The sequence below is a fragment of the Balaenoptera acutorostrata genome, chromosome 11 (genome assembly GCF_949987535.1).
Source record: "Balaenoptera acutorostrata chromosome 11, mBalAcu1.1, whole genome shotgun sequence".
In the NCBI taxonomy this organism is placed as follows: Eukaryota; Metazoa; Chordata; class Mammalia; order Artiodactyla; family Balaenopteridae; genus Balaenoptera; species Balaenoptera acutorostrata.
The window spans coordinates 49434450-49506538 of NC_080074.1; the positions used below are offsets into that span (position 1 = coordinate 49434450).

Here is a 72089-nt window from a genome sequence, read left to right on the forward strand (position 1 = left end):
AAAGATGCAAAATGTGATGTCAAAAACAGTTAACATGGCGGGGATGATTAGTAAAAATGCAGGATTGTTGAAATGCGTTTGAACTTAAGAGATCAGCAACTTAAAATAATCATAGATAGGTAGGTAGATAGATACATAGATAGATAGATAGACAGATAGATAGATAGATACCTCATGGTAACTGGAAACCAAAAACCTATAATATAAACACACAGAAAAAAGAAAAGAATTCAAACATAACATTAAAGACAGTCTTCAAATCACAAGGGAAGAGATCAAAAGAAGGACCAAAAACAACTATAAAAACAACCCCAAAGCAATTAACAAAATGGCAATAAGTACATACCTATCAAAAATCACATTAGGGCTTCCCTGGTGGCGCAGTGGTTGAGAATCTGCCTGCTAATGCAGGAGACACGGGTTCGAGCCCTGGTCTGGGAAGATCCCACATGCCACGGAGCAGCTGGGCCCGTGAGCCACAGCTGCTGAGCCTGCGCGTCTGGAGCCTGTGCCCCGCAACAGGAGGGGCCGCGATAGTGAAAGGCCCGCGCACCGCGATGAAGAGCGGTCCCCGCACCGCGATGAAGAGTGGCCCCCACTTGCCGCAACTAGAGAAAGCCCTCGCACGAACCGAAGACCCAACACAACCAAAAATAAATAAATAAATAAATAAATAAATAAAATTTAAAAAAAAAAATCACATTAAATGTAAATGAACTAAATGCTCCAATCAAAACACACAGATTGGCTGAACAGCTACAAAAACAATACCAATATATATGCTGCCTACAAAAGACTTGCTTCAGATCTGAAGAAACATACAAACTGAAAGTAAGGGGATGGAAAAAAGTATTCCATGCAAATGGAAATTTAAAAAAACAACAACAACGAGGTAGCAATACTTACATCAGACAGAATAGATTTGAAAACAAAGACAGTCACAAGAGACTAAGGACAATACATAATGATAAAGGGATAAACCTAAGAAAAAGATACATAACAGTTATAAATGCACCTAACATAGGCGCACCTAAACACATAAAGCAGGGACTTCTCTGGTGGCACAGTGGTTAAGAATCTGCCTGCCAATGCAAGTGACACGGGTTTGCACTCTGGTCCAGGAAGATCCCACATGCCGCGGAGCAACTAAGCCCATGCACCACAACTACTGAGACTCCACTCTAGAGCCCACGAGCCACAACTACTGAGCCTGCATGTCACAAGTACTGAAGCCCGCTCACCTAAAGCCTGTGCTCTGCAACAGAGAAGCCACTGCAGTGAGAAGCCTGCGCACCACAACGAAGAGTAGCCTCCACTAGCCGCAATTAGAGAAAGCCCGTCTGCAGCAACAAAAGACCCAATGCAGCCAAAAATAAATAAATAAGTAAATAAATTTATTTTTAAAAAAACACATAAAGCAATATTAACAGACATAAAGGGAGAAACTGACAGTAATACAATAATACTAGGTAGGCCTTAAATGACATATTAGACCACATGAACTTAATAGATATATACAGAACATTTCATCCAAAAGCCACAGAATACATTCTTTTCAAATGCACAAGGAATATGCTCCAGGACAGATCACATACTAGGCCACAAAACAAGTCTCCATAAATGTAACAAAACTGAAATCATATCAATCATCTTTTCTGACCACAATCAACTATAATAAAAAAAAACCTGCAAAAAACACAACCCCAAAACAATGAACAAAATGGCAATAAGTACATACCTATCAATAATCACATTAAATGTGAATGTGAGGCTAAACAATATGCTACTAAACAACCAATGGATCACTGAAGATATCAAAAAAGAAATTGAAAAATACGTGGAAACAAATGAAAACAAAAACACAACAATCCAAAGTCTTTGGGGTGCAGCAAAAGCAGTTCTAAAAGAAAAGTTTACAGTGACACAAGCCTACCTCAGGAAAGAAGAAAAACCTGAAATAAACAACCTAATCTTACACCTAAAGGAACTAGAAAAGGAAGAACAAATAAAACCCAAAGTTAGTAGAGGGAAAGAAATCATAAAGATTAGAGCAGAAATAAAAGAAATAGACTAAAAAAACTACAGAAAAGATTAATGAAACTAAGAGCTGGTTCTCTGAAAACATAAACAAAATTGATAAACCAGACTGAACAAGAAAAAAAAGAGAGCCCAAATCAATAAAATCAGAAATGAAAAAGAAGTTACAACTGACACCACAGAATTACAAAGGATCATAAAAGATTACTACAAATAATTATACACCAATAAAATGGACAACCTCAAAGAAATGACAAATTCCTAGAAATGTACAATGTCCTCAGAATGAACCAGGAAGAAATAGAAAATACGAATAGACCAATTACCAGTAATAAAATTGAATCAGTAATAAAACAACTCCCAAAAAACAGAAGTCCAGGACCAGATGGCTTCACAGGTGAATTCCACCATTTAGAGAAGAGTTAACACCTATTCTTCTCAAACTATTCGAAAAACTGCAGAGGAAGGAACACTTCCAAACTCATTCTATGAGACCAGTATCATCCCGCTACCAAACCCAGACAAAGATATCACAAAAAAAGAAAGTTGCAGGCCAATATCACTGACGAACACAGATGCAAAAATCCTCAACAAAATATTAGCAAACTGAATTCAACAATTCATTAAAAGGATCATACACCAGGATCAAGTGAGATTTATACCAGGGATGCAAGGATGGATCGATATCCACAAATTAATCAATGTGATACACCACATTAACAAAATGCTGAATAAAAATCATATGATCATCTCAATAGATGTAGAAAAATTTGACAAAATTCAACATCCATTTATGATAAAAACTCTCAACAAAGTGGGTATAGAGGGAACATATCTCAAAATAATAAAGGCCATATATGACAAGGCCACAGCTAATGTCATACTCAATGGAGAAAAGGCAAAAGCATCTCCTCTAAGATCAGGAACAAGACAATGATGCCCACTCTTGTCACTTTTACTCGTCATAGTATTGGAAGTCCTAGTCACAGCAATCAGGTAAGAAAAAGAAATAAAGGGAATCCAAACTGCAAAGAAAGAAGTAAAACTGTCACTGTTTACAGATAACATGATACTACACATAGAAAATCCTGGGAATTCCCTGCCAGTCCAGTGGTTAGGACTTGGCATTCTGTCAGGGCCCTGGGTTCAATCCTGCTTGGGGAACTAAGATCCTACAAGCCGCATGGCACACCAAAGAAAAGAAAATCCTCAAGACGCCATCAGAAACTACTAGAGCTCATCAATGAATTTGGTAAAGTTGCTGGAGACAAAATTAATATACAGAAATCTGTTGCATTTCTATATGGTAACAATGAACAATCAGAAAGAGAAATTAAGAAAACAATCCCATTTATAATTGCATCAAAAGGAATAAAATACTTAGGATAAATCTAACTAATGAGGTTACAGATGCTCAACATCACTAAAAATTAGAGAAATGCAACTCAAAACTATGAAGTATCACCTCACACCAGTCAAAATGGCCATCAACAAAAAAAATCTACAAACAATAAATGCTGGAGAGGGAGCAGAGAAAAGGGAACCCTCTTGCACTATTGGTGGGAATGTAAATTGATACAGCCATTGTGGAGAACAGTATTGAGGTTCCTTAAAAAACTAAAAATAGAACTACCATATGACCCAGCAATCCCACTACTGGGCATATACCCAGAGAAAACCATAATTCAAAAATACACATGTACCCCAATGTTCACTGCAGCACTATTTACAATAGCCAGGACATGGAAGCAACCTAAGTGTCCATCAACAGATGAATGGATAAAGAAGATGTGGCATATATATATATATATATATATATATATATATATATATATAATGGAATATTACTCAGCCATAAAAAGAAATGAAATTGGGTCATTTGTAGAGATGTGGATGGACATAGAGTCTGTCATACAGTGAAGTCAGAAAGAGAAAAACAAAATATCACATGTTAACGCATATAGGTGGAATCTAGAAAAATGGTACAGATGAACCGGTTTGCAGGGCAGAAATAGTGACACAGGTATAGAGAACAAACGTACAGACAACAAGGGAGGAAAGCAGGGGGGAGGGGGTGGGATGAATTCGGAGATTGGGATTGACATATATACACTAATATGTATAAAACAGATCATAAAAACCTGCTGTATTAAAAAAAATCACACATTAATGCATATATGTGGAATCTAGAAAAATGATACAGATGAACCTATTTGCAGGGCAGGAACAGAAAGGCAGACATGGAGAACAGATGTGTGGACACAGGGGGGCAGGGGAGGGTGGGATGAATTGGGAGATTAGGTTTGACATAAATACACTACTATGTGTAAAACAGATAGCTAGTGGGAACCTGCTGTACAGCACAGGGAGCTCATCTTGGTGCTCTGTGATGATGTAGATGGGTGGGATTGGGGTACAGAGGGAGGCCTAAGAGGGAGGGGATATATGTATACATACAGCAGATTCACTTCACTGTACAGCAGAAACTAACACAACATTGTAAAGCAATTATGCTCCAATAAAAAAGAGAAATTAAGAAAACAATCCCATTTATAATTGCATCAAAAGAAATAAAATACTTAGACTAAATCTAACTGAGGTTGAAGACCTGTACTTAGAAACTATAGGACATTGAGGAGACTGGTTCAAGATGGCAGAGAAGAAGGACGTGCTCTCATTCCCTCTTGCAAGAGCATCGGAATCACAACCAACTGCTAAACAATCATTGACAGGAAGACACGGGAACTCACCAAAAAAGATACCCCACATCCAAAGACAAAGGAGAAGCCACAATGAGACGGTAGGAGGGGCACAATCACAATAAAATCAAATCCCATAACTGCTGGGTGGGTGTCTCACAAACTGGAGAACACATATACCACAGAAGTCCACCCACTGGAGTGAAGGTTCTGAGCCCCACGTCAGGCTTCCGAACCTGGGGGTCTGGCAATGGGAAGAGGAATTCCTAGAGAATCAGACTTTGAAGGCTAGCAGGATTTGACTGCAGGACTCTGACAGGACTGGAGGAAACAGACTCCACTCTTGGAGGGCACACACAAAGTAGTGTCTGCATCGGGACCCAGGGGAAGGAGCAGTGACCCCAGGGGAGACTGAACCAGACCTACCTGCTAGTGTTGGAGGGTCTCCTGCAGAGGTGGGGGGTGGCTGTGTCTCACCATGAGGACAAGGACACTGACAGCAGAAGTTCTGGGAAGTGCTCCTGGGCGTGAGCCATCCCAGAGTCCACCATTAGCCCCACCAAAGAGCCCAGGTAGGCTCCAGTGTTGGGTCACCTCAGGCCAAACAACAAACAGGGAGGGAACCCAGCCCCATCCATTAGCAGTCAAGTAGATTAAAGTTTTACTGAGCTCTGCCCACCAGAGCAACACCCAACTCTACCCACCACCAGTCCCTCCCATCAGGAAACCTGCACAAGCCTCTGAGATAGCCTCATCCACAAGAGGACAGACAGCAGAAGAAAGAACTACAATCCTGCAGCCTATGGAATAAAAACCACATTCACAGAAAAATAGACAAGATGAAAAGGCAGAGGGCTATGTACCAGATGAAGAAAAAAGATAAAACCCCAGAAAAACAACTAAATGAATGGAGATAGGCAACCTTCCAGAAAAAGAATTCAGAATGATAGTGAAGATGATCCAGGACCTCGGAAAAAGAATGGAGGCAAAGATCGAGAAGATGCAAGAAATGTTTAACAAAGACCTAGAAGAATTAAAGAACAAACAGAGATGAACAATACAATAACTGAAATGAAAACTACACTAGAAGGAATCAATAGCAGAACAACTGAGGCAGAAGAACAGAACGGATAAGTGACCTGGAAGACAGAATGGTGGAATTCACTGCTGCGGAACACAATAAAGAAAAAAGGATGAAAAGAAATGAAGACAGCCTAAGAGACCTCTGGGACATTAAACACAACATTCACATTATAGGGGACCCAGAAGGAGAAGAGAGAGAGAAAGGACCCGAGAAAATATTTGAAGAGATTATAGTCGAAAACTTCCATAACATGGGAAAGGAAAAAGCCACCCAATTCCAGGAAGTGCAGAGAGTCCCATACAGGATAAACCCAAGGAGAAACACACCAAGACACACAGTAATCAAATTAGCAAAAATTAAAGACAAAGAAAAATGATTGAAAGCAGCAAGGGAGAAACAACAAATAACACACAAGGGAACTCGCATAACGTTAACAGCTGATGTCTCAGCAGAAACTCTACAAGCCAGAAGGGAGTGGCATGATATACTTCAAGTGATGAAAGGGAAGAACCTACAACCAAGATTACTCTACCCGGCAAGGATCTCATTCAGATTCAATGGAGAAATCAAAAGCTTTACAGACAAGCAAAAGCTAAGAGAATTCAGCACCACCAAACCACCTCTACAACAAATGCTAAAGGAACTTCTCTAAGTGGGAAACACAAGAGAAGAAAAGGACCTACAAAAACAAACCCAAAACAATTAAGAAAATGGTCATAGGAACATACGTATCTATAATTACCTTAAACGTGAATGGATTAAATGCTCCAACCAAAAGACACAGGCTTGCTGAATGGATACAAAAACAAGACCCCTCTATATGCTGTCTACAAGAGACCCACTTCAGACCTAAGGACACATACAGACTGAAAGTGAGGGGATGGAAAAAGATATTCCATGAAAATGGAAATCAAAGGAAAGCTGCAGTAGCAATACTCATATCAGATAAAATAGATTTTAAAATAAAGAATGTTACAAGAGACAAGGAAGGACACTACATAATGATCAAGGGATCAACAATTTAACATATAAATATATATGCAATTTAAATTGCATAAATATAACAACTTAAATATATATGCACCCAACACAGGAGCTCCTAAATACATAAGGCAACTGCTAACAGGTATAAAAGAGAAAATCGACAGTAACACAATAATAGTGGGGGGCTTTAACACCTCACTTACACCAATGGACAGATCGTCCAAACAGAAAATTAATAAGGAAAAACAAGCTTCAAATGACACAACAGACCAGATAGATTTAACTGATATTTATAGGACATTCCATCCAAAAACAGTAGATTTCACTTTCTTCTCAAGTGTGCACGGAACATTCTCCAGGATAGATCACATCTTGGGTCACAAATCAAGCCTCAGTAAATTTAAGAAAATTGAAATCATATCAAGCATCTTTTCTAACCACAACGCTATGAGATTAGAAATCAATTACAGGGGAAAAAACGTAAAAAACACAAACACATGGAGGCTAAACAATACGTTACTAAATAACCAAGAGATCACTGAAGAAGTCAAAGAGGAAATCAAAAATACCTAGAGACAAATGACAATGAAAACACAATGATCCAAAAACCTATGGGATGCAGCAAAAGCAGTTCTAAGAGGGAACTTTATAGCCACACAAGCCAACCTCAAGAAACATGAAAAATCTCAAATAAACAATCTAAAGTTACACCTAAAGGAACTAGAGAAAGAAGAACAAACAAAACCCAAGGTTAGCAGAAGGAAAGAAATCATAAAAATCAGAGCAGAAATAAATGAAATAGAAACAAAGAAAACAAGAGCAAAGATCAATAAAACTAAAAGCTGGTTCTTTGAGAAGATAAAATTGATAAACCATTAACCAGACTCATTAAGAAAAAGAGGGAGAGGACTCAAATCAATAAAATCAGAAATGAAAAAGGAGAAGTTACGACACCGCAGAAAATACAAACCATCCTAACAGACTACTACAAGCAACTCTATGCCAATTAAATGGACAACCTGGAAGAAATGGACAAATTCTTAGAAAGGTATAACCTTCCAAGACTGAACCAGGAAGAAATAGAAAATATGAACAGACCAATCACAAGTAATGAAAATGAAACTGTGACTAAAAATCTTCCAACAAACAAGAGTCCAGGACCAGATGGCTTCACAGGTGAATTCTATCAAACATTTAGAGAAGAGCTAACACCCATCCTTCTCAACCTCTTCCAAAAAATTGCAGAGGAAGGAACACTCCCAAACTCATTCTATGAGGTCACCATCACCCTGATACCAAAACCAGACAAAGATACTACAAAAAAAGAAAATTACAGACCAATATCACTCATGAATATAGATGCAAAAATCCTCAACAAAATACTAGCAAACAGAATCCAACAACACATTAAAAGGATCATACACCATGATCAAGTGGGATTTGTGCCAGGGATGCAAGGATTCTTCAATATACCCAAATCAATCAATGTGATAAACCATATTAACAAATTGAAGAAGAAAAACTGTATGATCATCTCAATAGATGCAGAAAAAGCTTTTCACAAAATTCAACACCCATTTATGATAAAAACTCTCCAGAAAGTGGGCATAGAGGGAACCTACCCCAACATAATAAAGACCATATATGACAAACCCACAGCAAACATCATTCCCAATGGTGGAAAACTGAAAGAATTTCCTCTAACATCAGGAAAAAGACAAGGATGTCCACTCTCACCACTATTATTCAACATAGTATTGGAAGTCCTAGCCACGGCAATCAGAGAAGAAAAAGAAATAAATGGAATACAAATTGGAAAAGAAGTAAAACTGTCACTGTTTGCAGATGACATGATACTGTACATAGAGAATCCTAAAGATGCCACCAGAAAACCACTCGAGCTAATCAATGAATTTGGTAAAGTTGCAGGATACAAAATTAATGCACAGAAATCTCTTGCATTCCTATACACTAATGATGAAAAGTCTGAAAGAGAAATTAAGGAAACACTCCCATTTACCATTGCAACAAAAAGAATAAAATACCTAGGAATAAACCTACCTAGGGAGATAAAAGACCTGTATGCAGGAAACTGTAAGACACTGATGAAAGAAATTAAAGATGATACAAACAGATGGAGAGATATACCATGTTCTTGGATTGGAAGAATCAATATTGTGAAAATGACTATACTACCCAAAGCAATCTACAGATTCAATGCGATCCCTATCAAATTACCAATGGCATTTTTTACAGAACTAGAACAAATCATCTTAAATTTGTCTGGAGACACAAAAGACCCCGAATAGCCAAAGCAGCCTTGAGGGGAAAAAATGGGAGCTGGAGGAATCAGACTCCCTGAGTTCAGACTATACTACAAAGCTACAGTAACCAAGACAACATGGTACTGACACAAAATCAGAAATATAGATCAATGGAACAGGATAGAACGCCCAGAGATAAACCCACACACCTATGGTCAACTAATCTATGACACCTATGGTCAACTAATCTATGACAAAGGAGACAAGGATATACAATGGAGAAGACAGTCTCTTCAATAAGTGGTGCTGGGAAAACTGGACAGCTACATGTAAAAGAATAAAATTAGAACACTCCCTAACACCATACACAAAAATAAACTCAAAATGGATTAGAGACCTAAATGTAAGACCAGACACTACAAAACTCTTAGAGGAAAACACAGGAAGAAAACTCTTTGACATAAATCACAGCAAGATCTTTTTTGATCCACCTCCTAGAATAATGGAAATAAAAACAAAAATAAACAAATGGGACCTAATGAAACTTCAAAGCTTTTGCAAAGCAAAGGAAACTACAAACAAGACGAAAAGACAACCCTCAGAATGGGAGAAAATATTTGCAAACGAATCATCGGACAAAGGATTAATCTCCAAAATATATAAACGGCACATGCAGCTCAATATTTAAAAAACAAACAACCCAATCCAAAAATGGGCAGAAGACCTAAATAGACATTTCTCCAAAGACATACAGATGGCCAAGAAGCACATGAAAAGCTGCTCAACATCACTAATTATTAGAGAATTGCAAATCAAAACTACCATGAGGTATCACCTCACACCAGTTAGAATGGGCATCATCAGAAAATCTACAAACAACAAATGCTGGAGAGGGTGTGGAGAAAAGGGAAGCCTCTTGCACTGTTGGTGGGAATGTAAAGTGACACAGCCACTATGGAGAAAAGTATGGAGGTTCCTTAAAAAAAAACAGAATTACCATATGACCCAGCAATCCCACTACTGGGCATATACCCAGAGAAAACCATAATTCAAAAAGACACATGCACCCCAATGTTCATTGCAGCACTATTTACAATAGCCAGGTCACGGAAGCAACATAAATGCCCATCTACAGATGAGCAGATGAAGGAGATGTGGTACATATATACGAAGGAATATTACTCAGCCATAAAAAGGAATGAAATTGGGTCATTCATAGAGACGCGGATGAATCTAGAGGCTGTCATACAGAGTGAAGTAAGTCAGAAAAACAAATATCATATATTAACGCATGTATGTGGAACCTAGAGAAATGGTACAGATGAATCGGTTTGCAGGGCAGAAATTGAGACACAGATGTAGAGAACAAACGTATGGACACCAAGGGGGGAAAGCTGCGGGGGGGAGGGGGGTGGGGGTGTGATGAAATGCAAGATTGGGATTGACATATATACACTAATATGTATAAAATAGATAACTAGTAAGAACCTGCTGTATAAAAAAATAAAATTCAAAAATTCAAAAAAAAAACTATAGGACATCGATGAAAGAAATTGAATATGACACAGACAGAAAGGTATGCTGTGTTCGTGGATTCGAAGAATTAACATTATTAAAATGACCATACTACCCAAGGAAATCTACATATCAATCTAATCCTTATCAAAATATCAATGGTATTTTTCACAGAACTAGAACTAATTCTAAAATTTGTATGGAAACACACACACACATACACACACAGACAAAAAAAAACCCCTGAATAGCCAAAACAATCTTTAGAAAAAAGAACAAAGCTGGAGGTCTCACGCTCCCTGGTTCAAACTATACTACAAAGCTAGTCATCAAAATAGTATGGTACTGCCACAAAAACAGACACATGGATCAATGGAACAGAATACAGTCCAGAAACAAACCCACACACTTATGGTCAATTAATCTGTGACAAAGGAGGCAAGAATATACAATGGGAAAAAGACAGCCTCTTCAATAAGTGGTGTTGAGAAATCGAGACAACTATATGCAAAAGAAACTGGACTAGGCTCTCACACTATTCACAAAAATAAATTCAAAATAGATTAAGGACTTAAATATAAGACCTGAAACCATAAAACTAGAAGAAAACAGGTAGTTTGCTGTTTAACATTGGTCTTAGTGATTGTTTTTTTTTTTTTTTGGGGATATGTGTCCTCAGGCAAGGGAAACAAAAGCAAAAAATAAACAAATGGGACTACATCAAACTAAAAAGCTTTTGCACAGCTAAAGAAACTATCAACAAAATGAAAAGACAACCTATTGAATGGGAGAAGATACTTGCAAATGATATATTTGACACAGGGTTAAAACCTAAAATATATTGATATAAAGATGTCATACAACTAAGCATCAAAAAAACAATCCTACTAAAAAATGGACAGAAGACCTTAACAGACATTTCTCCAGAGAAGACATACAGATGGCCAACAGGTACATGAAAAGACGCTCAACATCCTTAATCATCAGGGAAATACAAATCAAAATCACAATGAGATATGCCTCACACCTGTCAGAATGGCTATTATCAAGACAACAAATAAGTGATGGTGAGGAATCCTTGTACACTGTTGGTGGACATGTAAATTGCTGCAGCCATTACAGAAAACAGTATGGAGTTTCCTCAAAAAACTAAAAACAGAGCTACCATATGCTCCAGCAATCCCACTCCAGGGCATATATCTAGAAAAAACCAAAGGCACTAATTCAAAAATTTACATGCAGCAGGACTTCGCTGGTGGTCCAGTGGTTAAGACTCCGCACTTCCAACGCAGGGGTCACAGGTTCAATCCCTGGTCAGAGAACTAAAATCCCACAGGCCTTGTGGTGCAGCCAAAAAAAAAAAAAATGTACATGCACCCGAACGTTCACGGCGGCACTGTTTACAACGGGAAATATATGGAAGCAACCCAAGTGTCCATTAGCAAACAATGGGTAAAGAAGGTGTAGTATACACACACACACACGGAATATTAGCCATAAAAAAGAATAAAATCTTGCCATTTGCAACAACATGTATGGACCTAGAGAGTATTATGCTAAGTGAGAAGTCAGACAGAGAAAGAAAAACACTGTATGCTTTTACTTATAAGTGGAATCCATAAAACAAACACAACAAAACAAAAAGAGTTATAGATACAGAGAACAAACACGTGGTTGCCAGAGAGAAGGGAGGTGAAAGGAGGAAAGAAATAAGTGAGGGATATTAAGAGGTACAAACCTTCAGTTGCAAAGTATTTAAATGAGTCATGGTGTAAAATTTACACCGTGTGGATTATAGGCAATAACTATGTAATACCTTTGCATAGCAACATATCATAATGAGACTTACTGTGGTAATCATTTGAAAATGTATAGAAATACCAAACCACTCCTGTATAACATGAACTAACATATTGATAGTACTGCAGGTCTTTATACTTACAAAAAAACCAAATAAATAGAAAAAGAGATCAGATTTTTGGTTACCAGAGGTGGGGAGTGGGGGGAGAGGGAAATGGATAAAGGCAATAAAACGGTACAAACTTCCAGTTATAAGTACTAAAGATATAATGTACAACATGATATATATAATTAACAGTGTGGTATGTTATATATGAAAGTTAAGAGAATAAACCCTGAGTTGTCATCACAAGAACAAAAATTTTCTGTCTTTAGTGTTGTATCTATGAGATAATGGATGTTCACTAAACTAATTGTAATAATCATTTCATGAATGTAAACAAGTCAAATTATGCTGTACACCTTAAAACTTATACAGTACTGTATGTCAATTACCTCAATAATACTGGAAGAAAAAATTCATTATGGGAAAATTGCCTATAAGATCCAATAATCACATTTTTAAAACAATTCTTAAACATTTAATCTTTTATTTGTAAATCAGTAAAACGTATGCTACACCTAAAAATTTAGACAATCAAGATTGCATTAGTAATTCATATATATGGTGAATGAAACTCTATTTGCACCGATTTGAATGTTTTGTAAACAGCAGAATCATTGAATAATATACAGTTGTCCCTCAGTATCCATGGTGAATTGGTTCCAAGATGCCCCCCACCCCACCCCGGGACACCAAAATCTTCGATGCTCAAGGCCCTTATATAAAATGGTATGGTATTTGCATATAACCTATGCACATCCTCCCATATACTTTAAATCTCTAGATTTAAATACCTGACACAATGCAAATGCTATGTAGTTGCCAGTGCACAGCAAATTTAAGTGTTCTTTCTGAAACTTTCTGGAATCTTTTTCCTGAATATTTCCAAACCAATGGTTGGTTAAATCCATGGATGCTGAATCCACAGGTATGGAGGGCTGACTGTACAGTGTTTATAATCTCATTTTTATTTATCTGTCCTCAGAGAGGATCAATTCTACTTAGTTCTAGTTGAAGTATTATAAATCCCAAATTAATAAAGCTTTACTGTATTTGAGGACCACTCTTTGGCTAAGGTGCTGATCCTTCAGCCATTACTTACATATCCATACATGGGTAAGTCATATGTGTGTGTGGTTTTTATTTTTGAAGTTTAATACAATGTTCTGTAACTGGCACACAAACTTGCTGTGCAAAATTATCCTTCAGTTCTAAACTCACAGCTCAGTTAATTTTATTGTCCTCACCTGAGTATGTACAACTGACATATATGGGAGAAATACACTGGGACCTTAAATCAAAGTTATTTTCCACTATTTCGTTGAAGATTTAATATAAATCAAGATGTTAATCTATACAGTTTGAGAGTTATTCCAGAATTTTATGTTCTGATCCTGTCATTCTTATAGGATGTCATTCTTATAATTTTTGGACAATTTAGAGAAAAGTTAGGACAATTTCAGCTAGTATAAAAACAAACAGTCCTTCTGTTTATTATATCCCTTACCATATCAGAGACTGGAGAATGAGAAATATATAAGTGCTATTTACATAGCACCAAAACGATCTACCTATTTCTTTTATCTAGAAAGAATACGGTAAGTCCCCTGCAACAAACGAGTTCAGTTCCGAGAGCCCGTTCCTAAGTCCAATCTGTTCGTAAGTTCAACAAAATTAGCCTAGGTACCTAACACAACTAACACAATCGGCTATATAGTACTGTACTGTAATAGGTTTATAATCTTTTCACACAAATAACACATAAAAAACAAACACAAAAAATAAAGAAAACATTTTTAATCTTACAGTACAGTACCTTGTAAAGTACAGTAGTACAGTACAACAGCTGGCATACAGGGGCTAGCATCAAGTGAACAGGCAAGAAGAGTTACTGACTGGAGGAGGGAGAGGAGGTGGGAGATGACAGAGCTGAAGGATTGTCAGCAACAGGGGATGAGGGCAAGCTGCAATTTCACTCACACCAGACGCTGATGGCACAGGTTCTGGTTCCTTGCTGGATTCAATTCTACCTACCCTCTTGAAAAAACGATCCCATGATGTCTGGGTAGTAGCTCTTTTTTTCTCCTCATAGATAACACGGTAGCACTGGATTGCATTCTGAACGGCTGCTGCAACCTTCGTGTACCATTCTACGTTCGGGTCCTGTGCCTCAAAAACTAACAGTGCCTCCTCAAATAAAGAAAAAACCCTTGCCATTTTCTGCGTCGTGAATCTCTTTGGTTCTTCTGTTACTTCTTCCTCTTGTCACTCCACTCTCTCAATTATTTTCACTTTTGTTTCCATCAGCAGTACCAGCTACATCACTGCTGCTTTTATGCTTGCTTCCGGACATCCTGGGCTTGAAATAAAGATACTATACTACTGTACTCTATAAAGTACACAAAAGCACAACCATTTGTAGAGGATGCACGCACGTGACAATGTACTCCACTCACGTGAACTTTCGTGACTGGACATGCCAGCTCACGTTCACATCTTTGAAAGTTGGCAATTTGAAGGTTCGTATGTAGAGGACTTATATTTTAAGAGGCTCTGAAAGACTAGAGAAACTAAGGATTGGAAAGTTTAAGAGTATGTAAAATTTAAATATTAAATCTTTCACACGAACTTTCCCTCCTTACATGAAAGGTACTGAATAAGTTACATTTAAATGTCCTACTTATATATTTTTTAAAAGGTAAGATACTTCTCATTTAAGAGAAAGTGGAAATTATTTAAAATAATGAGCGGTAGGAATTTCCCTGATGGTACAGTGGTTAAGACTCTGCACTACCACTGCAGGGGGGCGCGGGTTTGATCCCTGGTTGGGGAACTAAGATCCACATGCAGAGCAGTGCAGCCCCCCCAAAAAAAAGGGGTAGAGGGGCAAAGGATGAACTCTATATCCAATCCAAATTACATTAAAACCCAAATATAAAATATCAACAGAAGGGGCATTTTCCTAAAAGGAAGTAACTATTCACTATTGGGAGAAATCTACATGTAGTAAGATACTTTCTTGCTTTGATACAGCTAAAAAAATAAAAATAAATTTCATGTCTAAGTTTTGGGGTTTATATAGTTAGAAATACATAATTCTACTTTTATAGGTAGTTCAACTAGGGGAAATAAGTTAGCACAATCATTTGAATTGGTTGTCTGCATACGGGGCAGGGCTTATTCCTTTTTTTTAGCTTCTTTGCACATGTAAAGCATGCCATAAGATGTCCTGTTTTGCCATGGACGATGCAACCATTTTTAGGTCGACCTTGGCAAATCACACAAGGTTCAATGGCATTAAGAGGAAAACTAGATTCCACACTTTCTTCTTTGTCTTGTGTTTCTTCCCTCTCAAACTCTTTGACATCTTCTTGGCTACTATAAATGATACTATTAGAAGTTGATGGCTGAGAATAGTCCTCACTTTCTTGGGATAGGGAGGCTTGTGTGATCTTATCATCATTTTCCTCAACACATGATTCTTTGGAATCATTCACTGTAGATTTCTTACAGTCAGGGACATCAAAGCCCTCTTCTACTTGTGCTGAGTTTTCTAGTTTGGCTTTCTCAGACATTTTCCCTTTATCTTTCCCTTTATCTTCAGGAAGCCAATTTTCACGAAGGGCCCAACATCTGTTGCAATGAGGTGGAAGGGGAGGATTCATTTCACTGCATGAAGTACACTTCCAATAGTCCTTCAAGGAAACAAGACAGTTAGCTTCTGTAACCCTTCAATAACCAGTCACAGCAACGCTAGCAACTTGTTCAATATGTCTAAGGTAAAATGCATCATACAGCTCAATTTTCAGCATTCCATGTCTTATATAAAGCACTCAACAGTCTTTCCTCAAGCATGAGCTTGTAAATACATTTTTTTCCCAGCCAAACTATGCTAAGAATTCTAAAATGAAAAACGTATTCACCATGACCTTAACCATGTACCTGTGAAGTTATCTGTTCAAGGACAGCGTTGGTTCATTTAGCTGAAGCAAGTGCTATGGGATCTTCTCTGTAATGAGGCCTGTACCTACTCCACTGCCTTAAAGGCTCAAACCTGATACTGTGCCCAGTCCACCAAATCAATCTAGACAAAACTATCAACCAGTCTGCCATTGACTAAGACTCTCTTAGAAGTGCTCTAAAACCAGGGCTCAACTGGGTGTTCCCTAACTTCACCCACAAAGGAAATGCTAAAACATTCTTTTCAGCAATCACGGCCAGCTAAACTCTGCCATCCTTGTCACTATCCAAAACGTATGCCCCTTACTTGTCTATCCTTTTCTGTGTTCTCGTCTCTGTAACTGCTCATTGCTTCATCCTTATTCCAACTTATTTCCCAAACCTTTCCACCCACTATGCAATCTGGATAACAAACTCCCCCACATTCCAAGCCTCTTTACTGAACATATCCTTATCTCCCTGCCTTACGAGAAGCATGGTTCTTGCCTGAGGACACTGTACATGTAAAACTTGCCATAAGAGGTCCTTCCAAACTTGCCATGAATAATGTAACCATTTTTAAGTTGCCTGACAAATGACATAAGCTATTAGCAATAAGGGTGGAAACTATTCATTCTCCCACAATGGTTCTCTCAAGTTGTAAAAGCAGGTTATCTACTAAATGATAAAACCAAAGACAAAGGTCTTGTAATACGGGAAGAAAGTGCTTCAAGAGTCCGATAAATTACAAGATCTATGTCTAAAACATTTCACTCAGCCTGACATCAAATGACTCAACTAGTTACTTGAATTATTTTCTAATATAGCAAAATATTTTCCTAAGATTTTACAATTTCTCCTCCTTTTTAGTATTTGGATAATTAATAATTGTTTCTATCTCAGAAAGAGAAAAATGAGATTTCCTATCCAAATATAACAAAAGGCAGTATTAAGAACAAAAATTAAAGCAATGATATTTAGTTAAAAAAACACACATCCAATACCTGAGGAACCCTGTGAAGCATGCAATGTAAATGTTTAAGTCCAGATTTCTTTAATAGAAAATCCCACCACATTTTCTAATACAAATCAATATGATATTCATATTTGATAAGATTGACAAAATGTTGGTAACTGTTAGACCTGAGTGATAAGTACAATGGAGATACATTATACTATTCTCTATGCTGTACATACCCAAAATTTTCCATAATGAAGTTCTTCAAAAGTTCAAATTCCAACACAAAAAAACTAAAAAGTATAGCAACAGATCCCAACCCAATAAAAGAACAAAAATATTTTAAATCATTAAAACTTAAGAAAAAAATGTTAACTTTATAAAAACTACCTCATGTCAAGTAGTAGACTAGACATATTTTTCTAATCTTGACTTCAATGTTATTTTTTGATTCCTTGAAAAAGTAAATGTATACTTACAGCTAAGGAAATTTCAGGATCTTCTTCAAATGAATCTGTATCACTCTCCCCTGCCTGATACACAGTAACTCGATATACCTAAGAAAAAGAAAAACAAACAAAAAATAAACATTAGCATCAATTCATCACCTTTTTTCTTCAACCAGTAAGGCTTCTTAGTGATAAGTCCTAAACAAACAACATGTACTCAGTCATCCCTCCGTATCTGTGGGCAGACTGGTTCCAGGACCCCCAAGGATACCTAAATCTGCAGATGCCCAAGTCCCTTATGTAAGATGGCATAGTATTTGCATACAATCTATGCACATCCTCCCCTACACTTCAAATCATCTCTAGATTACTTATAATACCTAATATAAGTGCCATGTGAAAAGCTGTAAATACAACGTAAATGCTATGTAAATAGTTGATGGCCCACAGCAAATTCAAGTTTTGCATTTTGGAACTTTCTGGAATTTTTTTTTTTTACTTGAATATTTCCAATCTGCACTTGGTTGAATCCGCCAATGTGGAACTCGCAAATACCGAGGTCCAATTATGTTATATATGAGAAATGAGACAAAGGTCCCATGGAATGAGTGAATATAAAGGGGGAGAAATGGAGGACGGTAAAATCCTCACCCACTATGGTAAAAAGTCAACATACAGGGATGTTTAAAATGAATAAAGTAAAATATTCAGTACAAGCATTTTTGTTTTATAAATATGGAAGTATTAAATTACAGTGAAATAGCTAGAAATGCTGAAGCTGGTCACTTCCAGGAAACAGATCTGGTGGTAGTATGTGACTTTTAACTGCATGCGTGCTTTACTTTTTTATAAATTAAAAATGAAAAAGGAGAATTGAATTAAATATTTTTAAAAACGAGTAGACTATTGTAAGAATGCTCATTAAGGCCTACTAACTTCTTGACATTACATTTTTAAAAATATAAATAAGACAACAATGAATTACAAAGCCTCAAGTCCACAAACCAATATTCTAGTTTGAATAAATCAAGAGTCAAAGATTGTGATGCAAAATCTGAATACATTATTATTTCAATCTCATCAGTCAACGAATATGGAAAGTATTTAAGAACTTTAGAATATAATCAGAAAAAAAAACTACCTCATCATCTTCATCTGAGAGTTCTTGTCCTTCTTCACTAAGGCTATAATCTTCTGAATCAAGAGACTCAACTTCAAATTCTACACTGAATTGATCTGAAACTGAATCCTGATCCAACCAATCACCTGAATGTTCACTTACACCAGCATCAAGATCCTAAAATCGAGGGGGAAAAAAAGTGACTTAATATACATTACCTGTTGGCCTGTAACAGCTTAACTCTTCCCTGTTCACCTAATTCCCCCTCAGTTCCATCCTGCACACTGACACTAGGTTAAGCTTCTGGGTTATGATTAGATAAATATTTTCTCTGTTCAAAACCCCATTATATAAAAGAAAAGGCCAAATTCCCTTGGCATTCAAGGCACATACAGGAAGTCTATATTAACATTTTCATATTATCTCCAACTAGACAGCCCCCTACCCCCACTAAACAAGAACATTAACCAGATCTAAATTGTTTCCTAAACCAAACTTCAACTTCCACACCTTCCCCCTCTAGCTGGAATAACTTGACAGTTTTCAAATTCTGCTCATCCTTTTTTGCCAAAGCCTTTGTCAATACTATAACTAAAAGAGCACTCCCCACCTTTATTATCTGTACTACTTATATTATTGAGTATTATATACTTCCACACACAAATTTCATAAAACATAATTTTGCACACATTTCTTATCTGAATTATACATACTGTAAGAGTTAAGACCATGTCTCAATCATCTTTATATCTTCCAACTGGTAGAATGCTAGTAGCTACAACACATACAATAATTATGATTTAAGTTTAATGAACTTTGAGAATAATTTCTTTGGAAGAGCTTTCAGATATAATTTTTTAAATCTATTTTTAAAATTCTGTATTTGCTCATGTGATTCATTTTAAAACTGATTAATAGTATAAGAACCTAAGAGAACCTTCAGTCCCATAATATTTGCCATCAGTGGCTAAGGGTAGGAACATACACAAAGAAGAAGGCTAGAACCAGAAAAAGTACTTTGGTCTAGTAGTCAGGATACATACATTCTTATTCTAGATTTGCCACAAAGTAACTTTCAACCTAGACATATTTAACTTGTAAAGGCCACAGCTATTTCATCTATGACACATGAGTTTGGATTAAATGATCTCTAATATTCCCATCATTTATAAAAACAAAAACAAGGTATTTATTTTACAACCACTGAGGTCAAAAGACTGTTTTAAACCGTGATGATAGGAAAGTAGTAAAAGCAACATTCATTGAACTGCAGTTCTAATTCCTAAAAAAGGCTCTATTAACAATCACATTAAATTCACAAGTCAAGCTAGAATACAATAACAGCTCTAATAACCTAAGAAACTGGACACTTCAATTAACTAGGCTTTAGTGTACTATGTTTAGAATAAGGGGGTAAAAATCACAATAAACATTAAGTCTCAGAAAGCATCTTCTATGGCAGGAGTCAGCAAACTGTGCCTCACCACCCATCTATTTTTATAAATAAAGTTTTACTGAACACACCCGTGCCCGTTGTCTATTAGACTTGTTGTCTATGGCCGTTTTTGCCTCACAGCCGTAGAGCTGAATAGCTGAAACAGATACCATATGGCCTGCAAAGCCCCTAATAGTTACTATCCATCCCTTTACAGAAAAAGTTTGCCCACTCCTATTCTAGGGGTCTATGAAGAAAGCAAAATTAAAAGTAGTTTTCAGGACTTCCCTGGTGGTGCAGTGGTTAAGAATCCGCCTGCTAATGCAGGGGACACAGGTTCGAGCCCTGGTCCATGAAGATCCCACATGCTGCAGAGTAACTACGCCCGTGCGCCACAACTACTGAGCCTGCGCTCCAGAGCCCGTGAGCCACAACTACTGAAGCCCGCGCACCTAGAGCCTGTGCTCCACAACAAGAGAAGCCATGGCAATGAGAAGCCCGCGCATAGCCCCAGCTCGCAACACCTAGAGAAAGGCCTCGCATAGCAGTGAAGACCCAACGCAGACAAAAATAAACAAATAAACAAATTTTTAAAAAAAGGTTTTCAAAAGTTTTAGCTAATGTTCAAAAAAGAAAAACCTAAAACCTTTTAAATACTGTATATTTAAAAAGTATCAGACAGGCTTGATCTGGAAAGATCTTAAAATCCCTGTTTTTCTGAATTCCAACTGTGACAATTACTAGTTATGTGATCTTAAACAAGTTATTTGAAACACCCAAGTCTTAGTTTTCCCATCTATAAATGGAGTTTGAGGCTGCTGAGGTGATAAAATATGTTAATTGCCTGGTATAGAGCCTAGAATATAGCCTTAGTTCTCCCAATGTATTAAACCCAAAAGAAAAGATGGGAGGCAAATGCACTTTCCTGTAACTCCCTTCACAAATTGGTGAATGACAAGACCAAATAATGTAACGTAAGCTAAAATGAAGGAAAAAAATTAGCCTTACCAAAAGCTTTCACAACTAGGGACTTTGCCTGAAAAACAATACATCTTTAATAGAGAGGATTTTTAGAAGAGAGCGTAGAATAGGACTAACAAAAAGAAATACCCTCTATACTGCTTTAATAACAAGGCAGTGTCCCAGGTAGAAAGAACAAGGACTTTTAATACCATTTAGCTAGAATTCTGAAACAACTTTAACAAAGACTATAAGTATAAATGGTGCATAGTTGTTGTATTAAAACCATTTGTAAGGAATAAAATTATCCAAACATGAAGTTGGTGACACTTCAAGTTTTATTTAATTGGATTCAATTTTTAGATCACACATATTTGCTCTCAAGAACCTGTATATTTTTCATAGCATTTATTCACTGTTTTAATTATTTGTTTGAATGCTGATGACCTATCTCCCAATGAGGGCAGGGATCATAACTACCTTGACCACCACTGTATCTCCAGTGCCAAACGGAACCTGGCATAGAAAAGACACAAATATCTACTGAATGAAGAACTTGCTCTTGGAGGAGCTCACCATGCCATCTAGTGGCCTAAATGAGTAACAGCTCTATTAAATAACTAACTCTAGAAGGCGCCTCTGCATCCATAAAATCACTGCTTTGGAAGAAAAAAAATGTAAAGATAATAAAGAATAATACATAAAAAGAATATGGTTACTATCACAATTGGTTCAATCCATTACATCTTCTAGAGAACTATAAAATAATCACTAATATCCAGAATAATCACCATGAGATGTTGCCATATCACAATAAAGATCCCAATTTTAATAACATTTTAAAGACAAATGTGTAATGACAGGAAAGAAAACATTCCATTTGTCAAGCATTCTTGTTAGCAAAAACTTCTTTATAAAACTTCCTTCAGTGATATCTCTTAAGAATGTTAATGCTGGCTAATACTTTGGAATTTTGTATCAATGATCAAAAAGTACTGATACTTTCCCATCATGCATGCAATAATATACCAATATTTCACAGCCTTATTAAAAAGACCTTCCCTGATGTCTAGACCTACGTATGGCAAATGTGGAGATCAGGCTATGTTCACTTATTTGCTGAGAGCTGTAATAAGATATTTTTACTCTAAATATGCGAGACAAAATTGCTTAGAATCTTAAGGTATCTTTGGTGCAGTGGCCCACAAAGGTTCTCCAATACGTAGGGTGACATTAATAACTAACATTGGTACGAATTTTACCAGCACACTCCAGTGCAACTCCATTATCTTCCACCCTTCTCCCCAAACCCGGGGTTGGGAGTGGGGAAGATCTATACAGTTTCATTTGAAAGAAAATTTTACCAAGTGTATAGCAGCAATCACATATCATACATGTGCATTCTATCTGGATGCTTATTAGGACTGCCAGAACTAGACTTTAAAAATAAGAGAGTCCTGTTTTATTTAAAATGAGAGGATTACCGGATTTGACGGAGTCCCTGTCGATTCACTGCTACTGCTTCTTTCACAACATATCTCCCTTATTACACACAGAGCAAGGCTTTCATCAAAGGAAAGGGAAATATTATCAGATTTGTGGCGCTTTCTTTGTCGTTCACCAGGTAATTCATCTGAATTTTCTTCTGAATATGTAAAGAAAAACAAGTTAATTAAATTGCTATACTGTAATGTATTTAGAAATTGAGCTGTCTTAAGTTACCTATCTGTACTAAAATTGTTTCAATGAAATTAAACAGAGAAAAATAGTGAATTACTGTTTCAAAAGTCAACACTCTTATTGGATCTGTCCAACTTAGAGTTATAGCAGAACACTACATTTTTAAAAGCTTTTTAAGCTTGTTTCAGAACTTTATCAACTCACAATTAATTTAATCCATCTAGACCTTTTATTAACCAGTCTACGATTTTTCTGTCAAAATCAAAATTTAGGATATAAGATTTCACTTTTTTTCCTGGAAAGAACCAAAACTGTTTAACTTATTTAGAAGGTATTCCTAATGTTTCAATTTCCTTAGTATCCAGTACTTTCAACAGGAATCAAAACCAGTTAAAACTGGTCCATTTTATTTTATTTATTTAGTTTTTGGCAGCGCGGCATGAGGGATCTTAGTTCTCCAACCAGGGATCGAACCTGCACCCCCTGCGGAAGCACGGAGTCTTAACCAGTGGACGGCCAGGAAGTCCCTGGTCCATTTTATTTTATTTATTTATTTATTTATTTATTTATTTATTTATTTATTTTTGGCTGTGTTGGGTCTTTGGTTCGTGCGAGGGCTTTCTCCAGTTGCGGCAAGCGGGGGCCACTCTTCATCGCGGTGCGGGGACCGCTCTTCATCGCGGTGCGCGGGCCTTTCTCTATCGCGGCCCCTTCCCGTCGCGGGGCACAGGCTCCAGACGCGCAGGCTCAGCAATTGTGGCTCACGGGCCCAGCTGCTCCGTGGCATGTGGGATCTTCCCAGACCAGGGCTCGAACCCGTGTCCCCTGCATTAGCAGGCAGATTCTCAACCACTGCGCCACCAGGGAAGCCCCCATTTTATTTTAAATAAGAAATTATCTCTGACTTAAAGTGAGAATGTTACCAAATCTGTCAGGAACATAAATGAGAGTCCTACCTTACACCAGACATAAAAATAAATTCCAAGTGGATTAAAAAACCAAACACAAGGAACAAAACCATCCAACTACTTATATAAGAGAATATACCAGGGTGGGAAAGTATGATGTGACACTACAAAGCCCTCAAGAAAAAGACTATCAAGATTAAGTTAGTTACTTAAGGCTTACATGGCAAAATAAAATACTATAAAAAAAAAGTTAAAAGGCAAATGTCAGACTAAAAAAAATCTGCAACACATAATAGAAAATGGTTAATATCCACTTTATACAAAGTCCTCCTACCAAGTAAAAGACAAACTTAATTTTACAAAAATTCAAAGATATGAAAGGGCAATGCATAAAACACAAATGACTAATAAACACATGAAAAAATGGCTTACCTCCTAGTGATCAAGGAAATGCAAATTGAAATGAGATACCATGTTTCACCCATGAGAATGACAAAAATTAAAATGAGAGACAGTCTCTATACACTACTGGTAAAAATGCAAAACAGTGTAACATTTTATGGGCAGTTTCTCTATCCTAGACAAATATCCGCATAATCATTTAAGGATTTATGAGCAAGGGTGCTCACTGCAGCCTTACATGTTAAGTATCTAATAGGGTTATGAGATTAAATATAATCCATATGCCTGAAACAGGTACAGCTCACACCTTTGCTCACTCCATTTCCCTCTCTTGACCTTCCTAGTCAGAAGTTATCTCTTCTTCCTCTGAATTCCCAAAACACGCTTATATCCTCTACTTTAATTTTGTATTTATCTCTACAAGATCACAAGTTCTTGATATAAGTTATTAATGTTTGTATTCCCTATAAGAAAAGGTGATCTTGGTTGAAAGATGTGGGCTAGAAGGCCAAAACCATGCTGTTGATCTATATTTTTTAACTCTATTAATAACATTTGGGGCTTTTTTCTGATTATTAAAGTATTATATTACTCATAGTAGAAATCTCTAAAAAATAGAAAAAAATTTAAATGTAAATCATCTATAATATTACCATTGAGATAACTACTATTAACATTTTAGCATAATAATTTTCCAGCTGTCATTTAAAAAATTTATTTCCATCTAAAAAACATATTTATATCACACTATATGTACAATTTGGGGTTGTTCTCTTTTTTTTTTTCTTTGGCCATGCCACATGGCTTGCAAGATCTTAGTTCCCCACCCGGGGATCAAAACCAGGCCCCTACAGTGAAAACACTGAGTCCTAACCACTGGACTGCCAGGGAGTTCCCAGGGGTTGTTTTCTCTTAAACATTCTTTTACATTATTTTTAATGGCTGCAGAATATGGTATCCATAATATAGGTTCATCATAATTGTACCATTCAGTCCACAAATCTGAGCACCTTCTTTCTGTCTGGCACAGTGCTAGGCAGTGGTTATACAAAAATGAAGTCAGCCATCATCCCTACCACCAGAGGAAGTTTACGTTCAAACATCAAGGCAACCAAAATACGATCATTTACAAGCTATAATGAGTGCTATGAAAGAAACAAGCAGGGTGCTAAGGGAAAGAATAACAAGAGGGGATCCACTTTTCCGGGTGGTTAGGGACAGCCTCTCTGAGAAAGTAATAATTAAGCAAAAATAGAAAAATGAGGAGCTGGTCTTACAAGACTGAGGTAGAAGAACTTCTGGCAGAAAAAAACTGCAAACAGCCTTAAAGCAGGAAAGAATGCTGACTTGTTTGAGGAACCAATCAGTGCAGTTAAAACACAGTGAAGGTGGGGAAAAAGGCCAAAAACCAGATTAAAGGTAGATCAGGGCCTTGTAAGCCAACATAAAAGTGTGGGTTTTATTTGAAGGTCAATGGTAAATAAACAAAGTGGGGGAAGTGACACAATCCAATTTACCTTTTATGATCCCTTTTGGTACTGTGATGAAGGACAGAAAGAGCAAGTAACTAGAAACAGAAAATCAGAAGCTGCAGCAGTGGTCTCAGTAAAAGATGACAATGGCCTGGACTAGAGTGATGACATTCTCTAGCATCATATATGTTTTCAACTATGAATAATGCTAAAATTAATATCTCTACATATAATCTTTGCATTTCTGATTATATCCTTAGGATAGATTCCTAGAAGTGGATTGCTGTGATAATGGTAAGAACGCCAAGCCTTTTTATAATTCATGAAGGTTAACCAATTTACACCAATTGATACACCAACAGTGCATCAGTGCCAACACATAGTTAGCAACGGTAAGTTAAAAAAAAAAAAATCATCTTTCCTAATGTGAAAGACCAGAAAAGACACCTTTTTTGCATTTTTTGTTACCTATAAAGCTAAATCACTAAAATCCACTCCTCCTCATATTTATCAGTCATTTCTATTTACTATGAAAAAACTTTTTTTTGCAAGTTGGATTTTTAATATTTTTCTTATTGACTTTTGGAAACTTATAATAAGGATATTAACACTGTCAAATTTAAAGTGAATCTATTTCAATATGTTGTAATTTTTTTCATTTATCTTTTAAACTCATCTATCTTTTAAACTCATTTAGTATTCATTTTTGGCATAAGGCACAGATATAGCTTGATTTTTTTCCCCCCAAATAACCATTTGTTCTACTCCCATGTATTTACTCTGCACTTGCTGCCCTTTGCCCTCATGTACAAAACTCTACTCTGGGTTTATCTATTCTACTTCACTGATTTGCCAAACTCTTTTTTTTCACCTGAATCATACAGTTTTAGTTATCATGACTTTCATCAGGCAACCACCTCCTCCTCTACTCTTTTCTCTGTTAAAAATGCTCTCAGCTATTTTCTTTACCTCGTCCTCATTTCTAAGATGCTATTTCTCTGTTTTTAAACTCATTGGTGTGTTTTATTTATTAGAAACAACAAATACTTTAACTGCTAAGGTGACTAAGAATTATGACTAAAATAGAGTTTATATCCTTGTCCTCTGTTATCGTGCATAGCAAAGAGCTGGCTAACTATAAAATCCAGCAGGACACAGTAAACTGTGCCTGCTGTAGTCAACCAGAAAAATGTTGCTAAGGAAGCAATTTGTAAACCAAATAAATCATATAAAAATAAGAAACTCAAATTCATTCATCTAAACCAAAAAAGCACAATTTCATTAAGCCTAAATGCACTAATTTCAGTAAAGAATGAATACTGAAAAGCTGTTTGAAAGTGCCAATTAAATATTCATATATACCTGTCTCACTAACTGCTCTCCTTCTAGATGAGGTAGATGGTCTAGAAACCAAATCTGAAGATGAAGGTTTCTCTTCCTGTAGCTCTTGCACAAGGTCCTAAGCATTCAAGGGAGAAAAAACAAAAATAAACCCACAAACTTATAACACCAAGAAGCTAAAAATTCATTGTTTTAAACACTCCCAATTTTCAAGAAACATCAAAGTAGAATGAGTTCAAGATTACCTTTTGAACACTCCCACCTTCAAGGTGACACCTGTTTTCACTCACAGATGTGCCTGAATCTGATGGTTCTGACAGAAAATAAAAACAAAGAATCACAAACTAGGAAAGCAAGGGTTATTCAATAGATGTTATCCAGAACAAACTCCTCATACAATTTAACCTTTTAACCAACACTGAACGTGTAGTCTCCCAAGTGCCATCCTTTGCTGAATACTAGAGATGTAAATAGATAATTCAATTTTAATATAGAAGATACATAAGGATAATTATAAAGTACAATAAAATAAGCACACTAAAAGAAGTATTATAAGATAAACTAATGGAGAAGACGAAGCAATGGTTATTTGGTATGCGGCAAGGTCTGAGTAACAAGCAATCAGGAGAGGTTTCATAGTAGAATATGTGGAAGTACGACTGGGAAAGGCTATTCCAGACTGAGGAAACACTGTGAAAAAAGCATTCAAAAGTGAACTACCAGTGTTTGTTGCAGGAACTACAGGTACTTCATTACTATGGGAATGTAAGCAGATCATAAAGGATCCTGCCTGTCTTGCTAAACAGCACAAAGATATCAACAAGCAATACTCCTGCCACCAATCCCAAATCACTGCAACCTTCCCAGCTAATACTTCACATTCCTCCCTAAGGCACTGCTCCAGCCACGCACCATTAAAAAGGTTTAATCTAAGAGATAAAATTGATTTGCTAGTTCACAGCAAGTACTTTACACCCAGTGAGCAATAAGGAACCCCTAAATGGTCACTATAAGCAGAAGAGTGACAATTCCCTCTGCCAAAATAGGAGAAAAAAGAGAACAGAGGCAGGGAAACCAGTATTAGCAACTGCAATAACACAAATGAAAAGCATTAAAGTCTAAACCAAGACAAGGAAAAAAGATCAATTCCAGAGAAATTAAAAAGGTAAAAACCGACAAAAACCTGGTGTCTGACATACAAGGCAAGGGAGAAAGGAGTCAAGAATTCCAAGATTCTACCTTGGGTGGATAAATGGGTGGTATCATTCAAACTTCAGATGATGAACAGATTTGGATGGGAAGATAACAAACTGAAAAGTGGATAGAACTTTCAGGTAGGTAGGTTTAGTCTGTATGTGGATGTACAGACTTGGAGCTCAAGTCAAAATTTCAGATGTGGGATATATACCATCACCTAAGATCATAATCAAATACCCTTTACTACTCCCTTGGAAACATTTTCGTCTTAACACTGAAGCCTGCTCTGAGTATTAACATTTTGAAATTATATGCATTATCATAAGAGTTTATTTATTTTTTATATTATGGGCAAGGTATTATACTGATTTAAGTTGTCCATATAAGTAGGTTATATTTTGTTTTAAGTTTTCTGAAGTATTATTATCCCTGATGTATTCATTCATTCATTTAAATCTTGGTTGATTGCTAGGAAAATTATATTAATGAGATGGTAACCTGTAGATTACTTATGTTATTTCCATTCTGAGTTTGTTTCAGGTTTTAGTTTAATATAATTAACTTCAGAATGCCTATATCATTGTTCTCAAACTTGTCACACCTAGTGCTTCCTTTTTATTACATCTGTTTTGTAACATCTCTTATACTAAAATACTACAACAGATACTGCAGTTGTTTATTTGCCTTCATTTGATTTCCTTTGATTTGATTGCCTTTTTTTGATTTTTTTTTTGTAAAGGGCTTTGTAAAACAAAATGTCAAGTCACCAGCCTAATAATTACTTCTATTCTGGGATAAGACGGTGATGCCCTTTTCTGGGTCTTAAATCCTAACTTTGGAAGAGTAAGTATTCAATGCAACAATTTACTAAACATCGTATTAATAAACACTGTACTGTGTAATGCAGACTGCAAACCTGAATAGGACACACTTGTATAAGTAAGTGTAACAAAGTAATATAACAATAAAATCTAGATACGAAATAATGGGAGCACTAAGGAGTGGTCAGTTCGTTCTGTAAAGTAAACAAGCTTCTGAGAACAGTTCTTAATTATAGATCAAGAAGGGACTTCGGGCTTCCCTGATGGCGCAGTGGTTGAGAACCCACCTGCCAATGCAGGGGACATGGGTTCAAGGCCTGGTCCAGGAAGATCCCACATGCTGCAGAGCAACTGAGCCCGTGCGCCATAACTGCTGAGCCTGCGCTCTGGAGTCCGCGAGCCACAACTACCGAAGCCCGCGCACCTAGAGCCCGTGCTCCACCACAAGAGAAGCCACCGCAATGAGAAGGCCACGCACTGCAACGAAGAGTGGCCCCTGCTCACCGCAACTAGAGAAAGCCCGCGCACAGCAACAAAGACCCAATGCAACCAAAAATAAATAATTAAAAAAAAAAAAAAAAGAATGGACTTTAAGAAGCCTGTGGAGCAACTACTGAAGCCCACGTGCCTAGAGCCCATGCTCCACAACAAGAGAAGCCACCGCAATGAGAAGCCCGCACACCGCAACAATGAGTAGCCCCTGCTCACTGCAACTAGAGAAAGCCCGTGCACAGCATCAAAGACCCAATGCAACCAAAAATAAATAAATAAAGTAAAAAAAAGAAAAAAGCCTGTAGTGCCAGCTCCTACCAGCACTCCCAAGCAAACTGTGTACACCTCTTCCCAACTGCATGTTTGTGGCTGAAAATGGTCATGGTGAGGGTATTTATATTATGGAAACCAGTAACCACAAATCAAGGCTCTTCCCCTGGAGAGTGGATTGTTAAACATTTACCGGCATATCACTGTGTATGTTTAGGTGTATCGTTATGGAATAAGAACCTAGCACTTTCATCAGATTAGCAACAGGATATGTTACCCAAAAATAACCAGTTAAGAACTACAAGTCTAAAGGAAGGGAAGTAAAATGGCACTCACCTGAACAAACTGGTAAACAAAGTTTTGTCTATTATAAAAAACACACAAGACAAGGACCCTTCCATTCAAATGGCCCTACCTAGGTATCTGTATTACTTCCCAAAGCCTTTGAAAACGTTTCAAGGTTTGCTCCTATCTCTACTATGCAGAAGATTTTGAAATTATCTACCTTTCAAAACAAATTCTAACCTGATATCCCAAGGCTTAAATTTATGTAATAGGATATTTAAATATCCACTGCAAATAAATACGCATAAGAAACTCAGTATTATGTTGTTTTAGCTCATATGTATTTCTTCCTGTTAAATTTATCATACCCTTACTATAATTAAATATACAATGAGAGCAACTTTTAAAGAAAATCACAATTATAAGATGTCTGCACATCCACAGAATGTCTTTAATATATTTTTACAGTACATGCTTATGGAATTCAAAATGAACTTACCCTGCTGATTGACTACCACCAAGTTTCTATAAATCATTGTATATATTTTCCTTGTAGAGAGAAAAAAAAGAGATGTACATTTTAAAAATGTATTAAACTAGACTTAACAAGACTTTTAAATGCATATTAGTATAAACTATCGTGCTACAACCCAAAGTTTAAATCACTACATTCAAGTACTGATAAGCTTCTAGACACTAAAAACCACCATAATTATTTGCACAGTGATTACACACAGCCACTTTTAATAATCACTAAGGTCTCCCTAGTGCAAAGATTTCACATCTCCATTTCCTGAAACATGCCTTGTTGAGACTTTAGCAAAAGTCCCCAGAGAACTGGTGTGAACACACGAGGCAGGTTAACATACTTATTTTCAAACAGAAAAGAAATTATCTAGCTCCAGGCATAGACGAAGATTGCCTAAAAAAGTAGCAGGTTACGCAAAACCCATTATATAGGGACTTCATTATAGTTTTGACTTTTATCAACCTTAGACCAATCATCTAATGGATTTTCTTCCTTGATCTGAAAAGTTATTAAAAGATAGAGCAGTATACAGTCATTTAATACAGACTGAGTACCAGTCACTGTTCTAGAAATAGGGGAAAACAAAGAATGAAATAAAAACAAATCTCTGCCCTCCGGAGCATAAGGAAACAATTCATTTATGCCAATACTCAATGAAGTCATGGTACATTTTTCTTTTTTATCAACTAATGACTTTAGAGAACATTTATTGGTCACAAGATATCATTTCTAACTCTCAAGGTTAAGGAGAAAGTGCCAATCCCAACTAATTTTTTTCATTCTTGGGACTGATGATACAGCTCCCTAAACTCACAAAAAAAATCAATATTCCTACTCATATCTTTTTCCCAAGTCAGTAGTTTCCCCAGTGTTGAACCTCTCAACACATTAGAATTCAAGTCAAAGATAATTTTAAATTTGTGCTTTCAGTATCAGAAATTACAGCTCCAAACATTATCAAGATTCAATACTCAAGACGGTGCAAAATTATCAATATAGTTATTTCTTAAACTTATAAAATTAGAGCTTGTATCCCAAGGCCAAGTATAAAATAACATAAATATTAAACAGATATCGTCTGTCAATGGAAAGAAGCTTGTATACTAATTTAAAAGCAGGGTGAAATTAAATATAGTATGTTCACAATGGGGTTAAAACACATCTGTGCATAATATATTGTAAAAACAACAAGTAAAAATACCTTTCAATGACAAATTACACTCTTTTTTTCCCCTATCATTAGCTTTCTGTCTTTTCTTAATATTCAATAATGAATATATACATATAATAATAAAGTTATTTTAAAGTTATAAATATCCCACTTAATTATCTTTTTAGCTGTAATATTATTGAGCATTAAACACTAGTAGAATCTAGGTAAATGTTTCAGGTGAAAAGTATTCTTCTCATTAATTAAGATACACTACAAAGAGACTAACAAAATGAAACAAGGAATTCCAAATGTAAAGTAAGAATGACTGAAAAAAAATGTCTTCAGTTCCTGGTAGAGTAATTCTAGAAATGTTATCTGGGTTAAATTCAGTTGATTAAGTGCCATAATAGCATATGACAAAGAAAATGATCTCCAAGGTAACTAGGGCTCAAATTTAAGCCATTACCACAGGGTATTATAAAGACTGTCGGGCTTCCCTGGTGGCGAAGTGGTTGAGAGTCTGCCTGCCAATGCAGGGGACACGGGTTCGAGCCCTGGTCTGGGAAGATCCCACATGCCACGGAGCAGCTGGGCCCGTGAGCCACAACTACTGAGCCTGCGCGTCTGGAGCCTGTGCCCCGCAACGGGAGGGGCCGCGATAGTGAGAGGCCCGCGCACCGCGATGAAGAGCGGTCCCTGCACCGCGATGAAGAGTGGCCCCCACTTGCCGTAACTAGAGAAAGCCCTCGCACGAACCGAAGACCCAACACAGCCAAAAATAAAGAAATAAATAAATAAAGTAGCTATTAAAAAAAAAAAAATTTAAAAAAAATAAAAAAATAAAAAAAATAAAAAAATAAAGACTGTCTTTGGAAGTGACTGCAATAATAATATTTTTTTAATATGCAGTTACTGTAGCTAATATTTAGATGCTTTCCATGTGCCAAACACTATGTTTTTTACACACTGCCTCTTTATAACCTCCACATAAGGTATTTATATTGTTCCTACTTCATATTCAGGGGAAACTTAAGGCTTAAAGAGGGTTAAGTCAATTTACCTAGTCTAACAGCTAGTAAATGACTAAGCTGGGTCTCAAACCCAGGCTTGTAAGATTCCAGAACTCAGGTTCTCAAGTAATATGCTATTTTACTAAGAAATTTAATTTCAGCATCTTTTATATATATTATAACAATTTTCTCTGACAAAAGGGAGTAAGGATGGAGGTGAACTGAAATGTTTGCCCAGCTGGCATTTTACAATAGACTAAAGAACTTACCTGTGCTCTTTCACAGAGAAGCTTGGCACTCCAAACAAATCCCCTAGAAGATCATTTGAACAATACACAATATGCTGTTGTTTCTCATCATATAATCGTTTAGTCATAATATACTGGCCAAGATAAAATATAACCTGAAATAGAAATATGATTTCTGAGCATTAAAGAAAATGAAATGTTAGTTTCAAATACATACAATAACATCTCATTTATCTGAAGAGGGTTAAACAACCAGCAACCACATCAATAACCATCTAAATAACAACCATTCTGTACTCCTAAAAAAAAAAAAAAAAAGCTGATTTTATATCTTTTTCTTTTAATTTGATCAAAGTAGAGATACTGCTTCTGATTTACTTAAACTTTAAAATGTGTCTTTTTTTTTTTTTTGTGGGCAGACTTTAACTTTGCCCAAATATCTAGGTACTACTTATTAGGAAGAAAGGAAAAGGCAGCAAAATGCAAAACCACTGATCACAATGAAAAGTTGCAGAATCAAAAACATCAACTAAAATATAGCAGTGACCTGGAGTCATTTAGTCAATAGTCCTGCACACCATATACCTCGACAACCTCTGAGGTCATCACAGATGAGAAGACAATGACCAATTACATCTACACAACAGTTTGGGAGAATTCAGTGAATGAAATAAACCCTTAAAGATATCATTATAATCTACACAATAAATAATCAAAATAATGACCCTGAATCATGCACATACAGTTCAATTATATTTTGTGTGCTCCATTAAAACAAAGTAGGCAATACATTTTTAAGACATCCACATACAAACCTATTAACAACCACCTAAACACATATGGTGTTTTACAGTTTACAATGTACTTTTACAAGTACTGTCTCATTCTTCTGATATTTCATAGAATTGTTATCACCGTATGAGAAATAAGAAACTGACCCGGTCTTCTGACTTCTAGCCCAGTGTGCTTTCTACTACCCCATACTAGCTTTCATTACTCTCCCACATACCACAGAACAAAGATTCTACAACTGAACACTGTGTCAGACAATATATACATCCCTGTTACACGGTTTAATATAAGCATTCTAAGTCTTTATGATGACCTTGATCAATTTTCTCCTTATTTCTACCTACTACTAGTCATACTTTTTTGTTTCCTTAACTGGTTATATAATGATAATGTAAGGTTAAACCCAAGTTAACATCCCAAAAACATCATTTACCTTGACACTTCCCTGCAAGCACCGTCTATAGACTTAAATGGCTAAGCAGGCTTCAGACTTAAAGGAATATTCCTGTGACTATGGATGGAAGAGATGGTAGACAGTGGAAAGGAAGAAGGAGGAGAACCTAGACTCTTTCTACCAAACATCCCATAAGGAAACTTCTGAATGTGGTTAAAAAGGAAAAGGGTCTGGAATCTTTTCCTGCCCACTATCCTGATGTAAGGTCCTTCAGTGTTTTAAGTAATCTGAGTCCCATAAACTAAGTGTGAGAGATGGGGAAGAGGCACATTTCATTCACATCGAAATTTTCCCCAAGATGGCCCATCTCTCAATGAACAGCATGCTTCTGTGCACAAATTTAAAGCTAGAGAACAATACATTGAAATGTATCCATTACATAGAACATATGTTCACGAATCAGCTCACCTCTATCCCAGAAAGATCAGTACACTGTACTCATGTATCTCTAGTGCAGAAGTTCTTAACCTGGGATCCATGGATGCCCAATAAGTCCTTGGATAGAATTCAGGGGGTCCATTAATTTGAATGGGAAAAAAATGTTTGTCTGTATTTTCACTAACTTTTAACTGAAATTTAGCTTGCCCTTCAATTATGAATATAGGCAACAAATCACAAAGTATTAACAATAACTGTGATTTTGTCACCAATAAAATCACAAGCGTTTTTCATATCATACATACTATGCTTGATGTAAATGTCTCAAAATATCAGTTATGCTCCTCACTACTTCCAAATTACATTAGATCTGCTGCTAAATCTTAAGACTCTACCAGTGCGTCAAGTGGGTTCACAGCACAAAATGGCTAAGAACCCCTAAAGAGCTTCCCTTTGTCTGAGTTCCTGGCTGACAAATGAAATTCGAGTATAAACTGAATTTTCAGCTTCAAATTATAGTCCAAATGACCACAATACTTAATATTCCTGCTTACTGAAAATCCCTCTATATGGCCAATTTCTCCCCATGGCTATATGTAACTAGTAAGACATTAAGTTATCTTTTTAACTTAGTTCAGCTTACCTCTTTCATAGTATAGGTGTCCTTCTGTGCACCAACAGACTTCAACAACTTCAAAAGCAATGGCTTTGGTCTAACCTATAAAGGACAAAGAGTTGCTATTATACTTCCAAATTATTCCAGAACTATAAGCCTGCAGGAAACTCATCCATAAAGAATTTCAATAAAGGTAGCAAACACAATGCTATCTCACAAGGTTAGAGACCTCAAAAACTAAGTCATAATGTTTTCACTAAATGTAATAGACTATGTAAACTGAATACCACAGACTGTGTTTGGGAAGAAAATGCTGGGATCTAATTATTATGCAAATAATCACAGAATCCTCAAGTATCATCAGTTGCCATCAAAAACAGTACCCATGCCAGGGCAGTGAAAATTAATCTTTTCCCTCCAGCTATTTCTATCATCTGCTTATTACCTTACAAACTCAACGGTAAATGGAATACCCCAATGAGCTTACTATAAGCTAAATTACAAAATACGAGAGAAAACAGTAAATCTTTATGGTGGGTGCTTTTACCAATCTTTTCTTTCTACAGATTAGGTTCCTGAAGGCTGGGGAACTTTAACCCAAGCTGACACGGATAATTAAGAACAGGTGTGGAGACTGCGACTCACATCCCTCAACTGCAAGCCAGCATTTTCTTCCTACTATAATATCATGCTGCCTTTTAGTTGGTCTACATTCTAAGTATCTACTTGACAAACATTTATTGAGCTTCTGCCATGCACCAGACAGCACTGGATACTGCACACACGCACAAATGACAAATAAGACATATGACCTGTATTGAAGGAGCCAGCCAACTAGATCAGGGTTCAATTTTTTTCTTTAAAGAGTCAGACAGTAAACAGTTTATAGCTTTTCTCGCCAGATAGTATGACTCAGAAGCGTAAATTATATGTAAACCAATGGGTGTAGCTCCATTTCAGCAAAACTTTATTCACAAAAGTAGGCAGCAGGCCAAATTTGGCACATAGGCTGTAGTTTGCCTGCCTCTGACCTAGAGGCTTTGCAAGTTGTACTAAGAAAATAACTGGCAAGGGGGCAGGGATGTAATGTGTTTATGCTCTTTCTCCCTATCTGTTGCTGTATCAAAATCTTCAAAACTCAAGTATCTTTACAACTACACAGCCACCCCTATACAGACTGGTGCCTCCGCACGCCCTTCAATATACTCTCGTCTTGTCTAACTTTGAAATCTGACAGCAACCCAGTTTGGGATCTAACCCTCAAAACTAGATTTAAGAAAACTGCCTATTTCCAGTTAATCAACAGAATATTATTTAATAACTGAAAGTTTTAAAATATACAATAAATGTATTGAATCATTAATTGTTCTGATCATATGTTTTTTCCTATGTGCTTACATATGCGCTTTACTTTCAGGCTATTTAAAGAATGAATTATCCCAGAAAACATAAAAAGTTACTTTTTTCCCTCCTAAAATTTTATATATATTAACTTCAAATTACATAAAACAACTCAAAGTAAAAGTCTCCAATGGAAAGCCATCAGCTTTTTATTGACTAAAAAGACATGCATTAATAAGAAAACTACTATAAAAGACAATACCATTATTAATCTTACATTTAAGAACAGAAAGATAAATTCTAGATGAGAAAAATCTAGATGTAAAAATAAAAAATACTAGAAAAAATACAGCAGTATATCTGTATAATCTTGGGATGGGAGAGTTCTTCCAAAACATGATATGAAATTCAAAAGCCAGCAAAAGTCAAACTTTACTTTATAAAAATGTTCTCAATGAGAAAAAGAACAAATAAGCAAAGTTAATTTTTAACATGTGTAAATGATAAAAATTAAATACACGTGAAACACAGAGAACTATTACAAATTATTAAGAAAAACACAATAAGCCTAAAAGAAAAGTGTATAGATAAGACCAAGCAAACCTCAAAAGAAACAAATGACTTAACCAATGATGTGATGCCCAACCTCACCAAAGATTAGAGAAATACACATTTAAACAATAATATAATACCTTTTGCCAAAAAAGGGCAAAATAATAGTGATAATATTCAGTTTTGACAGAGAGGAAAACTATTACACATAACACTTGTGTTAGGATACATATGCAAAGCAGCACCATCTGTAATACTCAAAAACTAAAGGCAATTTTAGAAAACCTATCAGTAAAGGCGTAAATTTCTTAAATGGTACACTAATGCTGTGGATTACCATGCAGCTGTTAAAAAAGAATTCTGTAGGTTTTATTGATTGACATAGATGCTATTTGCTTAACATCTCTAGTATAATCCTATTTTAGTAAAACAAACTGAACCACGACAGATTAAAACTCACATGTGCATATATATATGTGGGTATGCACACAGATAAAGATCTAAAAAGGAGAAATGGTCAAAACAGAAGACTGGAATTTTCAGTTTTTACTTTATACTTTTCTGTAATGCCTAACATCTTTACAACAAGCATGAATTATTTCTGTGACTTCTACAAAAGTTAAATACTGACAGGTCAAAACAGAAAAAAAAAAAACCCAGTCATATAATAAACATAACTTCAGCATCCATACTTAAGAAGATAACGAAACTGACTTTTAATTCAGTGTGGTAAAAAGCTAAGAAAATAAATATTGATTCTTACAGTTAACTTTTGCTCCACAGTTATGCCTGAGTGGCAGGAATTTAAGCTATGTACTACAACTTCACTAAGAGCCATGCTATAATTGGGGTCTATGAAATCTAGTTGATCACCTCATAAAATAAATTTTTGTTAAAGTTACACCGGAGACAAAAATACCAACCAGGGTCTCTTGTTCCGAAGCGGGAATCTGTGAGGTGCTTACAGCACCATCAGTAGACACAGACATGTTGGTATTGCACATTTGCCTACGAGTACGAAAAGAAAACACACGATAAAAACTTGAAATACTGAAACACCTGTAAAAAAAAAAAAAAAAGGCAAATCATATAGAAATGAGATAAATAATGCTTTTATTAGCAAGTGGGTCCTCACCTGGATCAGCAGAAAATGCTACAGCTCGGTGACCACAGGCTCTCTCTCTCAAACAGCCAGTGAATACAGCTGGGGAAAGGCATGGTTTAAATAGCCCCAGCTGGAGACAAGTCAGGGCTTAGCTCCTTCTACTGCCGACGCGGAACGTGTCCGAACTTGACCAGCCCCACAGGAAAAGCTGAGTCAACCTGCCCCCAGTACCAGTCCAATCTCGCCCAGACGTAGCGCCCGGTAGATACAAGCTACCGAACAGGCACCTGTCATTATTTTGACGACACCCCCCCGCCCCCTGCAGCGCCCCCCGCGCACTTGACCTTTACCCCCGTGCCCGCGGAACCCCCTCCCAAACCCCCGCCCGCTGGGAGCGCGGCCCCGAAAACCCGCCCTCCTCCCGAGCGGCGACAACCTCGTCTCCTTCCAACAAAACCTCCACAGACCCATGTGCCCGGCGCCCCCCACCACGAAATGCACAAAGGCTGCGCGCGGGGCACAGGCGGGGGGCGACAGCGACCGGGGAGACCCAAGTCACAAAGCAAACCCAGAACTGCCCACGCGCTTCCAGGCCGATACCTGCTGCTCACTAATTGGGGTTTGCCGCGCCTGGAGTCGGAGTCGGCGGGGTGGGTGAGGGAGCCCTCCCTCGAGGCTCCCTAGTTCCCGTCACGGGGCGCGCGGAAGCCCGACGCCCTGGGCCTCGGCGACCATTCCACTCGCCGGGCCCAGGCCGCCGGGGCGCTCGAACGCACTAGGTCCGGAGGAGAAGGAGGTTCCTAGCGGCGAAAGCGGCAGGACCTCGGTCAGAGGGGTAAGAGCTACCCCTCAGGCTTGGCGTCTTGCTCCATTTTCCTTCCAGTCACACCGGGCCGCACAGGCCCCCAAAGATGCCGAGCTGGCCGAGGTGCGCCGGATGCGCGCCCCCTGCCGTCCGAGCGGAGCTCGCCGGAAGCCGCGGCCCATCCGGGCTTTTGCGCGCGCAATCCCCGCCGCCCCCGCCCATTGGGGGCGGGGCTGGGCCCGACAGCCTCGGCGAAGGGGGCGGTCCCGGAATTGGGCAAGCGGCCTCGGCCGGTGGGGAGGGGTTGCTGAGCGCGCGCGACCCGCCAGAGTCGGTTGTCCTTTTTCTCGGGGGGAGCTGAGCCCTGGTACTTCCCGCCGCCGCCTGGTTTGGTGCGCCAAGCTTGGGACTTCTTTGTCCCTTGGCGCTATTTTTGTATTTCTGTGTTTGCACCTCCCTACCGCAATGGAAACTCAGGCAAATACGTATCTAAGTGCCGCTACCAAAAAAGAAACCACAATTAACAGCTGTGCGATATATTAAGCCCGCACCGCCAGCCGCTGGAGTTGTTTTTTTAAAAAGTATGATTAAAAATAGCACAGTATGGGCTTGTTCAGGGATGCATACAGTATTCTAGTTGGAGGAATAAAAGGCTGGTGGTTACCGTTAGAGATGGGTGGGGTAAAGAACGGTTACTCGATGCTTTTAGAGTGTTTGGGTTTCTTTTGTTTATATGATGAATGTATTCATTCCCATTAAAAATATCTGTTTCTATATTAGGCATTCAGTACTGAAAGACTCACCTACTTGCCCCTTTTGGCACATAGGCATGGCAGTCTCAGATATGAGCCAGGACATGAGAATTGAGTTGGCTCACCCCAAAAAGCACAGTCATCGCAAAGAACAGCTTCTTTGGCAAGGAAGTGACTAGCTCCTTGTGAACGGGGAACTTTTTGATAAAGTTACATCTTTCCTTTCTCCCGCACCCTAGCCTACTAGAAAGCAATCTTCCTTAAACATAGTGGTCGCTCAATTAATTTAATTGCTAACATTATCTTCAGGGATTTGGTTTGGCTTTTTTAAAAAATCTCCTCTTTGTCAAATCAAATATAGTGAGGTTTCTGGTTGTAAAAGCGTGTGCTTGACACAGGATAAAAGAAAATCTCAAGAGATGGAGAAAATAGCATAAAAAGATAAATTATACAAGTTGGCATTTGTTAATGCCAAGTGAAGGAACGGGTATGTGCTACAAGAGTTCAAAGACAGGATTGCTCAGTGAATACCCAGGTGGTTCAAAAAGGCCTCAGACACGTTTAGATATAGCTTGTGCCTTGAAGGATGGTAAGACTTAAATTAAGACAGAGGAGAATATTCCAGACACAAGAAAAATATTCTCCAGAAAGCCCAGAAGTGAAAATGTTGTTTTGTTTCTGTTTTTTTTTTTTTTTGGCCGTGCCTCGCAGCACGTGGGATCTCAGTTCCCCGACCTTGGATCGAACCTGCGCCCCCTGCAGTGGAAGCATGGAGTCTTAACCACTGGACTGCCAGGGAAGTCCTCAGAAGTGAAAATGTAAAGGACCATTTGAGAAACAATAAGTTTGACTTACAACCAAGGAAAAGAAAAACCAAGAAAAAAAAATTTTCAGAATTTGGAGGTTCCTTAAATGTCAAGCAAAGGAATTTGGGCTTTGGACAGGGTAGGCAGTGGTCAGGGGGGAAGAACGTAAACAAGTGAGTTGCTTCAAACTGTTTTTAACAGCACCACCATGACCAAATTCATGAATAGCCTGGCCAGCCTCCTCTGGACCAACTTTCCCCCTTCTCTTTGGCCCTGTGTTCTGAAAAAATCCTCCTGGTAGAATTAGTAGAGCAGAAACAAAAGGGCAGAACTGATAGGATTAGTCTTTTTCTTCTAATGGAACCAAAAAGAGAGGGCAGAAATGAAGTGATAGGATTTGGAGTGTTGGGGGAAGAGATGAATGAGGCAAGGATTCTATCTTTCAAGGAATTGATATTGAAATTTTACCGAGTGTACCAAGCACTCCCCAAGGCCCCTATTGGTGAACAAGATGGTCATATCACCTGCCATCATAGAACTTAGCAGGATGACTCTGAATTTCCACCCAAAGAGAATAATGATACTGCTGACCAAAAGTCTAGAGGAAATGAAGTTGAGTTGTTGAGTTTTAGATGATGTACCACAGAATGAAGAGTTCAGTGGTAGAAAATGTAGAACTGAAGCTCAGGCTGGCGACAGAGCTATCAAGGTGATGGTTGGCTCCACACTTAAGACCTGATGAGTTCCCCAAAGGAGAGAAGAGACTACATTGGGATAAGGCAGCAGGGGAACAAACAGCAGAGAATGAGAGGAATGACCAGAAAGCCAACCAACACAGGACCGTATGGTGGCGTCTTAAAACCAGAGGAGCCAGGGCTTCCCTGGTGGCGCAGTGGTTGAGAATCTGCCTGCCAATGCAGGGGACACGGGTTTGAGCCCTGGTCTGGGAAGATCCCACATGCCACGGAGCAACTGGGCCCGTAAGCCACAATTACTGAGCCTGCGCGTCTGGAGCCTGTGCTCCACAACAAGAGAGGCCGTGATGGTGAGAGGCCCGCGCACCGCGATGAAGAGTGGTCCCCACTTGCCGCAACTAGAGAAAGCCCTCGCACAGAAACGAAGACTCAACACAGTCATAAATAAATAAATAAATAAAAGAACGTGAATTTCTAAAAAAAAAAAAAAAAAAAAACCAGAGGAGCCAAGTAATGGTACTGAATACTGCAGAAGTCAAAGAAAACGAAGAATGAGAAAACACACTGGATCTGCTCACTCTAAAAACAGTTCCTGTTGTTTGTGACTTTACCGTTATGAAAAAATGCAGACCAGCTGCTGCTGTTTCCCTGCATTCCACTGTTGTCCTATGTCACTCTGCCCTTGCTGTGCTTCCTGGAGGCTTCTCTGGGAGCATCTTCTGCTTAATATTTCGTAGCATTGTTCTTGACACCCTCCTTTGTTCTAAGAGATGGAGATACCTTGAGCATCTTTATGTTCTTGGCACCTAAACTCTGCAGACACATGCACAATAGACTTTTATGCTGGTCCAAGAGCCATTTCATACTTGCATTTATTAATGACAACTGACTAATCTTTAAAGAATGGTAGAAAATAAACAAGATTTATCTCAGAAACAATGTTTAGAATGCTAAAAGTTTTGCAGTATTTAAGAGACCGTCTAAAATTACAGAATTAGTTCAAATTCCTCATGTATTTGCAGACATCTGGAGATAGTGTTATTTAAAAAGCAAAAACCCAGCAAATGGTGGCTATAAATACAGGGTTTTAATTTCTATTTGGAGAATTAATCAACTAACTTTTTGTTTATTTTGGCAAGATTCAAGTATGCAGAAATATTCACAAAACAATTAATATAACCACTGCCTATAATACACATTTGTCATTTCTGCTTTGGATATATTTAAAAAAGGGAACATAAAAAAAGTTGAAATTCCCCTATTCTCATTCCTAATCCCATTCCCCTCCCTCTCTTGAGACAATAATAATTATCAACTTGATGTTTATCTACTGAGTCCACGTTTTTATACGTTGCCTCTATAAACAGTAAGCACAATAGACCATATACACATACATATAAAAGGAATTGCTGGCCCATAGGGTATTAATCTTTATGGTAAGTTTCAATATCTAACAGGGAAAGCTGTCCTTATCTTTTTCACTATTGTTTTGGCTCTTCTTGAATGTCACTTTTAGAATCAGTTTGTCTAATTCATAAAAAAGAATCTTACTGGGATTTTGATTCAAATTGCATTGGATTAATAGATTAAATTGACATCTTTTCAGTTTGGATTCTTCCCAAATGAGAACATATCGTATTGTTCCTTTTTTTTCACGTCTCCCTTTTACATCCTTTAATAATGTTTTAGCATTTTCTCCCTAGGTCTCTAGTATCTTTGGCTATTTTTTCTGAGGTAATTTATAACTTTTATTGCTATTATAAATTATATCTTTTTTCTGTTTTATTTCTAGTTGGTTATTTTTGACATATGGGACAATTATTGATTTTTGTATTTTGATCTTAGAGCCAGCAACACTGCTGCATTTTGTTTTATAAATATAACTAGCTTTTCAGTAGATGCTTTTGAATTTTCTATGTAAATAATAATCTCATCTGTAAAAATCAATTTGTCTCTTCCTTTCTTATGTATATGTGTGTGTGTGTGTATATTATATATATATATATATATATATATGTATATATATATATATATATATATATATATATATATATATATATGCAGTTGTTTTTTTGTTTTTTGTTTTGCCAGGCCTCGTGGCTTGCAGATCTTAGTTCCCCGACCAGGGATCAAACCTGGGCCCTGGGCAGTGAAAGCACAGAGTCCTAACCCCTGGACCACCAGGGAATTCCCTTATTTTCTTGTCTTAAAATCATTATAAAAATTATTGGGCTTCCCTGGTGGCGCAGTGGTTGAGAATCTGCCTGCCAATTCAGGGGACACGGGTTCAAGCCCTGGTCTGGGAAGATCCCACATGCCACGGAGCAACTAGGCCCGTGAGCCACAACTACTGAGCGAGCCATAACTACTGAGCCTGCGCGTCTGGAGCCTGTGCTCCGCAACAAGAGAGGCCGCGATAGTGAGAGGCCCGCGCACCGCGATGAAGAGTGGCCCCCGCTCGCCGCAACTAGAGAAAGTCCTTGCACAGAAACGAAGACCCAACACAGCCAAAAATAAATAAATAAATTTTAAAAAAAATTATTTCTTCAGGGAATAGTAGCAATGAAAGTGGGCATCCTTGTCTTATGCTGGACTTCAATAAAAAATGCTTTTAAAGTTTGATGTTTGCTGTAAGTTTTAGGTAGTTGCCCTTTATTACACTATAAAACTTTCCTTCTATTCACGGGTTTTTAAATTTTTAAAATATATGAATAAGTGTTCAGTTTTATCAAATACTTCTTTATACATCTGGAGATGATCAAGTGTTTTTCTCCTCAGTCTGTTAATATGTTAAGATTATAGTGATAGATCTGATAATATTGAATCATCCTTGTATTTACTCAGATAAACTCTACTTAGTTATTAGTTACTTAGGGCTTTTTTTCTCTTTTTTAAAGACACTGATGAATTAAATTTGTAACAAGAATTGTGCAACAGGATAATATGAAGCATAACTGATGTCCTGTCCTCAGAGGTTACCAGAGGCTACAGTCCTTAGAGGATTTCAGTGGGGATATTGTACTGTTGAGGACAGTTACTCAGTTCTCCAAGACTAAGTTCAAATTAGGCCCAGTTCTTGACTTGAGACTCTGGTTCCCACAGGGACAATACAGGTTCAGCCAGTTTGATAACTTTTACCATTGACAGTTTAAAGGGAGGACCAGGAAAAAATAGTTCACCGTTTGGAGGAACAGAGAGTTTATAACATCCCATACCCCCAACTAAATCTGAAACTTGTGATCATATCTTGTCTGGAAGTTGATGAACCACTCAACTGGCAGAAGAGACATAGTGAGTTTGAGTAGCATCCTCTGCCTTGATGTGGAAAGTTTGCAGGAGTTTCTCACAGGTCAGTGGTCCCTAAGAAGATGGCAGGGGTGTTAGGAGTTTTACTGGTAGCCCCTAAAATGGACACTGCCTTGTAATAGAACCCTGGCAGCAAAAGACTGTAGGATATGTATGGTGGAATGTGCTCAGTTGGGGCAAAAGAAATTGAACTTCATTCAGATCCCCCTTGTCCAATTTCCCGCCAGGACCAAGCCATAGGACCCCTTTGGAGAACTAGCTTTTGGACACCTGCCACATGGAGGGAACTGATGTCCAACTGGTAAACAGGAATCCAGGACAACCAACAGAAAGGGGACAGAAATATCTCCATCATTTAGCTGGGATTGTTCATATAAAGGAACCATGATTATGTACAACTCATATAAGGGAAACAAACTTCAAGGGCAATCATTTTCCCCTCCTTCCACCTTCCCAACCCAATACCAAAGGAGTAATGTAGTGGTTCTCTATTGCTGTGTAACAAATCACCACAAACACAGTGGCTTAAAGTAACACAAATGTATTAGCTCTCAGATCTATGTATCAGAAGTCCAAGTGAACTCAGCTGGGTTTCTCTGCTCCAGGTCTCACAAAGTCAAACTCAAGATTGGCCAGCTTGAGCTCTCATCTGGAGGCTCTAGAAAAGAACCTGCTTTCTAGCTCATTCAGATTTGGGCCCATAGTCAGATTGTGTTGATTATAGAACCACGGCCCCCTTTTCCTTGCTGACAGTCAGTGGGGGCCACTCTTGGCTCCTGAAGGCTGCCTGCATTCCTTGACACATGGCTCCCTTCATCTTAAAGGCAGCAACAGTATGTTGAGTCGCCCTTATAGAGGCATATGTCATTTTATTGTGCTTCGCTTTATTGCATTTCACAGATGTTGCCTTTTTTTTGGTTACAAATCAAAGGTTTGTGGCAATCCTGCATTGAGCAAGTCTATCAGCACCATTTTTCCCACAGCATTTGCTCACTTCATGTCTGGGTGTCATGTTTTGGTAATTCTGGCACTATTTCAAACTTTTTCATTATTATTATATATGTTATGGTGACCTGTGATGAGTAATCTTTGATGTTAATATTGTCATTGTTTTGGGGCGCCACGAACCGCACCCATATAAGAAGGCAAACTCAATCGATAAATGTTGTCTGTGTTTTGACTTCTCCACCAACCAGCCATCCTCCTTTCTCTCTCCCTCTCCTTGGGCCTCCCTATTTCCTGGGACACAACAGTATTGTAATTAGGGCAGTTAATAACCCTACGATGGCCTCTAAGTGTTCAAATGAAAGGAAGAGTCGCATGTCTCTCACTTTAAATCAAATGCTAAGATTAAGATTAGTGAGGAAGGCATGTCAAAAGCCAAGATAGGCCAAAAGCTAGACCTCTTGCACCAATCAGTTAGCCAAGTTGTGAATGCAAAGTAAAAGTTCTCGAAGGAAATTAAAAGTGCTACTCCAGTGAACATACAAACAATAAGAAAGCAAAACAGCCTTACTGCTGATATGGAGAATGTTGTAGTAGTCTAGAAAGAAGATCAAACCAGGCCACAATATTCCCTTAAGCCAAAGACTAATCCAGAGCAAAGCCCTAACCCTCTTCAATTCTATGAAAGCTGAGAGAGGTAAAGAAGTTGCAGGAGAAAAGTCTGAGGCTGGCAGAGGTTGGTTCCTGAGGTTAAAGGAAAGAAGCTGTCTCCATAACATCAAAGCACAAGGTGAAGCAGCAAGTGCTGATGTAGATGCTGCAGCAAGTTATCTAGAAGATCTAACTAAGATCATTAATGAAGGTGGCTACACTAAACAACAGATTTTCAGTACAGATGAAACAGCCTTCTATTGGAAGAAGATGCCATCTAGGACTTTCATAGCTAAAGAGGAGAAGTCAATGCCTGGCTTCAGAGCTTCAAATGACAGGCTGAACCTCTTGCTAGGAGTTAATGCAGCTGGTGACTTGAAGTTGAAGCCAGTGCTTATTTACCATTCTGAAAATCCTAGGGCCCTTCAGAATTATGCTACATCTACTCTGCCTGTGCTCTATAAATGGAACAACAGTGCCTGGATGACAGCACATTTGTTTACAACATGGTTTACTGAATATTTTAAGCCCACTGCTGAGACCTGCCTGTCAGAGAAAAAGATTCCTTTCCAAACATTATCGCTCACTGACAATGCACTTCATCACCGAAGAGCTCTGATGGAGATGTACAAGGAGATTCATGTTGTTATCATGCCTGCTAACCCAACATCCATTCTGCAGTCCATGGATCAAGGAGTCATTTTGACTTTCAAGTCTTATTATTTAAGAACTACATTTCATAAGGCTTTAGCTGCTATAGATAGTGATTCCTCACGATGAATCTGGGCAAAGCCAATTGAAAATCTTTTGGAAAGAATTCGCCATTCTAGATGCCATTAAGAACATTCATGATTCATGAGACAAGGTCAAAATACCAACATTAACAGGAGTTTGAAAGAAGTTGATTCCAACTCTCATGGATGACTTTGAGGGGTTCAAGACTTCAGTGGAAGAAGTAACTGCAGCTGTGGTGGAAAAAGCAAGAGAACTGGAATTAGAAGTGGAGCCCGAAGATGTGACTGCATTGCTGCAATCTCATGCTAAAACTTGAACAGATGAGGAGTTGCTTCCTATGGATCAACGGAGAGTGGTTTCTTGAGATGGAGTGTATTTCTGGTGAAGTTGCTGTGAAGATCATTGAAATGACAACAAAGGATTTAGAAAACGCTATCAAACAGCATTGCGTGCTGCAGAGAAATCGTTCATGAAGAGAAGAGTCACCAATGTGGTAAACCTCACTGTGGTCGTATTTTAAGAAACTGCCACAGCCATCCTAACCTTCAGCAACCTGACCCGTCAGCAGCCATCAACATCAAGTCAAGACCCTCCACCAGCAAAACGACTACAAGTCATTGAAGTATTACATGATGGTTAGCAGTTTTTAGGAATAAAGTATTTTTAAATTAAGGTTTGTACATTGATTTTTAGACATAATGCTACTGCCCACTTAATACACTACAGTATAGTGTAAACATAATGTTTATACTCAGTGGGAAACTAAAACATTTGTGTGACTCACTTTAATGCAATATTCACTTCTCTGCAGTGCTCTGGAACTGAACCCACAATGTCTCCAAGGTGTGCCTGTACTGTGAATCTCTGACTCACCCCTCTGCTACCAGCCAGAGAAAACTCTGAGCTTACAGGCCCCTATGGGACTTCCCTGGTGGCACAGTGGTTAAGAATCCGCCTGCCAATGCGGGGACACGGGTTCGATCCCTGGTCCGGGAAGATCCCACGTGCCACGGAGCAACTAAGCCCCTGTGCCACAACTACTGAGCCTGCGCTCTAGAGCCCGTGAGCCACAACTACTGAGCCCACGTGCCGCAACTACTGAAGACCACGCGCCTAGAGCCCGTGGTCGGCAACAAGAGAAGCCACTGCAATGAGAAGCCTGAGCACTGCAACAAAGAGTAGCCCCCACTCGCCGCAACTAGAGAAAGCCCGCACGCAGCAACACAACGCAGCCAAAAATAAAATTAAAAAAAAGAAAAGAAAAGGCTCCTATGATTAGAATTGGCCAACCCAGACAATCTCCCTTTTGCCATGTGATGTAACATAATCATGGCCCTGCTGACAACTTGATTTCAGACTTCTGGCCTCCAGAACCCTGAGACAATAAATTTCTGTTGTGCTGAGACCATCTAATTTGTGGCACTTTGCTAAGACAGCCAGAGCAAACTAATATAGTTAGTTTCCAAGACTTACCACTCAGAATTATGATTAATGTAATTTTGTACTGAGTGAAAAATTATGGTACAACTCAGAACTGGAAAATCTGGCTTAGGCAGAGATAGGTGTCTTTGAATGACAGGTCCACACGGACTTCAAATTAAAATCTCACAAAAGTAGTACTGCCTTGCAGGACTGTGGAGTAGTCTTTGATGGCATTAGAATCATCCTCCCAGGGCAAGTTGGGGTGGTGGTTGCCATGCTCAGTGGATGCCTTGAGTGGGTCAGAGAATTCCTGCCCTGGAGGTCAGCAGTCTCTGCTTGACTACTCCCTTTAAACTGTTGCTGGTCGCTGAGGTGTTTGGCATTGTCTAGCATCTACAGCTGGCTCCAGATGATTCTACTGTTGATGCTCAAAGTGGTTCAAAAGACACTGTGCCTTCTCCATGATGAGGAGCTGCCTCATAGGCACGTGGACCTTCATGTTTTTCCTCATGTGGCCAAACCTAGAAGGGGAAGCCAACTTCTATTTGTCTAGCTCCTAATTCAGGTCACCCTAACACTTGTGGGCTTCTTTGTTTTTAATGCCATGATATTTTTTGTTTCTTGATTGTGAGCCAACACTATCACTTACATAGATTATGTCAGACATTTTGGGTCAAACTGTTCCCTAGAACCCAAAATAAACAGCAGAAAGTTAAACAGAAAAAGCACAAATGACCCATCTTGCAGTACATGCTCAACAGAGGATAGCTCAGGATACTCATTGGCTGAGAGTCTTGGCAGCATAGTACACTTACTCTCATTGGCTGGAGCAAACAGGACAACTGCCTTACCAACTCTAATTGGCTGTGACTGTAGATGGCACTGAAAGGATGAGGGAAATAGATCTGTAAACAATATTGTAATGGATTATTATATAACTAATGAGGTTGAAAATTTAACTCACCACAGCTCAGACAGGCAAATAAAAAATAACACTTTAATTTTGTCTACAATTATTTCTGAGGCTGTACTTGGAATATAATAGGAAAATTAATTAAATGTCCAATATTATTTAAAGCTGGTTATTCAAATCATTTGAACAGTGTCCAGTCTCTTTTATTTTACTATTTTTAAAGGTAAGTCATAATTATTTTTTTTATTATTGAAGTATAGTTGATTTACAATGTTGTGTTTCAGGTGTGCAGCAAAAGTAATTCAGTTACACATACATATATATCTTTTTTTTCATATTCTTTTCCCTTATAGGTTATTACAAAATATTGAGTATGGTTCCCTGTGCTCTACAGTAGGTCCTTGTTCGTTATCTCTTTTATATATAGTAGTGTATAATCCCCAACTCCTCATTTATCCTCCCCCACTTCCCCTTTTGGTAACCATAAGTTTGTTTTCTATGTCTGTGGGTCTATTTCTGTTTTGTATATAAGTTCATTTGTATATATATATATTTTAGATTCCACATATAAGCGATATCATATGATATTTGTCTTTGTCTGACTTATTTCACTTAATACGATAATCTCTAGCTCCATCCATGTTGCTGCAGTGTCCAGTCTCTTTTAAATATAAATGTTCATAGGAGCTTGTGGTATTTAACAGTTTATCCTAAGAGTTTCAATGATTAGTCATGCAATAAATAGTCTGGTTTTAAAAAATAAATAGGTAGGTAGATAGATAAATAGAAATGCTCATCTTTCTTTTAGATTTCCCTCATCCCTTGCTTTTCTAAGTTGGTATGCTAGTATTGGGGTAGGAGTGGAGGTGGTCCTGACATGTGTTGTTCTGTGTCAATTCTGCTCACATCTGTTGCTTTCCAGCTGGCTGATGTCCTTTGACCACCTGGTTACTCCACAGTCTGTTAGCTTCTGATGCCACAATCTAGAGCTTATAGCCCCAACCCTACTAATAAAGTCTAATCCTATTCCCTTGCTCTGTGAGCCCCTTGGCTTTAGCACTTACTCACTGCTTAGATTTGGGGGCTCCCTGTTTATTTCTGGTACAAAAGAAAACATCTTTTTCTTGATTTCAAGTTATGCTATATATGTACTTGTGTGTATTTAAATTTATATTTATATGTATTTAAATTTTATTTGATGTTTTATGCAGCATCTCTAAGTGTTTAAAGGGAGTATACATATTTCATCTACAGCAGTTATTAATCAGAAAACAGACTAAATTTTTAAAAATAAAATTAAAATAAGTAATACACAAATTATCTTTGTTAAAAAAGGGGGCATCATTATAGATAAGAGCAAATCCCCGTCAAGTCCCACCCACACTCCTGTCCCTCATAGAAATATATCTGTAACTTGCTTTTCTACCCAACTGCATGCTGTGGACAGCTATCCAGGTTGGCACAGACCTACCATACCCTTTAACTGTCTCAAACCACCACATACACAGTTTTGAGTGTATACGTTATTAGCCATTCTTCTATTCATGATTCAGTGTTTCCTGTTTCTCCATATGAGGAACTCTGCAATGGACATGCTTGTACATGTTTTCTTGTGCACAAGTGCCAGTGTTTTTCAAAAGTAGAGACTAATATCTGGAATGGCTGGCTCACAGCAAATGTATATTTTTATTTTATTCAATATTGCCAAATTTCCCTGTTCAACGTGGCTCTGTCAGTTTTATATTCCCATTAGCAGTGTGTATGTATGTCTTCTCACACCCGTGTCAACCCGTTTTATTAATGGATTTAATTTTTGTCAGTATAATGGTTGAAAATTATCTCAATATTCTAAATATAATCAAATTTTCTTGATAATTGGTGACATTCAGATTCTTTTTATATGTCCATTGGCCAATTGTATTTATTTTTCTATAAATAACTTATCCTATGATTTTTTTCCATGTTCCCATTGGTTTATTTGAGTTTTCCATTTTTGTAGGTGTGTCTTATGGTTCACAAACTAATCTTTTCTGCATTATATGTATGGCAAATATTATCTCCTAATCTGTCGCTTGTCTCTGAACTACACTTAAACATATTGGACATATTATTGAAGGCTTATGACGCCTTTTGTAGTAGAGAACTTTTACATTCTGTTCAAATTTATCCGTCTTGATGCAGTCAAACATATCAATTTATTCCTTTACGTCTTTTGCATTTAGGGCCTAGTTTAAAACGACTTCTAGTTTCCCAGCTATAAACGTATTCCCTTACATTTTCTTCTGATATATTTAGGGTTTTGCTTCTTTATGTTTGGGTCTTTAGTCCCTCTAGAATTTATTTTCATGAATGGTGTTAGGTAGAGAATCTAACTTTATCAAAACAAATGATCAACTGTCCCAAAGCCATTTACTGAGTTGTTAGAACTTCCCCACTGAAACTGACTCCGTCTTTATTGTACATACCATTCTAACTTGGGTGAAATAGCCATCTGCAGGCATAACCCACACTATGAAAAGGCTTACACATCGGCTGCTGAAACTAGGCAAATACACCAGACTTATCTAAGAGAGCAGGATGTCTCCTTAAAATGAGAATAGTAACTTAGTTATTTCAGAGCCTCTCTGGAATAATACAGTTGTCCCTTGGACTCCACAGGGGATGGGATCCAGGACAGCCCCACACCAAAATCCATGGATGCTCAAGTCCCTTATATAAAATTCTGTATTTGCATATAATCTATGTGCATCCTCCCACATAACTTTAAATCAGCTCTATATTACTTGTAATACTTAATACAATATAAACTATGTATAAATAGTTGTACATACAATCTGATTGCTATGTAAAAAGTTGCCAGTGCACGGCAAATTCAAGTTTTGCTGTTTGGAACTTTCTGGAATTTTTGTCCCCAAATATTTTCCATCTGAGGTTGGTTGAATCCCCGGATGGAGAACCTGTGAATACGGAGGGCCAACTCTATATAGTAAAGGAGGGTTACATTTATATACAGGAAGCATATAAAAAGGAGAAATAAATAGTAAGAACTTGATCAATTCACTAGAGAAATACATAAAATTTTCCAGGCCTTTCCATAGTTTGAAAGAAATAGCTTTCTACCTTAGTCTACTCCCTTCTCTCTGATTATATGCCCATTAAACTTTCAACTAGCTTCTCCAGTTTCATAGGTACCTTGATGCAAAAGGAGGGGATGCCCATAAAGAAGATATAAGTAAATCTATCTTTCTTAACTGAAAAATTGATACTCTGTTGTACAAATCAGTCCTTTAAGAGACTTGAATTGTGTAGTTTAAACAGGTCAAGCCATAAGTTTTCTGGAATTCTAATTCTGTGATTTTATTTCCAGTGCATGCATAGTGCCTAGTATATAGAAAATACTCAGTACATTTTTTGAATGAATGGATGACTAAAACCATCACTGTTGTTTGGTTAGGTTAACAGTTGAAATGCTATGAATCATAGCCGTTTCCCCCCCCTAGTATTACTGTGTAAATGATTTCTTTCTGCAGTAGAATACAGGCCTGCAGCTTGAAGTAGAGCTCATCACATTCAAGGCAGATCGCAAATACCTCATTCATTTACTCACTCATACAATAAAAATTAACTAAGTACCGATTAACCACGGTGCTAATCTCCGGGGAATACAATTAAAAAACCAAAAAACAAAAAACACCACAGTTCTTGTATTTAACCAGAGTGGAAGGTAGAGGGAACTGCAATTGCAAGTAGTTGAAGTTCTAAGCAGCAGATTGAACACAGTGGGGAAACCAAGCTATCTGCACTCAGAAATGAGAGAAGACTAGCAGTCATTAACTGGAGAGGACCATGGACCTCCAGGGTCCCACTCATTCAGCTTAGGTTCATGTGTCAAGTACAAAGTTAAAAACTCCAGGCCTTTCCAGAAGACTGGGGAATCACACAGATTAGGGGACCAAGAACTGTTGGACATTTAGGTGCTTTCCAATTTTTTGCTATTATCAACAGTTCTGTGATAAACTTCCCTAGACAAAAATCCTTGTGCACATCTTAACTTCCTGCAAGTGGATTCTTTGGGTCAAAGAAAGGCTATGTCAATTTACAGTTTTATGAGCGATATAAGAAGGTACTTATTTTCCCATACCCTTGATTACTAAATTTGGAAAGATATGGAGTTCTAGGTCTCTATGAAAATGAAAACAAAATGTTTGCCAATTTTATATGTTGAAAATTTCCATTTAACTTTTCATTTCAGAACTATTTTCATCAGTTAAAAAAACTTGTATGGTGTTTATAGAAAAAGGAATTCACTTTACATTATATTACAATGATTGCTGGAGTCTTGTTCGTTTGTATTAAAATTCCTAAGTTGATGGGACTTCCCTGGCGGTCCAGTGGTTAAGACTCCATGCTTCCAATGCAGGGGGCGTGGGTTCAATCCCTGGTCAGGGAACTAAGATCCCACATGCCACTCAACCGGCCAAGAGAAAAAAAAAAAAAAAAAAAAATCCTGAGTCAAATCAGAAGTGCGCTTTAACTTGTGGGTTTAAGGCAGAGGTGTCTTAGAAGGAAAAAAGACGGAAAAGGTTAAGACAAAAATGTAAGACGATAGGAAATGGAGACAAAAAGAGCAAAAGTGAGAAAGGAAAATGATGGAGACATGAGAGGGCCCGACTCCTGCCACCATGTGCCCTGCTTGTACTTGCCCACTTTCTTGTGTAGTTGCCCTGTCTGATGTTTTCGGTTCGAACATTGAGCAACTACAGCATCCTTTATCATTAGAGGAGGGAATGAAAGAGCAAGCATAATTACAGGCTGAGAAGTAATTACTGGGGCCAAAATGAGAAATCAGCACAGAATGTTTCTTTAAAGGGAAAATCCACATGTTGCAACTTGCTAAGTCATCAGGATTCTAGGGCTCTGACCCTCTGACGTTAGTCATTCCTTCCTTTTCAACGGTTCCCTCCCTAGTTTTCTAACTGGTCATTGTGTCGTTAATAAACACAGCAGGGCCCTTCAAATCTCTCTGAAAAGTCTGAGAATGAATTCAAATTCTAATAAGCAGCATTTCTGAATGTCGAAAAATAAATCAGTTGACTACTTATTTTATTTCTTTCTTCCTCTTAGGATTTTCCCCCTTTAAGGGAATTCACTGAACTAAAATATAAAACTTTGAAGAGGCTTTGGTTTTAAGATGACAGAAGAGGAAGTCTCTCTATAAATAAGTTTAAGGTTTAAAAAACCAACGGTAGCAATGGCTCCCTCTAACGACCAGAAAATGCTACAAACTAACCGTGGTTTTGTTTTCAACCTTAGAGGCTGTCATTTCTTTTAAAAATCTTGGTCAGGCTGTTTTCTATCTTTCATCACCTTACTTAAAGTGTCCTCATCACTTTTAAGTTATTTAGAGACATAAATCTAAATACGTCACATAAAAATAGGAACAGGGACTTCACTGGTGGCACAGTGGTTAAGAATCTGCCTGCCAGTGCAGGGGACACGGGTTCGATCCCTGGTCTGGGAAGATCTCACATACCGCGGAGCAACTAAGCCCGTGAGCCACCACTACTGAGCCCGACGTGCCACAACTACTGAAGCCCGTGCGCCTAGAGCCCGTGCTTGGCAACAAGAGAAGCCACCACAATGAGAAGCCCGTGCACCACAACGAAGAGTAGCCCCTGCTCGCCACAACTAGAGAAAGCCCGTGTGCAGCAACGAAGACCCAATGCAGCCAAAAATAAGTAAATAAATAAATAAAAATAGGAACAAAAATTAACAGTTTCAAAAAGTACATTTCTGACTGTTTTTTTAAAGTATGGCTGGGGTAGGGGGATTGGGGAGATGTTGATCAAAGGGTAAAAACCTGCAGTTAGAAGACGAGTAGGTTCTGGGGATCTAACGCACAGCACTGTGATTATAGTTAACAATATTGTAGTATATATTTCAAAGCTGCTAAGAGACTGGATCATAAAAGTTCTCACCACAAAAAAGAAGTGATGATTATGTGAGGTGATGGAGGTATTAGCTAATGCTATGGTGGCAATCATATTGCAATATATGTATCAAATCACATGTTGTACCTTAAACTGACACAGTTTTATATGTCAATTATATCTAAATAAAAATAAAAAATAAAAGCAAGTTAAAAAAAACCCAAAACAAACAAAAAAAACAACAAACAAGATAGACCAATGGATATCTATTTAACAGAGTATTCCATCACTGAAAACTTTACAAACAGTAAGTGCTGGAGAGGGTGTAGAGAAAATGGAACCCTCCTGCACTGTTGGTGGGAATGTAAATTGGTACAACCACTATAGAGAACAGAATGGAGGTTCCTTAAAAAACTAAAAATAGTAGCAATCCCACTCCTGGACATGTATCTGGAGAAAACCATAATTCGAAAAGATATATGCACCACAATGTTCCTTGCAGCACTATTTACAATAGCCAAGACATGGAAGCAACCTAAGTGTCCATCGACAGAGGAATGGATAAAGATGTGGTACATATATCCATATACAATGGAATATTACTCAGCCATGAAAAAAGAATGAAATAATGCCATTTACAGCAACAGGGATGGACCTAGAGATGATCATACTAACTGAAGTAAGTCAGACAGAGAAAGACATACATCATATGATACTCATATGTGGAATCTAATATTTTTTTTAAAAGATACAAATGAACTTATTTACAAAACAGAAACAGACTCAGACACAGAAAACAAACTTAATGGTTACCAAAGGGGAAACGTTGTGGGGGTGATAAATCAGGAGCTGGGGATGAACACACGCACACCACTATATATAAGACACATAACCCAACGAGGATCTACTGCATAGCACAGGGAACTCTGCTCAGTCCTCTGTAATGACCTACGTGGGAAAAGAATCTGAGAAAGAATGAAAATATGTATGTGTAGAACTGAATCACTTTGCTGTACACCTGAAACTAACACAACATTGTAAATCAACTATACTCCGATAAAATTTAAAAAGAAAACAGAGTATTGTAAACCTAAAGAAATAGGAATCCAGTTCAAGAGGCAAAGCGTCTATTCGGGATCAAAGAATTGCAATTTGGGGTACACAGATTTACACAGAAACCCAAATAGGGTCTTGATTGCTGGAGAAGGGCTCAGGGTTTTTATGGGGAAAAGAAGAAGATGGGGTAAGTTGTTTTTTAAGAGGAGTTCGTTGGTGCAAGATGAGGTAATCGATCAGGTGAAGTGTTTATTGGTAAAAGATGAGGAAAAGCTAGCGGTCTCTAGGTCAAAGTCCATTGATATGTCCTGGTCCTTTCAGCAGAATATTCTCATTTCTTTGCTGACTTCTTGGATTGTTGGCAGTTTGGTCCAGTTCAGAAGTCAGAAAACAGGACATGCAAGGCAGTTCCTCTGGAATACCTGCTCCAGCTCTATTTTAAATGGCTCCACTTATATCATCTTCTGCGGTATCAATTTACTTGATTCGTGATATGTTTCTACATCAGTGGATGTTTAAAAACATTTATTTCTAAAATTTCAGTAAAGCCAATATGACTTCAATTGTGGAAACAAATTCCTTAAAATTTAAACACCAATTTTTAAAAAAGTAGAGTCCTTATCACAATTAAAAATAAATAAATAAGGTTAAAAAAAAAAAAAGGGAAAGTAGGATATAGATCAGAACTGTGTCCGGCATAGTCATTTAGCAATAATGTGGAAAGGAAAGCGTCCATGACCAGCTGTGTCAGGAGTCTCTTGCATTGCCACCACAACCTTCTCAGCCAGGTATCAAAATATTTTAAGCAGGAATTTGGCTGTGGTCCTTAACTCATTTTTTTTAAACAAATATTTATACAGTACAAGATGTCTGAAAGACAGCCTGATCAAAACACAAAGTCCCCGCCTTTTTGGAGCTTGCAGGGCAGTGAAGGAGAAAGGCTAGAAACAAACAAGTAAATATATAATTGCAAATTGGGATGAAGATTTGGAAGGAAAAGAACTGGGTTCTTAAAAGAGAGACTAACAGAGGGGCATCTGGACGTAGATGTAGACACAGCCTTCCTGAGATCTGCATTAGGGGAAGCTATCTAAGCAGAGGGTGGGGAGAGCTTTGCAGGAGACAGAAACGCTGACAGAGACACCATGAGTAATGATCACTTGATTAGTCAGAGAGCTGCAGTGTTTGGGGACATGTTAATATTTTCTTGTTCATATATGTGTCACTGCACGACAGTTTAGTATTTTGCATAGGGCTGTGTTCTCTGGACTTTAGATTGACAGCTCTGTGATGAAAGGGAATGTCTTCCATTTCTTTCTACTTTCCTGGGTTTAGCACAGTGTGCTGCACGCAAAGGACTCTTGACTCATGCTACCCACTGAATAAAGGACTATTTCTTTGAGTCTGCCTAGTTGGGAAAGTCCCCTTGGTTAGACTGCTTCACCCATGGATTTTGCATTCCTAGCATCTAACAGAGTGTCTGCCATAATCAGTGTTCAATAAATATTTGTGGAATAGTGAATAAAAGACCAAGTGGCTGAATAAATTTTCCACTACATTCAAATGTCTATTTCCATGTGTCCGGTGAAACCACTCATTTAGTCATTCAGTCATTAAATGAATAATCAATGAACAGGGCATGCCAGGCATTGTGCCAGGGTTGGGGGTACAAAAGTGAGCAGAAACAGACAAGACCTTGCCCTCGTGGAACTTATAGTCTACATATTACAAAAGTCAGAGGTAGAAAATTAATCAAGCATGTATTGTATTTTCTTTATTGTCAGGAGAGACTAGGCACAGTGTCACACTTTGATTTAGCCACATAATTTCCAGAAGCCCAGAGCAGGGCTCCTTGGTGAGTTGAAGCCAGAGTCTACTATTCAGGCTAAGGTACAGATGGTGAAACCCTGGACTGAGGTTGGCCTCTTATAAGAAACACAGTTCTGTTGCAATCCAGAGGACAGAGTGCCCACAACCAGGGAGTAAGTCTGATTTCAAGTGACAGTGACTTTTGGAGCCAGGTTCCATCCTTCGCCCAGTGCCTACAGATTGGGGTGGTGATGAACTGAGAAGAAGCAAAGCAGAGAAGATTCCACAAAGAGAGGATTAAAGAGATGCCACGGGTCAGCATCATCTTAAGGATGTGACATGGGGGCTTCCCTGGTGGCGCAGTGGTTGGCAATCTGCCTGCCAATGCAGGGGACACGGGTTTGAACCCTGGTCTGGGAAGATCCCACATGCCACGGAGCAACTGGGCCCGTGAGCCACAACTACTGAGCCTGCGTGTCTGGAGCCTGTGCTCCGCAACAAGAGAGGCCGCGACAGTGAGAGGCCCGTGCACCGCGATGAAGAGTGGCCCCCGCTCGCTGCAACTGGAGAAAGCCCTCGCACAGAAATGAAGACCCAACACAGCCAAAAATAAATAAATAAATAAATAAATAAATTTATAAAAAAATAAATTTAAAAAAACCACTCATTAAAAAAAAAAAAAAAGAATGTGACATGGGTGGTCTCACTGCCCTTGTTTGCAGGAAGGTTGCCCTTTCCCATCAAAGCTGACAGTTAGGTCCCCTTACTGAGGGCTGGGGTGGGGGTGAGGGAGTGGAGGGGTATCTCAGGCCAGGTTGGCTCCTAGAGAGGAAATTACAACCTTCCTGCTTCTCTGCATAGATTTGGCCGTAGGACACCATCCTTTTGTAACCTCCCTATCAGACCACCACGGAGGTTAGTTAGACTAGTCACTCAACAACCAACCTGCAAGAGGAACTTGTGGTGAGTAGACTGCTCAGCTTCAAAGCTCACTGCTCTTTGTTTATATCGCATTTAGAATAAAACAAGCTTCATAAAGAATCAATGTATCTCAGACTGCTCACATTGAGAGACAAAAAATTTTTTTTAATTAACTTACTTATTTTTGGCTGCGTTGGGACTTCGTTGCTGGGCACCGGCTCTCTCTAGTTGCGGCGAGCGGGGTCTACTCTTCGTTGTGGTGTGCGGGCTTCTCATTGCGGTGGTTTCTCTTGTTGCGGAGCACAGGCTCTAGGCGTGCGGGCCTCAGTAGTTGTGGCACACGGGTTCAGTAGTTGTGACTCGCAGGCTCTAGAGCACAAGCTCAGTAGTTGTGGCTCACGGGCTTAGTTGCTCCGCGGCATGTGGGATCTTCCCAGACCAGGGCTCGAACCCGTGTCCCCTGCATTGGCAGGAGGATTCTTAATCACTGCGCCACCAGGGAAGTCCGAGAGAGAAACTTTTCAGGAGAATTATTCAGAGAAACTCCTTTCACTGAGCTGATGGCTACTGTTCCTTCCTCAAATGATAGATTCCTGTCTGTGACTTGATAGCTTCTAGTTCTCCAGACCCAAAGTAAAGAGGGATACATCAGATATACTACACACAAACACACACACACACACTATGCATTTATGTGCACTAACAAGAAAGTTTTCCCCACTGAGTGATTGTTTTCTAAAAAAGAGGCTCTAAAGATTTACGAGTATAGGTTCCATGGCCATACTGCCTGGTGTTCTAGCTCGACACCAACTCTCCCATTCTCTGCATGCCTCAGTTTCCTCATCTATAGAATGGGGATAACAGGATTACTGCAAGGATTAAATAAGTTAATACATATACTGTTATTATTGTTAATGATAATAACATGGAAATCCCCCCCTAAAGGAATTTTAAGGGCCATAAAAAATAGTGCTGTTATCCAGTCCTGACTGCCTTCTTTCTTGTCTCTCTCAAATGCTAAGCTCTTTCCTGCCTCAGAGCTTTGGCCCTTGCTGTATCATCTTAGAAACCTCTTCCCCAGTCTTGTGCATGGCAGACCCCCTCATCCTTGAGCTCTGGGCTCAGATGTCACCTCCTCAGAGGGGCCTTCTTAAAAGCAGCCCCTCCTCCATCCCTCGAGACTGTCTATCACATTCTCCTTTTTTTTTTTTTTTTTTTTGGCTGTACTGCACGGCATGCGGGATCTTAGCTCCCCGACCAGGGATCAAACCCGTGCTCCCCTAGCAGCGGAAGCGCAGTGTCCTAACCACTGGACCACCAGGGAAGTCCCCTACATTCTCCTTCTTTATGCTCTTCACAGAGTCGATCATGCTCTGAAGTCACCCTGTTTACTTCTCTACTTGTGGATTGTCTTCCATCACTGGAACTTAAGCTCCACAGGGGCAGTGACGTTGTTGTCTTGTTTGCCATGACATCATGAAGGCCTCAGGCAGCGGTTCTCAAAGTATGGTCCATGGACCCCCTGGAAGGGTCTTGTAAGGTCAAAAGTCTCTTCATAATAATAGTAAGACTTCCTTTGCTTTTTCACCGTGTTGACTTTTGCCCTGATGGTACAAAGGCAATGGTGGGTAAAACTGTTGGCCCCTTGGCATGAAGTCAAGGCCGTGGCACCAGCTGTACTAGCAGTCATTACATTCTTCTTCACCTCCATGTACTCACAGGAAAAAGAAAGCCAGTTTCACTTAGAAGTCACTTAAGAATGTCCTCGAAGAAGCAGTCAAAATTATTCATTTTATTTAGTCATTTCCCTTGAGTACGTGACTTTTCAGGATTCTGTATGATAAAATGAGAAGTACACATAAAGCACTGGCTGTACACTGAAGTACGTACATTGGTTATTTTCAGGAAGAACTCACTCCTGATTGAGTTATGAGCTGGAGTAAAGTGCTTTTTTCATGGACATAATTTTCAGTAGAAAGAACAACAATAAATCATGGACAGGAACACGGAACTAAAGATGTGGTTTTGAGAATTACCAGCTTAGAACTGATAGTGAAAGATAATGTCTAATAAGTATCTGACACTGGTTTACCCACTGGTTGACAGACAAGTTTTCTGCTCTCAAGGAGCTTCCTTTTTTTTTTTTTTTAATTTTTAAATTTTTTTATTTTTGTCTGTGTTGGGTCTTCGTTGCTGCATGCAGGCTTTCTCTAGTTGCGGTGAGCAGGAGCTACTCTTCTTTGCAGTGTGCGGGCTTCTCGTTGCGGTGGCTTCGCTTGTTGCGGAGCACGGGCTCTAGGCATGTGGGCTTCAGTAGTTGTGGCACACGGGCTCAGTAGTTGTGGCACGCGGGCTCAGTAGTTGTGGCGCACGGGCTTAGTTGCTCCGCGGCATGTGGGATCTTCCCAGACCAGGGCTTGAACCCGTGTCCCCTGCATTGGCAGGCGGATGCTTAACCACTGCGCCACCAGGGAAGCCCCTCTCCAGGAGCTTCTAAGAGAATAAAGAAAGAGGTCAGGATGGAGGTTTGCTGAATATTTGAAGCTAGGGGCAAGGAAGTAAAAGAGAAGTCAACAGGAAACCACTTAGGAAATGCATTAGTTAAAGAAACATTTCTGCAAGCAGTATTGCTTATTAGCAAAGCAGAGTGGTTACGGGCTACATGCCAAAATGTTGAGACAATCCTCTGATAACTGTAACTGTAATGGTTTTATCCAGCAAAATGAGATTCTACTCACACTAATACTACTTTAAAGGATCTTGCTTTTCTTCCTTTAATAGAGAATCCTTGCTCGCCCAGAGAATTCTCAACACGAGAACATCCTGAATTAATGGGCAAGTGTCAATACCACAGGTATCCCTAATTACGAACACTTTGTCAGATTCACAATAAGAATGACGATTAATTTTTCATCCTTGTGTCACATACATCGTTGTATTCATTCCAAAAGTGATTTAAGTAGATGTATAACTGATTCGCTTTGCTGTACAGCAGAAACTAACACAACATTGTAAATCAACTATACTCCAATAAAAGTGAATTTTTTAAAAAGTGACTTACATTTATAGTGCAATCACAAATCTTATTCTTTCAAAAATAATCCTCTTAATAAACTCAACTTGCATTTTTCTTCCCCAAAGACATTGGCCACAACCAGAGTTTAAACAAGACTTTCTCCCGTCGCCCGTGTTGTGACTGTGCATGCATTCTGGGTTAGCCCAGAGTCTGAGGCTGTTGAGCCTGAATCAGTGCCCTACGAGGCAGATGCTGGAGAAAACAAGTCTCATTTTCATAGGCTGAGGGCAGCAAACTGCATTCCTTCAACCTCAAGTGTCATGGAGAAAACTCTTCCAATTAGAAAAGAAGGCTCCCGGAAAAGCATATGGAACATTTTTAATTTTAATTAAAATTTTAGAAATTATGCATTGAGATTTTAAAATAAAATTTTAGAACTAATTTAAATAGAAGTGGGGAGGGTGGGAGGGAGGGAGATGCAAGAGGGAATATGGGAACATATGTATATGTATAACTGATTCACTTTGTTATCAAGCAGAAACTAACACACCATTGTAAAGCAATTATACTCCAATAAAGATGTTAAAAAAATAAATAAATAAATAAATAGAAGGAGTAACAGATCTAGGACAACCAGCTGTTCTGCATTAGGAATAATATTAGAAATTGGGGCCAGAGAAGTGGCCCAAAATGTCCCTCTTGGTCACTCCATGTTTAGCAGCAACACATATTTATTTATTAATCACATGTATGTATGTATTCATTCATTCATTCTTTTAATCTTCCTGAGAAGTTCTGCAAATGGCTTCACCATTTCCCTCCTCCTGAGCTGTTTTCCTCACACTTTGCTTACATCCTTTCTGGTTCCAGCCACATATATTGGGTCAGAGAGTCCACTCCTAAGACTTCTAATCTCACCTGTAGTGACTTCCAAAGCCTCCTTGAAGCCACAAGATCACCTGGTTCAACACCTGTACCTTGAAATCTGATCATTCAAGATTCCAGTCCAGGGGGACTTCCCTGGTGGCACAGTGGTTAAGACTCTGTGCTCCCAATGCAGGGGGCCTGGTTAGGGAACTAGATCCCCATGCATGCCGCAACTAAGAGTTCACACGGCACGACTAAGGAGCCCACGAGTGCAACTAAGGAACCTGCCTGCCAACAACTAACGAGCCCACGTGCCGCAACTAAGGAGCCCGCGAGCCGCAACTAAGAGCTGGGGCAACCAAATAAATAAAATAAATATATAAAAAAAGATTCTAGTCCATTCTCAGCATTAAGTATCCCAAAACAATAAAAGGTGCCTTAAATTGTTTGTTTGTTTTTGTTTATTTTTAGGCCATGCAACACGGCTTGTGGGATCTTAGTTCCCTGACCAGGGACTGAACCACTGGGCCACCAGGGAATTCCCTGTTTTTATTATTTTAATAAATGCACACAAAACAAAAAACTCTTCAACCTACCAACCATTTATAATACCATCTCTGTTAATCTTTACTGTTAAAGGTAAAGGTTCCACAAGCACTTGAAAAGAATGTGTGTCCTCTGCTTGTTGAGAAAAGGGTCCTCATGAAACCTGTTAGACAACTTCACTCTCAGGCCACTTGCTCTATCCACTTCTGACAGAGGTGTGTTAAAAATCTCGATTATCCTTTTAATTTTATTATTGCTTGTTATGTTGTTCATGATTGTTTTCTCTCTGTTACACTTTTCCTTTGCTTTTTTTTCCCCGTCTTTTCCAACTTTCTGCTGAAGAGATGCAAGGGAGGATCTGGATGCTTGTTCCAAACTCCTGCTCTGATGGGAAAAAACCCAGTCACTTCTGGCACAAAGGTACTTTTTGAAAGTGGAGAAACAGATTTAGCCCCTCATGCACTCTGCTGCTTTGCCTACGCGAAGTCCAGAAGTTTGTCAAAGGATGAGTCCTCATCCTTCACCTGTCACCTCTGCGTTTCTGGCCCTTCCTGAATGGGAGAATGGAATACAGGAGCAACGAAAGACAGCGAGACCCGGAGGGTGAGGCAGAGCACAAGCAGCTCCTGCAGTTTTTAGTGGACAATTCAACCTTGGATTTTAGGGATAGCTCTTTCATTCCTCCTTCTCTCTCTCTCTCTCTCTCTCTGCTTTCCTTCCTCTAAGGTAACATTGAGGTTTAGGGGGAATTCTTCAGGGAATTAATAAAAGCTGCTGTAGGGAAATGCATTCATTCGTCAAGTATTTAAGTGCCTGCATTTGTATAGATCAATGAATAAAACAGACCCCTATCTTTGCGAAGCTTACACTCTGGTGTGGGGACGGACAGTAAACCATAAATATATGACTATGTTAAAATGGTACAGTATAAAGTTACAAGTTCTATGGAAAAAAGAAAAAAGTATAGGGCAGGGTAAGGAGAGTCCAGATTGCTGGGAGTGAGGGTGAGGCAGGCCTCGTGGAAAACGCGAGGCTTTTGAGGAAAGACTAGAAGGAAGTGAGTTAGCCACACAGACAACAAAGAAAGGGCTTCCCAGGCAGAGCTGGAGCAAACGCCCCAAGCTGTGAGCGCGCCTGCAGCGTGCAGGCGCAGAGTGTGAGGGCCGATGGCGGGGGCAGAGGAGGGGCTGAAGGGTGAGAGGAGATGAGGTCACATGCTACATAGCCCTGAGGCCGCTCTGAGGATATGGATTTTTGAGTAAAATGGGGGCATCACTGCTGGGTTTCAAGCAAAGGGGGGACACGACAGGATCGCTCTGGCTGCTGTATCGTGAACTGTGGGGAGTTAGGGTAAAAGTGGGGAGATCCTTTAGGAGGCCATTGCAATATAAGTGGAAATGGATGAAGAGGTTGGATTCTGGATATGTTTGGAAGGTAGAGCCAAGCAGCCTGCCAGACTGGGCAAGAAGGTAAGAAAACGAGAAATGTCAAGAATGACTCTGAGATTTTTCATTCGAGCAAACGGTAAGGGAATGTTGCAGGAGGAGTGGGTTTGGGGTGGGGGAAGATCAGTCTGGTTTTGGGTGTGTCGGTCTGAGATATCTATTGGACTGCCCGGCGGAGATGTTGAGGGGGTCATCGGACTAACGAGTTGTATATGAGATGCCCCAAACTTTCCACCTCACATGCTCTCCTTGTCCCTCCACTAAACTCCAAGCCTCTAGTGGGCAGGGGAGGTCTGGGAATTCAAAGCCCCTAAGAGAAGACCTGCAGTCAGCCAAGTAACCGAGAGGCCAGGCTTTAATCACAAAGCCCCTCATAATCAACTCACCTCATGGCCCAAACTCCGGCCATCTCCTTCGTATTCTCCCCACATGGGCGGAGGCAGTCCTGCACGAACTGTTTGAAGACGAGTTTTTTACTTTCAGTCCATTGCAGAGTGATACTTTTGTAAAAGACAAAATCAAATGCCTGGCTATCATAGCAGTACCCAACTGCTACAGAAGTTTCTCAACACTTATTCTCAATTTCTGTACTTACTTTGTTTGAACAGGTAACAAACTGCTCATGGGCTGGCACTGGTCCACAGACCATACCTTGAATGGCACTGGCCTAGAGGACTTTTATAGCCTGCATGATCCAGGAGTAGTTCATAAACCCTGTGATGGTCATTCTTTGAGTGAACTTCATTTCTAGCAGGTTCTAGATGTTCATCTTGACTTCCTGATTTCTCTGACCCCTTAGGGCAGGGAAATTCAGACTGTCCCACTTGGATATGCATCTTCACACCGGGGAAAAGGGGGAGACCAAGGTTGGGTTAGAATGGAGATAAACATGACAACATTCAGGAACCCATGAGGAGAGGCCGTACTTCTCCACAGCCACACAGCGCTGTGTCAGGGGAAGAGTGGACAGAAGTTCTAGCTCATAGTTTCCTCGGCAAAATCCCTGAGTTTCAGAACAGCATTGAGCTTTTTTGAGGTGTAAGAAATTCACAGGCTTGACACCCCTGTGAGGAATGCTGTTTGAGTACAAGCGCTGGATGTCCTCAAGATGTTCTTTGATTACAGAAGAATGGTCCTCTGTTTGGCTGAATTCTCCATGACAAACATTCTGTGATAATAAGCAGACATTTCCTTTCAGCACACAGGTCCTCACCAATGTCCATAGTCCTGTGTGTGGGCACTGGGAGACCTTCTAGTGAAGTTCCCTCTTCCTATGGTTTTATGGAGGCCCTGGACCATTATTATTTTTTTTTTTTATTTTAATGTCTGAAACATTTATATTAACATATTTCCATACATATTTCCATACAAATACAAATATAAGATTTTTAGAAATTTCATGTAATGTCTGAAACATTTATATTAACATATTTCCATACAAATAACCCAATGAAAGTTTAGTATTAGTTGTTTTGTTTGTTTTTTTATACTGCAGGTTCTTATTAGGCATCAGTTTTATACACATCAGTGTATACATGTCAATCCCAATCGCCCAATTCAGCACACCACCATCCCCACCTCACCGCAGTATTCCCCCCTTGGTGTCCATATGTCCATTCTCTACATCTGTGTCTCAACTTCTGCCCTGCAAACTGGCTCATCTGTACCATTTTTCTAGGTTCCACATACATGCATTAATATACAATATTTGGGGCTTCCCTGGTGGCGCAGTGGTTGAGAATCTGCCTGCTAATGCAGGGGACACGGGTTCGAGCCCTGGTCTGGGAAGATCCCACATGCCACGGAGCAGCTGGGCCCGTGAGCCACAATTGCTGAGCCTGCGCGTCTGGAGCCTGTGCCCCGCGACGGGAGGGGCCGCGATAGAGAAAGGCCCGCGCACCGCGATGAAGAGCGGTCCCCGCACCGCGATGAAGAGTGGCCCCCGCTTGCCGCAACTGGAGAAAGCCCTCGCACGAACCGAAGACCCAACACAGCCAAAAATAAATAAATTAAAAAAAATATATATATATACAATATTTGTTTTTCTCTTTCTGACTTACTTCACTCTGTATGACAGTCTCTAGATCCATCCACGTCTCAACAAATGACTCAATTTCGTTCCTTTTTATGGCTGAGTAATATTCCATTGTATATATGTACCACAACTTCTTTATCCATTCGTCTGTTGATGGGCATTTAGGTTGCTTCCATGACCTGGCTATTGTAAATAGTGCTGCAATGAACATTCGGGTGCATGTGTCCTTTTGAATTACGGTTTTCTCTGGGTATATGCCCAGAAGTGGGATTGCTGGGTCATATGGTAATTCTATTTTTAGTTTCTTAAGGAACCTCCATATTGTTCTCCATAGTGGCTGTATCAATTTACATTCCCACCAACAGTGCAAGAGGGTTCCCTTTTCTCCACACCCTCTCCAGCATTTGTTGTTTGTAGATTTTCTGATGATGCCCATTCTAACAGGAGTGAGGTGATACCTCATTGTAGTTTTGATTTGCATTTCTCTAATAATTAGTGATGTTGAGCATCTTTTCATGTGCTTCGTGGCCGTCTGTATGTCTTCTTTGGAGAAATGTCTATTTAGGTCTTCTGCCCATTTTTGGATTGGGGTGTTTGTTTCTTTGATATTGAGCTGAATGAGCTGTTTATATATTTTAGAGATTAATCCTTTGTCCGTTGATTCATTTGCAAATATTTTCTCCCATTCTGAGGGTTGTCTTTTCGTCTTGTTTATGGTTTCCTTTGCTGTGCAAAAGCTTTGAAGTTTCATTAGGTCCCACTTGTTTATTTTTGTTTTTATTTCCATTACTCTAGGAGGTGGATCAAAAAAGATCTTGCTGGAGGGCTTCCCTGGTGGCGCAGTGGTTGGGAATCTGCCTGCCAATGCAGGGGACACGGGTTCGAGCCCTGGTCTGGGAAGATCCCACATGCCGCGGAGCAACTAGGCCCGTGAGCCACAGTTGCTGAGCCTGCGCGTCTGGAGCCTGTGCTCCGCAACAAGAGAGGCCGTGATAGTGAGAGGCCCACGCACGGCGATGAAGAGTGGCCCCCGCTTGCCACAACTAGAGAAAGCCCTCGCACAGAAACGAAGACCCAACACAGCCATAAATGAATGAATGAATAAATAAATAAATAAATAAAAATTTAAAAAAAAAAAAAAAAGATCTTGCTGTGATTTATGTCAAAGAGTGTTCTTCCTATGTTTTCCTCTAAGAGTTTTATAGTGTCCAGTCTTATATTTAGGTCTCTAATCCATTTTGAGTTTATTTTTGTGTATGGTGTTAGGGAGTATTCTAATTTCATTCTTTTACATGTAGCTGTCCAGTTTTCCCAGCACCACTTATTGAAGAGACTGTCTTTTCTCCATTGTATATCTTTGCCTCCTTTGTCATAGATTAGTTGACCATAGGTGCGTGGGTTAATCTCTGGGCTTTCTATCTTGTTCCATTGATCTATGTTTCTGTTTTTGTGCCAGTACCATATTGTCTTGATTACTGTAGCTTTGTAGTATAGTCTGAAGTCAGGGAGTCTGATTCCTCCAGCTCCATTTTTTTGCCTCAAGACTGCTTTGGCTATTCGGGGTCTTTTGTGTCTCCATACAAATTTTAAGATGATTTGTTCTAGCTCCGTAAAAAATGCCATTGGTGGGGCTTCCCTGGTGGCGCAGCGGTTGAGAATCTGCCTGCTAATGCAGGGGACACGGGTTCGCGCCCTGGTCTGGGAAGATCCCACATGCCGCGGAGCAACTAGGCCCGTGAGCCACAACTACTGAGCCTGCGCGTCTGGAGCCTGGGCTCCGCAACAAGAGAGGCCGCAATAGTGAGAGGCCCGCGCACCGCGATGAAGAGTAGCCCCCGCTTGCCGCAACTACAGGAAACCCTAGCACAGAAACGAAGACCCAACATAGTAATGAATCAATCAATAAATAAATCTTTAAAAAAAAAATGCCATTGGTAATTTGATAGGGATTGCATTGAATCTGTAGATTGCTTTGGGTAGTATACTCATTTTCACAATGTTGATTCTTCCAATCCAAGAACATGGTATATCTCTCCATCTGTTGGTATCATCTTTAATTTCTTTCATCAGTGTCTTATAGTTTTCTGCATACAGGTCTTTTGTCTCCCTAGGTAGGTTTATTCCTAGGTATTTTATTCTTTTTGTTGCAATGGTAAATGGGAGTGTTTCCATAATTTCTCTTTCAGATTTTTCATCATTAGTGTATAGGAATGCAAGAGATTTCTGTGCATTAATTTTGTAACCTGCAACTTTACCATATTCATTAATTAGCTCTAGCAGTTTTCTGGTGGCAGTTTTAGGATTCTCTATGTATAGTATCATGTCATCCGCAAACAGTGACAGTTTTACTTCTTCTTTTCCAATTTGTATTCCTTTTATTTCTTTTTCTTCTCTGATTGCCGTGGCTAGGACTTCCAGAACTATATTGAATAATAGTGGTGAGAGTGGACATCCTTGTCTCGTTCCTGATCTTAGAGGAAATGCTTTCAGTTTTTCACCATTGAGAATGATGTTTGCTGTGGGTTTGTCATATATGGCCTTTATTATGTTGAGGTAGGTTCCCTCTATGCCCACTTTCTGGAGAGTTTTTATCAGAAATGGGTGTTGAATTTTGTCAAAAGCTTTTTCTGCATCTATTGAGATGATCATATGGTTTTTCTTCTTCAATTTGTTAATATGGTGTATCACATTGATTGATTTGCGTATATTGAAGAATCCTTGCATCCCTGGGATAAATCCCACTTGATCGTGGTGTATGATCCTTTTAATGTGTTGTTGGATTCTGTTTGCTAGTATTTTGTTGAGGATTTTTGCATCTATATTCATCAGTGATATTGGTCTGTAATTTCCTTTTTTTGTAGTGTCTTTGTCTGGTTTTGGTATCAGGGTGATGGTGGCCTCATAGAATGAGTTTGGGAGTGTTCCTTCTTCTGCAATTTTTTGGAAGAGTTTGAGAAGGATGGGTGTTAGCTCTTCTCTAAATGTTTGATAGAATTCACCTGTGAAGCCATCTGGTCCTGGACTTTTGTTTGTTGGAAGATTTTTAATCACAGTTTCAATTTCATTACTTGTGATTGGTCTGTTCATATTTTCTGTTTCTTCCTGATTCAGTCTTGGAAGGTTATACCTTTCTAAGAATTTGTCCATTTCTTCCAGGTTGTCCATTTTATTGGCATAAAGTTGCTTGTAGTAGTCACCTAGGATGCTTTGTATTTCTGCGGTGTCTGTTGTAACTTCTCCTTTTTCATTTCTGATTTTATTGATTTGAGTCCTCTCCCTCTTTTTCTTGATGAGTCTGGCTAATGGCTTATCAATTTTGTTTATCTTCTCAAAGAACCAACTTTTAGTTTTATTGATCTTTGCTATTGTTTTCTTTGTTTCTATTTCATTTATTTCTGCTCTGATCTTTATGATTTCTTTCCTTCTGCTAACTTTGGGTTTTGTTTGTTCTTCTTTCTCTAGTTTCTTTAGGTGTAAGGTTAGATTGTTTACTTGAGATTTTTCTTGTTTCTTTAGGTAGGCTTGTATAGCTATAAACTTCCCTCTTAGAACTGCTTTTGCCGCATCCCAGAGGTTTTGGGTCGTCGTGTTTTCATTGTCATTTGTCTCTAGGTATTTTTTTATTTCCTGTTTGATTTCTTCAGTGATCTCTTGGTTATTTAGTAACGTATTGTTTAGCCTCCATGTGTTTGTCTTTTTTACGTTTTTTTCCCTGTAATTCATTTCTAATCTCATAGCGTTGTGGTCAGAAAAGATGCTTGATATGATTTCAATTTTCTTAAATTTACTGAGGCTTGATTTGTGACCCAAGATGTGATCTATCCTGGAGAATGTTCCGTGCGCACTTGAGAAGAATGTGTAATCTGCCGTTTTTGGATGGAATGTCCTATATATATCAATTAAATCTATCTGGTCTATTGTGTCATTTAAAGCTTCTGTTTCCTTATTTATTTTCATTTTGGATGATCTGTCCATTGGTGTAAGTGAGGTGTTAAAGTCCCCCACTATTATTGTGTTACTGTCGATTTCCTCTTTTATAGCTGTTAGCAGTTGCCTTATGTATTGAGGTGCTCCTATGTTGGGTGCATATATATTTATAATTGTTATATCTTCTTCTTGGATTGATCCCTGGATCATTATGTAGTGTCCTTCCTTGTCTCTTGTAACATTCTTTATTTTAAAGTCTATTTTATCTGATATGAGTATAGCTACTCCAGCTTTCTTTTGATTTCCATTTGCATGGAATATCTTTTTCCATCCCCTCACTTTCAGTCTGTATGTGTCCCTAGGTCTGAAGTGGGTCTCTTGTAGACAGCATATATATGGGTCTTGTTTTTGTATCCATTCAGCCAGTCTATGTCTTTTGGTTGGGGCATTTAATCCATTCACGTTTAAGGTAATTATCGATATGTATGTTCCTATGACCATTTTCTTAATTGTTTTGGGTTTGTTTTTGTAGGTCCTTTTCTTCTCTTGTGTTTCCCACTTAGAGAAGTTCCTTTAGCATTTGTTGTAGAGCTGGTTTGGTGGTGCTGAATTCTCTTAGCTTTTGCTTGTCTGTAAAGCTTTTGATTTCTCCATCGAATCTGAATGAGATCCTTGCCGGGTAGAGTAATCTTGGTTGTAGGTTCTTCCCTTTCATCACTTTAAGTATATCATGCCACTCCCTTCTGGTTTGCAGAGTTTCTGCTGAGAAATCAGCTGTTAACCTTATGGGAGTTCCCTTGTATGTTATTTGTCGTTTTTCCCTTGCTGCTTTCAGTAATTTTTCTTTGTCTTTAATTTTTGCCACTTTGATTACTATGTGTCTCGGCGTGTTTCTCCTTGGGTTTATTCTGTATGGGACTCTCTGCGCTTCCTGGACTTGGGTGGCTATTTCCTTTCCCATGTTAGGGAAGTTTTCGACTGTAATCTCTTCAAATATTTTCTCTGGTCCTTTCTCTCTCTCTTCTCCTTCTGGGACCCCTATAATGCGAATGTTGTTGCGTTTAATGTTGTCCCAGAGGTCTCTTAGGCTGTCTTCATTTCTTTTCATTCTTTT

General features: G+C 38.8%; 1 protein-coding gene across 8 annotated transcripts; it reads right to left on the reverse strand.

Moving 5' to 3' along the window:
- Window positions 1-14268: 14268 nt before the first annotated feature.
- On the reverse strand, window positions 14269-39365 carry MDM2 (MDM2 proto-oncogene). 8 transcript variants are annotated; one of them, XM_007195047.2, is made up of 12 exons: window positions 38994-39365; window positions 38424-38492; window positions 38212-38296; window positions 35423-35497; window positions 33177-33310; window positions 30715-30764; window positions 27396-27463; window positions 27172-27268; window positions 22832-22992; window positions 18974-19129; window positions 17863-17940; window positions 14269-16181 (listed from the first exon to the last, which is right to left on the reverse strand). In XM_007195047.2, exons 3-12 carry the CDS (start codon window positions 38290-38292, stop codon window positions 15606-15608), a joined length of 1476 nt encoding a protein of 491 aa, XP_007195109.1. In that variant the 5' UTR covers window positions 38293-38296; window positions 38424-38492; window positions 38994-39365; the 3' UTR covers window positions 14269-15605. The 8 variants fall into 8 exon arrangements, with proteins under 8 accessions (XP_007195109.1, XP_007195108.1, XP_007195107.1 ...); XM_007195046.2 differs by having other exon boundaries at window positions 38424-38523; XM_007195045.2 differs by having other exon boundaries at window positions 38424-38665.
- Between the last annotated feature and the right edge of the window lie 32724 nt (window positions 39366-72089).

Excerpts from the sequence above, each read along its gene's own strand:
- MDM2 (XM_057556236.1), bottom strand. The coding sequence starts at position 38,292 with ATGTGCAATACCAACATGTCTGTGTCTACTGATGGTGCTGTAAGCACC. Across the intron at positions 35,498-38,211 it reads CTTCGGAACAAGAGACCCTG|GTTAGACCAAAGCCATTGCT; the intron begins GTTGGTATTTTT and ends TGTCCTTTATAG. Across the intron at positions 16,182-17,862 it reads ATCCTGAAATTTCCTTAGCT|GACTATTGGAAGTGTACTTC; the intron begins GTAAGTATACAT and ends GTTTCCTTGAAG.